The sequence below is a fragment of the Tachypleus tridentatus genome, chromosome 3 (assembly GCF_004210375.1).
Source record: "Tachypleus tridentatus isolate NWPU-2018 chromosome 3, ASM421037v1, whole genome shotgun sequence".
Classification (NCBI taxonomy): domain Eukaryota; kingdom Metazoa; phylum Arthropoda; class Merostomata; order Xiphosura; family Limulidae; genus Tachypleus; species Tachypleus tridentatus.
In genome coordinates, this window is record NC_134827.1 from 82,735,533 (window position 1) to 82,796,480 (window position 60,948).

Genomic DNA, 60,948 nt, shown 5'->3' on the forward strand with positions numbered 1-60,948 from the left:
TTGTATCTTTCCTTCTGTGTTGTCTCATTTCTCTGTCAATGGTTCCATGCTATTTGGTTAATCTCAATCTCCAGTTTTTCTTTTGAACGGTTCCCACCCAGCATTACACACAGTAGTGAGTAATTCTCTCACAAATTGAGTTCCTACTCTACTTTGGAAAATAATGAAATTCCACAAATTTGAAAAAATAATCTGTTTGAAAATTGTGTTTCACTTGAATATTTGTAACAATCAGCAGGTTGTAAATGAGTTATTTCAAGTATAAAAGTAATTGTTAAAGGTAACAGAGAAATGTACTTGTTTGTTTTATTTCTGTAAAGCTATACAATAAGTTATCTGTGCTTTGTCCAAGACATGAAATCGAACTATAAATTTTAATATTGTAAGACTGTAAAGAGTGTAACTGAGACATTAGAACAATTCGGAAATATTCATGTTTTTAATAATCTGCTGTTATCAGTACATGTTATTTTTATAAGTTTAACTTCTCATTTTTCTATACAACATCGCTTCCTAACCTCAATACATGTAATTAATTGTATACATAGGCCCGATTCACCATAAGCTTAGTAAAGCCTTTAAAAGGGTCTGGTTGAAATTCTTGATGTAAAATATCACGTTAAAGTGAAATTCATTACTTTTACAGTAACTGCAACCGTATTAATAGTAAATTACGTTAGCGACCACATATTATGATTCACCATACAGTAACACTAGAAATACCAACTAGAAAACCCCAAATTAGAGCAGACGTAAACTTTGGTAAGTGCAACATGGGGATCATAATGCAGACACTCTCACGTTGTGTGTTTTGTATTACCAGTTACAGGTGCAACAAAATAGTGTTATAGCTACTGAGGTGGGATTTCACGCTTTACTGCAACAAGTAGTCTCCAGTCTCCTGGTGAACCCTAACTTTTAGACTTTGCATAACATAAAGATTGAAGACCATTAAGATATAATGTGCTTTTGTATTAGTATACGAAAATGAATTTTAATGAACACAAACAAATCAAAACATTAGATATTTTTACCAGAAATTTGCGAAGTATATTGCCGAAGGAACAATGTGACCTAACCATGAAACGATATAGCGAATAATCATGGAATCAGTAGAGTTTATAAGAAGGGTTGACCAGAGTACTCAAAGTACATAATAAAAAATGCACATTAAAAATTAAGAATTAGGGTTCACTTAAAGAAATCTTTGCCACTCACTTTCATTTCTTTCTCTACCCAACAAGCCCAAAAATGAGGCAAAGAAAAAGTTACTGAAATACCAAACTATAAAGTAACCAACTCATCAAACTTTTCATCTTTCTTCTTCTTGTTTCAAGTAAATTAACACTAACTTCAGTTCTTTGTCAATTTGTGCTTATCACGAATCTCTACAATGGGAATTCTCTGCTTTGCCCACCAGGGTATCGATACTCAGGTTTTAGTGATATAAACCTTCACATTTGCTCCTGAGCCCTTTTTATTTCATTGTTGCCCTGTTAATCTATTGAGCCAGATATTTAAGCGAATCACCTATTGTGATACATACAAAGAATGTGTTACCTATTAACAATTAGTATAATAATTCAGCAATTTAATATAATGCATTCTACAAACCAGGTATTTAACAAGTTATCTTATTCAGAAATAAACAAGTTGTTCAAGTTGAAGTACAAATTCATACAGCCAATAATGTTTCGTCTGATACTAAATAGATACCAAGAGGACAACGAACGAAAAGACATGTGAGTATTTATACTTATCCCTTAAAATATACGTTCACAGGGGTGGACAAAAATATATTCCCATCTTTAAAATATTGTTAATTTGTAAAATATTTTATTATATAACTGAAAAAATAAGTAAAACTATGTTTCCAGAACACACTCTACGAAATCAGTTAAAATGTGATCTCATATATTAATGTTTAACACTGGCTTTCATAAATACCAGAGCTTTTCATGATTTTAATTACATATTCTTATTAAAAATGTTGTGAACTAGTTTAGTTTTAGATCTTCTTGTCGCAGTTAGCCTAAAATAATCGAACGTAAAAATTGATCTCAAAATAACACAAACCACTTTCACAAATTAATATTTAATCAGCTTTCCCTTGGATTTCAGTACTGATTCACCTAACGTACATGGCATATTATCAATGAGTTTGTATAGATATTCCTGAGATTAATTTTTTAGAAATGGGGAACGACTCAGAGACCCTTATCATTCACGAGTGTCTCAACCAGAATTTTAGTGACGTAAGCCCTCAGAATTACTGCTAACCCAATTGGGATTTCTTTTGCGTGTGATTTAACTTTTGATCTCACAAAAGCTAGTGTTTTAAACCAAAGGTTTGTTTGTTTTTGAATTTCGTGCAAATCTGCTTGAAGGCTATATACAGTAGCCATCTCTACTTTTAAAATGATAAACTAGTGAGAAGCCATCTAGGCAACATTACCTACTGTCAGTCTTTTGAGTTCCTTTTATCAGCAAAAATTAAATGGCGAGCATTTTCGGGAACAAGATTCGCCCCAATGTTCATCAGGTTGTGAGTTCAGAGCAATAACCATCAAGCATTAACCGAAAGAGAAAGTATTTTCACTTTAAATGAATACACTTGAAATTAAATGATTAAAAAAAGAAAAAAATATATATTAAGAAGTTATTACAGTCGAAGAATTGTTTATTTTATGATAAAAGATGCTTATTAATAAACCAATCGTTGATGAGTTATTTTGTTTTCAAATATCTATTTCAAGTTCTGAAAATGAAAACGCTAGTTGTAATAAAGAATGTTCACTAACGTTACTTTATCCTCGTTTCATAATATTGTTTACAATATGATCTTCAAATTGTGTGTTTGTTTTCTGTATTTCGCGCAAAGCTACACGATTGCTGTCAAAGTAAGTTTTTTTTGTTTCTAGAATTTCAGGCAAAGTTATTCAAGGACTATATGCGCTAGCCGTTCCTAAATTAGCAGTGTAAGACTAGAGGGAAGGCAGCTAGTCATCACCACCCACCGCCAATTCTTGGGTTACTTTTTTAGCAACAAATAGTGGGATTGACCGTCACATATAACGTCCCTACGGCTCAAAAGGCGAGAATATTTGGTGCGACGGGGATGCGAACCCGCGACCCTCAGATTGCGAGAAGAGCGCCCTAACCAGTTGGCCATGCCATGCCCTAATAAACTGATTAAGCAGTAAATTCTATTTCCTATGTATTGGAAGAGGTAGCGTTTATTACGTGAGTAACATCAAATCTATATATATAAATGACTGAGTAGGTGTTGGTTCCTGAGACCAATATTAAACATTTGGTTTTTATGGCTGTCTTATAAGATTCCAATAAAGATAAAGACTGAAGTAGTCAGATTTTCTGACCACTTATTGTTATATGATGAGTATTTTTGTAGTGTAGGTCTCACCTCCGAGTGACAGAGAGCGATCTCCTTGGATCCACAGTCTGAGCATGTTAACCTCTCAGTTACCTAATCTGTGAGAAATTGCAAGCTTCTAACGATCGAAAAAGATAATAGTAGAAACTCTGTTGAGTTGGGTTCTTTCAACAGAGACGTTTATCACAATTTTACGAGATGCTTACCTCAAATTATCCTCTCATAAATCACTTAATTCGAGAACAATTTCAAACATAAAACAAATATTTAATACTACAGATATCTGCGACATATTAGTGTAGTGTGACGTTTAAGAAATAGATAAAGTGTGAATCACTTAATGAATCATGTTACTTTAATTAGAATTATGCACGGCCATAGTCAGTACACCTGCATCAATATGTCACGAAATGTAGAAACCAATAGCGATCAAGTCTGGAAAACTGCTAATTTATTATTCACTTATGTCCATACAAGTTTCATATGTTTTTATTAAATACAGTTTTTTAAGATAGCTTAGAGTTGAATACTGAGACCAAAACAACTAAGCATGGATGTTATGTATTTCTAAACCAAGATTTACTGTTCCTCACACAATGTTAATTCAAAGAGGAATATCAAAGTGAGTTCGTCTAATTTTCATCGATGTTCTTTTAAGTGAAACACTCGATCCACCGAAAGTGTTCCAACTAATTCCTTTCCAAGATCCAGAAGATTTTCCACTCTTATGGTAAACCCCATTTAAGTTACTGTGCACACAAGTTTTAAACCACCATCCACTATTACCACCATATTCAGAACAACTTTTCGTGTTTTCATCGTTGTCTTGATCTACTGTTGAGAAACGTGAACCGTTGTGGTACTTTAGTGAATCACCTGTTGAGATACACAAAAAATAATTGTTAACAATATCTATAACAACATATTAGTTAATATGACAGTTTATTATAATGTATTATACAAAACAAAACATAATATAATTCTGAAATAAAACTTTTTAGTTTGAACTTAGATGACGAAAGGTACATTTTTGTATTTTTTTCTTAAATTAATGTTTTCAGCCTACGTAATTTCCTAACATTAAAAACCAACCATAGGATTAACAAATTTCCTTTTATGACAAATATTAGAAAAATAAATGAGATAGAAATAATTTCTATAAGTAACTCAAACCCCTTTCACTACTGATAAATTGTTTTTTCGATCTTAAGCACAGTGTATCTACTGAAGACATCGAAACCCGACTTTTAGAATCATAAGCCTCAGATTTAACGCTCACCCATAGACATCATACTTCTAAATATTGTGTATATGTTTTGAAAGAACTATATCTTGTACCTCACTTGAAACTTGAACAACGAAAATTCAGGTTTTAATTCCTGTTATCAAAAAAATCTACTTTTAATTTGTTTCCGTATAAAAAACCCATAAGATAATTTACTTATGAAATAATATAAATACTTTTAGCTTAGCTTTATTCATTGAAAAGTTCCCATTTGTAAATATTCCTATAACGTACATGGTATTAAAAGTTCTTCCTGAGAAAAAATTTACTGATTGTTTAATTAGTCCAAAATGAAAATATCAAAATTATTATATCCATAACAACTTATTTAACAGTTAAACCTAACCAAGTAATCCTAACTTTTGAAAGAATTTGTACTTTTTTAATATATATAATAAGCACAAAGTTGCACATTGATCTATCTGTAGCATAAAAAATCCGCAGTTACACTGTTAAACCACTCGTGGTCCTCTGTATTGAGATAACTAACGATAAGTATACAATGTTTTACATATATATATAATAAATAAATGTTTACTTATTTATATATAGATAAATGTTTTGTGTCACACAAAAGAAGCATTACGTCGTTTAGGAAAGAAAATAATTACACTATATCATAAAAATATCTTATGCAATGTTCGTTTCGACAAGTTTACAAAAGTGACGACAACATTTGATACCAAGAAAGTATTATGTGGTTTAGAGATCTGTTGAACTTTCGTAACGTGTGGCACTGACGGAAAAGACATCCATGCTTTTCAAGAGAGAAATTCATGTTGTTTATCTATTATTTTCACGTCTTTTGTCACTTACTTTTTCTCAAATGAAAGGATGTAGTTTGTAAAACTGATGGTTTTTGTTAATAAAACATTTCCTTTCAATGGCATTAAACGTATGACATTTTATATTAGGAAATTTCTCACATATGGTAAAAACAGAATTAAATAAAAAATAGAATATTAATTTCATGTACGACGTATACGATGTTATAAAAATGTCGAGCAATTATTCCATTTATATTAATCATTATAACCAAAAATATTCATTTCAGGTTATAAAATTATAGTTGGAAATAAAGCCTAAACAAATTATCTTACCGGCATCGCCACTGTAGGAGCCAAGGAACATCTGATATTTTCTTCTCTCACTCAACACAAGAAAATGTGAAAACTTAGCATATGTTGTTTTACCGTTGAAATCTTCTAAATCCACTCTAAGTTCCACATCCTTGTAGTTTGTTAAGGCAAATATTTTGTCGTTTCCTTAATAACAAATTGATAATGTACGTTATTGTAAAAGACAAATAATTTCATAAATGACAATATTTTAATGATATAAAACAAATAAAGGGACAAAAATATTAGTTTATAAGATAAACAAACTAATTAAAATACAGACATAAATAACTAACATAATAAGGTCGATCATGTTTATAAATCAAATCATCATGAACTATTGAAAAAAAGAGAATATCAACAGTAACTATTCTATATCTGTAGGTGTGACGTTGACAGGTTTCATTAAAATGCATTACACAACGTACAGAGGGGTAATCTAACTATTAACGTTATTCAAAATAAGATAAATATAATAGTGATCTCCACAAAACTTTTCGTGGTCTGACATCGAAAAAAGAGGCTCATACAATGTGTCAATGTGAGGATATATTATATACATTTATATTATATACTTTTATATTATATCCACACATTAACACATTCTTTATTATAAACAGAATACTCACCAAGCCAAAAATCTTCCTTTAATGATCCAAATCCAACACTGTACTGGTACCACGATCTATTGAAAACTTGAGGAATTTCGTTGTAGTATCCACGACGTTGAATTACCTCCAGAAATAAAATTTAAGTTTTTTTTCAAATTTAGCTTTTTACTTGTTATTAAACACAATTTTATTGTGAAATATGTTAAATATAGGAACAAAATAAGTAAAGTTACAATAGCATATTTTCATTCAAATTAAATTAATTATTTTCAAATAACAACTTTTTAAAATGTGGTTATGTTGTACAGTCTCCAAGAAATAATTTAAAAGTCACATAAATTTTAAACTTATGTTAATATTATATTCGCAGAGTAGAAATTATAACTATGGAAATGAAGTATGCAAATTTTACAATAAACTATTACCGTCCATCCACCACCTTCTGTGTCCATGTCACATACAACCTTAATTGGTGTGTTGAAGAACCGTGGCCAAATAGAGTAGACCTGGTTACTGTCCGTATAACCTCTGAGTCTTAGATCTGCACAGTCTGTGAACATTGTGGCATTAAGGCTAGTCTTGGTTTCTGGTGTTGGAGATGTGCCTTTAAATTACATCAACAGCTGACTTTAAACATGTTACATTTGTTCTTAACATAACATTTATCTTTAACAACTATGATTTCATTTTTGTTCGTGATAGAAGCACTATAATTATTTTCCAATGATCGCCCTTTCATAGAAAAACATCCCATGTTTTGTGTTCATATTCATACGTATTCACATATTTACTAATAAGTACCCTTATACACATGTTTACAATTAACAATATCTTACAATTCTAAATGCAGATGATAATAATGGAACCTGTATTATATTAACAACTATTCAATCAGTAATTCTAATATGGCTGGTTTAAATACAGAAATTCTCTAACACTTTAAACACTTTTGTTTAAATTAAGAAGGAAAGTGAATGATAAATATCTTGAACTAAAGAAATCTGACCTTTCATCTTTTTCTTAATCACATTCACCATTCCCCACACAGTCGTAGGTAAAGCGTCCAAGATGTCATTCAAGTCATAGCGGGAAACATCAGACGTTACTCCACCCACAGGTCCTGAAAGTAAAATTCCGGTTAACCCTAAACACATAATATGCAACAAAACTTGAGAATATGTTAAGCTTTTCATAGTTTTCTGATCTGTTGAACCTTAGTGAGCGAATGTTTCTGAAGTGACTTCGGTTGATGATACGAGGAAGTCGATGAATGTCGTGTAAATCACACTTATATAAAAGAGATATTATTCATATACTGCTTATTTCAAGCATGGTTCTGAGAATTGTTTTTGACGACCATCTCAATGAACAGCTTGCAAAAAAAGATCTTTCGAATAAACTAAGTCAATACAATGTCTTCAAAACATGTATTAAAATATTTCCGTTAACTTTTTTTTCAAATAGAATATTCTGTAAGAGTTAAAAATAAAATATGTTGATATTCACATTACCACACAATAACACAAGACCAAAAATAATTCTCAGGACTTAATGTGCATTAAGGTTCCTATATATTACAGTAATGATCAAATGTAATTTTTGTCTTATTTGTTATGAAACAGAAAAATTTGTTTATTATTGGATGAAGTGTTTAGTTTTTCGTAAAATTAGTGGAAAGTTTTGAAATGTATTTTTGATTAATTAAATTACATATATATATATATGATAACAAACGTCTAATACTATTATGTAGTATGATTCAGGAACTGAAAATCTAAGCAAATTATTAATGTTGAAAACGTTTTTAGGAACATCAATGTGGATACAGATTTTGTGCACTCATTTTTTTATAGATAACGAAGGTTATAACATTCTACTTATGATATAAAGTACTTTATAAGATATTAGAAAAGACTAATGAATGTAAAGATACACCCAAGTTTCTCAGTTTTCCGAGTATGTTAAAACGATTTTGTTTTTCACATAAACTATGGTTTAATTATGAAGAAAATAGTTGAAACTCTATAAACATAGTGTTAAAGTAAAACGAAATTAAATTGTACAGTAATTGTACGAGCTTGTTTGTTTTTAAATTTCGCGCAAAACTCCACGCAGAATATATGCGCTCGCCGTCCCTAATTTAGCAGCTAACCCTCACAACATACTCCCAAGTCTTAGGCTATTATTTTACCAACGAATGATGGGATTCACTGTAACTTTTTTCGTATAGCAAGACATGAATGTGGTATTCGGAGGCAATAATATTATATTTACGTTAATATGGCTGAAATGTAGTGTTTCAGGGTCATGGACAAGAGCACTATGCAAAACTAAAAGAATTCAAGATGTTTGTCACCAGGTATTCTTTAACCTCATTCATAAAATGATCTTGCAACTATTCACTGGATAACATCCCAGTTAACTAAGTCTTTTTATTTCTACACCAAATAAAACATACGGAGTATATTAGCCCCCCGCTAGAACAGCGGTATGTCTACGGATCTGCAACGCTAAAATGAGGGGTTCGATTCCCCTCGGTGAGCTCAGCAGATAGCCCGATGTGGCTTTGGTATAATAAAAACACACAAACACACGTAGTATATTATATTGTCTTACAGACAGAGGGATGCCAATTTTCCTTGTAATATGGGGTTTATTCTCGTGGAAAGATTTCTATGTTTGTTTGTAATTAAGCACAACGTTACACAATGAGCTATCTGTGCTTATCCCACTACGGGTCACGAAACTCGTATTCTAGGTTTGTATATCCGCAGACGTGCCACTGGGGGCCGTGGGAACGTTAACAACAAGTTTGAACGAATGTGTAACGCATCTCGTCGCGTACTTAGAAAGTTAGTACTTAGGTAATTAGGAGGTTTCAGTAATTGCCCAGTGAAAATTCGACAATTTTTTATATGAAGAAAAGTATTTTTAATATTAGTATGAAAATTACTTTGTACATGGATTATTCTAAACAAATAATCAATATCTTCATGGACTAAGTTGAATTTTAGTTTATAAAAATACTTAACAAAAATATGATTTTTATATGTGAAAGACTTATAATATTAACTGAAAGACTGCCTATGTCGTAAAGATATACCCATTATTGAAAGTTAGAAATATTAAATCTATAAGAAGATAAACGATTAAAAAAAAACATTTCGTTCAAATTGACTGAGCTCGTGTTAAGAGTTATAATTATTTAAAGCTCTCACGTGTTCCAGTGTTGGGCGAACTATGAATAATCAAATTTTCCGGGGCCGGTACGTTATTGGTTGCTTTATATTTTAGCTTGTATAAGCAAATCCGTGATGAATAAATCCGCGTTGTAGAAGGGCTTTCTGTTACTGCAAGAATCACTTTTTTTTATAAGGCAACAGAATGTTAAATAAAGGTGCTCTCTTCCTGGCAAGAACATAACTTTGACTAGGATGAGTGACTGATTATGTCTTGATTTATTTAATTTTTAAATGTAGTACTGAGAATTTCGAGTTAATTGTAATAACAGTTTCCCGCTGATTTACTTATATAAGTCTTAAAAATAATATTAATTAAAGGATCTGTCTTCCCAACGTCTCGTGCTGGTATTTAGGCAAGCCTACGGATTTACAAAACTAAAATCCGGTGTTCGATTCTCCTTGGTGAACTCAACTGATAACCTGATGTCGCTTTTCTATGAGAAAGTTTGCACAACCACACTCTCCCAGGAAGAACACAACTTTTACTAGGATTGTGCATGAGTTATTGATTATATCTTTGTTTATGTAATTCTTAAATGTAGTCCTGAGAAACTGGAGGTCTTAATAAAAAATTATTATATTTTTCAATTGACAGTACACTTTTAATAAATAAAAATGTTATGGTTTATATCGGTAATATTTATAGAAATAGAGCTTTCAAAATTAAATTGTATTTTTATACACCAAAAAAAAAAACAATACCAATACTCTCAGGGATAAATACTATTCTATTTTTGTTTTAGAAAATGTTCACTTTTTATTTTTTTATGAATGAGAAATGAAAGTTAACATTAAAAAAAACCGCCCTCTCAGCTACGTTTTTGCTAGTAAATGAAATAATTGTTCTATATTTTTTAAATATCGGATACGTTAAACGTTGAATTAAGTTTCTAATTTTTATTTATTGCTATTCTAACCATATGCAAGAAATTTTCCAATATAAATTGTTCCGGTTATAATACCACTAAAAGCAATTGTTTAATAAATCGTCAGTTTTACAACCTTCGTCATCTCTTCTTAGGTAGTACTTTCTTTATTCAGATTGTCTCACTGATCAGATTCTTTAAGATACTGCAAATACTCACATAAATGAAATATTAACCCAATCAGCCCTGACTCAAGGGAGCCAAATTGTCCGTTGGCCTGAGCTCCACAGTAAAAATACATAAAAAGAGATATGTCACACAGAAACAGAGATAACACGAAAATTATTATACAAGAACACATAATTTTTGAGGAAATTATCTGTAATAGGTTTAGTTTTAATCTAGTAACACAACACACTTCGTGATTTACAGGCGCGCCTGCATTCAAACTGTAAATAAATCTCTGGTGCTGAAATAATATAACTCCAATATGCATCCAGAACATCTGCATCACCGCTACCATCAGCCGAACGAGGTCCACGACACCTGGCTTCAGACATATCATTATCACTTTCAGATATTTTTTCTAAATGTCCTCTTCTTTAACTGATTTCAAGTCATCCTCAGGATACGTTTGATCAAATTCCTGTTAATATTTATCTGATTTTTCTAAGCCTTTGTCTTTTGTCACTCGAAGTTCATGGTTTCAGAGAGCTTCGCCACATGCTAAAAAAGTAAGCAAATATCTTTACAAAAACAACGAAATTGGCGCTAAGAGGACGCTAACATTTGCAAAATAATATTACTACTGCACTTACAACTAACCTTTATTCTGATTGGCTCATTTATTTTTAGTTTGCCCTCGTTTAAATGTGGACGTTTCCCACTTCCACCGCGTTGGAAATTTGTATGATAGTTGGGTCTGAAATTCTCGACAATCTGGGACTTCGGTCGGAGTGTGTTTAATATCCAAAACATGAATATAATAGATAAAAAGACGAATTTTTTGTTCATAAAATACATGGATTCATTTTCTATTCACATCATATTTAATAACAGAACCCTCGTCCTCTTGCGGCACGACAGTATGTCTGCAGATTCAAAGTGCTACAAACCGTGTTTCAGTACTCGTGGTGGACAGAACAAGAAAGTCCGTTGTGTAGCTACGTTCTTAATTTTAAACAAACAGAACTTTAAACAACATAATAGTTTCCATCAATATTCATTTAACAAAATACAAATTTGATTTAATTTTAATGTTTGTGTGTGTATTTGTTTTTTCTTATAACAAAGCCACATCGAGCTATCTGCTGAGCCCACCGAGGGGAATCGAACTCCTGATTTTATCATTGTAAATCCGTAGACATACCGCTGTATTACCGGGGGACTTTAATTTTAATTAAAGGCTAAACTGTTCAACTTAGAAAACAAAAAGATATCTTAGGGGAAGAGCATCAAATAATCACTTCACTATTCCAGAAGAAAGCAACTGTCTTGTATTCAAATACAAGTAAACTGATTGTGTTACGTACTATTGCCTGTGGTTTGTAGGCGAGTTTTATCACTGATTTTTATGTTTGTAGATTCTCACTTGTTACAGAAATATTACTGTTTTGGAATTTCTAAATTTATTTATTTTTTAATTTTAATTTTTTTTATGGATGAGTTGAGGTTTATTTTATTCCGTGTTTCAGTTTTTCAAAAGTAATAAGTTGTAAAACATTATCATATACCTGCTACAAACCGAAACATGTCTGGAGAAAAAAAATTGCTACCACGTTTATTTGGAGAAACATTTAATAAACTTATAGTTGAGAAGAAGACTGAACTTTATTATTAATAGCTAGTTATGGAGAGAAGGCACCCAGAGTTTTGTAACTTTGAGAAAACAGTTAACTTTGCTTTTCATGTTGTTGCTTCTTTCTGTGTCAGCAATGAAAGTTATTTATGTCTTTGCCAAGTTACAGCAGAACTAAACATCAGTGTCAGACAGAATAAATCTAAAAAACACCGTATAGTACAAATGTGTGTTACGGAGGATGTCGCAAAAACGCCATTCTCTCCAACTGTGTTCCCAGGCCTACGATGAGAAATATGAAATGCTTGATATGATCTGTTTCTTGTGTATAAAATAGATAACATTGTTTCAGCTACAAATCTGTCTGCGGAAGCATACACTCTTGGTGATGGTCTCTTATGGTCAAACAGCCAACCAACTTCCTGCTACAAATGAAGCAGGTTGACTGAGATTATGGGTAATTCTAGATAAGAATACAGGTAATTTGTCCCAATGCTACGTGAGAACCTGTCAATTTGTTAAATGTAGGACGTGTACTTGGTATGGCAGTATAAGCAGATTACTGTAGGCCAAAAAATCCTATTTAAATTCATCTTCAGAAAAACTAAATGAGTGAGCAGTTTTCAACTGCTCAAAGAATGCTTATACCAATCACGTTAAATTTTGTATCTTTCCTTCTCTGTTGTCTCAGTTCTCTGTCAATGGTTCCATGCTATTTGGTTAATCTCAGTCTCCAGTTTTTCTTTTGAACGGTTCCCACCCAGCATTACACACAGTAGTGAGTAATTCTCTCACAAATTGAGTTCCTACTCTACTTTGGAAAATAATGAAATTCCACAAATTTGAAAAAATAATCTGTTTGAAAATTGTGTTTCACTTGAATATTTGTAACAATCAGCAGGTTGTAAATGAGTTATTTCAAGTATAAAAGTAATTGTTAAAGGTAACAGAGAAATGTACTTGTTTGTTTTATTTCTGTAAAGCTATGCAATAAGTTATCTGTGCTTTGTCCACCACATGAAATCATGTTATTTTTATAAGTTTAACTTCTCATTCTTCTATACCACATAGCTTCCTAACCTCATTACATGTAATTAATTGTACACATAGGCCCGATTCACCATAAGCTTAGTAAAGCCTTTAAAAGGGTCTGGTTGAAATTCTTGATGTAAAATATCACGTTAAAGTGAAATTCATTACTTTTACAGTAACTGCAACCGTATTAATAGTAAATTATGTTAGCGATTATATAATACGATTCACCATACAGTAACACTAGAAATACCAACTAGAAAACCCCAAATTAGAGCAGGCGTAAACTTTGGTAAGTGCAACATGGGGATCATAATGCAGACACTCTCTCGATGTGTGTTTTGTATTACCAGTTACAGGTGGAACAAAATAGTGTTATAGCTACTGAGGTGGGATTTCACGCTTTACTGCAACAAGTAGTCTCCAGTCTCCTGGTGAACCCTAATTTTTAGACTTTGCATAACATAAAGATTGAAGACCATTAAGATATAATGTGCTTTTGTATTAGTATACGAAAATGAATTTTAATGAACACAAACAAATCAAAACATTAGATATTTTTACCAGAAATTTGCGAAGTATATTGCAGAAGGAACAATGTGACCTAACCATGAAACGATATAGCGAATAATCATGGAATCAGTAGACTTTATAAGTAGGGTTGGCCAGAGTACTCAATGTACATAATAAAAAATGCACATTAAAAATTAAGAATTAGGGTTCACTTAAAGAAATCTTTGCCACTCACTTTCATTTCTTTCTCTACCCAACAAGCCCAAAAATGAGGCAAAGAAAAAATTACTGAAATACCAAACTATAAAGTAACCAACTCATCAAACTTTTCATCTTTCTTCTTCTTGTTTCAAGTAAATTAACACTCACTTCAGTTCTTTGTCAATTTGTGCTTATCACGAATCTCTACAATGGGAATTCTCTGCTTTGCCCACCAGGGTATCGATACTCAGGTTTTAGTGATATAAACCTTCACATTTGCTCCTGAGCCCTTTTTAGCTCATTGTTGCCCTGTTAATCTATTGAGCCAGATATTTAAGCGAATCACCTATTGTGATACATACAAAGAATGTGTTACCTATTAACAATTAGTATAATAATTCAGCAATTTAATATAATGCATTCTACAAACCAGGTATTTAACAAGTTATCTTATTCAGAAATAAACAAGTTGTTCAAGTTAAAGTACAAATTCATACAGCCAATAATGTTTCGTCTGATACTAAACAGATACCAAGAGGACAACGAACGAAAAGACATGTGAGTATTTATACTTATCCCTTAAAATATACGTTCACAGGGGTGGACAAAAATATATTCCCATCTTTAAAATATTGTTAATTTGTAAAATATTTTATTATATAACTGAAAAAATAAGTAAAACTATGTTTCCAGAACACACTCTACGAAATCAGTTCAAATGTGATCTCATATATTAATGTTTAACACTGGCTTTCATAAATACCAGAGCTTTTCATGATTTTAATTACATATTCTTATTTAAAATGTTGTGAACTAGTTTAGTTTTAGATCTTCTTGTCGCAGTTAGCCTAAAATAATCGAACGTAAAAATTGATCTCAAAATAACACAAACCACTTTCACAAATTAATATTTAATCAGCATTCCCTTGGATTTCAGTACTGATTCACCTAACGTACATGGCATATTATCAATGAGTTTGTATAGATATTCCTGAGATTATTTTTTTTAGAAATGGGGAACGACTCAGAGACCCTTATCATTCACGAGTGTCTCAACCAGGATTTTAGTGACGTAAACCCTCAGAATTACTGCTAACCCATTTGGGATTTCTTTTGCGTGTGATTTAACTTTTGATCTCACAAAAGCTAGTGTTTTAAACCAAAGGTTTGTTTGTTTTTGAATTTCGTGCAAATCTGCTTGAAGGCTATATACAGTAGCCATCTCTACTTTTAAAATGATAAACTAGAGAGAAGCCATCTGGGCAACATCACCTACTGTCAGTCTTTTGAGTTCCTTTTATCAGCAAAAATTAAATGGCGAGCATTTTCGGGAACAGGATTCGCCCCAATGTTCATCAGGTTGTGAGTTCAGAGCAATAACCATCAAGCATTAACCGAAAGAGAAAGTATTTTCACTTTGAATGAATACACTTGAAATTAAATGGTTAAAAAAAGAAAAAAAATATATTAAGAAGTTATTACAGTCGAAGAATTATTTATTTTATGATAAAAGATGCTTATTAATAAACCAATCGTTGATGAGTTATTTTGTTTTCAAATATCTATTTCAAGTTCTGAAAATGAAAACGCTAGTTGTAATAAAGAATGTTCAATAACGTTACTTTATCCTCGTTTTATAATATTGTTTACAATATGATCTTCAAATTGTGTGTTTGTTTTCTGTATTTCGCGCAAAGCTACACGATTGCTGTGAAAGTAAGTTTTTTTTGTTTCTGGAATTTCAGGCAAAGCTATTCAAGGACTATATGCGCTAGCCGTTCCTAAATTAGCAGTGTAAGACTAGAGGGAAGGCAGCTAGTCATCACCACCCACCGCCAATTCTTGGGCTACTCTTTTAGCAACAAATAGTGGGATTGACCGTCACATTATAACGCCCCTACGGCTCAAAAGGCGAGAATATTTGGTGCGACGAGGATGCTAACCCGCGACCCTCAGATTGCGAGAAGAGCGCCCTAACCAGTTGGCCATGCCAGGCCCTAATAAACTGATTAAGTAGTAAATTCTATCTCCTATGTATTGGAAGAGGTAGCGTTTATTACGTGAGTAACATCAAATCTATATATATAAATGACTGAGTAGGTGTTGGTTCCTGAGACCAATATTAAACATTTGTTTTTTATGGCTGTCTTATAAGATTCCAATAAAGATAAAGACTGAAGTAGTCAGATTTTCTGACCACTTATTGTTATATGATGAGTATTTTTGTAGTGTAGGTCTCACCTCCGAGTGACAGAGAGCGATCTCCTTGGATCCACAGTCTGAGCATGTTAACCTCTCAGTTACCTAATCTGTGAGAAATTGCAAGCTTCTAACGATCGAAAAAGATAATAGTAGAAACTCTGTTGAGTTGGGTTCTTTCAACAGAGACGTTTATCACAATTTTACGAGATGCTTACCTCAAATTATCCTCTCATAAATCACTTAATTCGAGAACAACTTCAAACATAAAACTAATATTTAATACTACAGATATCTGCGACATATTACTGTAGTGTGACGTTTAAGAAATAGATAAAGTGTGAATCACTTAATGAATCATGTTACTTTAATTAGAATTATGCACGGCCATAGTCAGTACACCTGCATCAATATGTCACGAAATGTAGAAACCAATAGCGATCAAGTCTGGAAAACTGCTAATTTATTATTCACTTATGTCTATACAAGTTTCATATGTTTTTATTAAATACAGTTTTTTAAGATAGCTTAGAGTTGAATACTGAGACCAAAACAACTAAGCATGGATGTTATGTATTTCTAAATCAAGATTTACTGTTCCTCACGCAATGTTAATTCAAAGAGGAATATCAAAGTGAGTTCGTCTAATTTTCATCGATGTTCTTTTAAGTGAAACACTCGATCCACCGAAAGTGTTCCAACTAATTCCTTTCCAAGATCCAGAAGATTTTCCACTCTTATGGTAAACCCCATTTAAGTTACTGTGCACACAAGTTTTAAACCACCATCCACCATTACCACCATATTCAGAAGAACAACTTTTCGTGTTTTCATCGTTGTCTTGATCTACTGTTGAGAAACGTGAACCGTTGTGGTACTTTAGTGAATCACCTGTTGAGATACACAAAAAATAATTGTTAACAATATCTATAACAACATATTAGTTAATATGACAGTTTATTATAATGTATTATACAAACCAAAACACAATATAATTCTGAAATAAATCTTCAACAAACTATTTAGTTTGAAGTCAGATGACTGAAGGTCCACTTTTGTATTTTTTCTTAAATTAATGTTTTCAGCCTACGTAATTTCCTAACATTAAAAACCAACCATATGATTAACAAATTTCCTTTTATGAGAAATATTAGAAAAATAAATGAGATAGAAATAATTTCTATAAGTAACTCAAACCCCTTTCACTACTGATAAATTGTTTTTCGATCTTAAGCACAGTGTATCTACTGAAGACATCGAAACCCGACTTTTAGAATCATAAGCCTCAGATTTAACGCTCACCCATAAACATCATACTTCTAAATATTGTGTATATGTTTTGAAAGAACTATATCTTGTACCTCACTTGAAACTTGAACAACGAAAATTCAGGTTTTAATTCCTGTTATCAAAAAATCTACTTTTAAGTTGTTTCCGTATAAAAAACCCATAAGATAATTTACTTATGAAATAATATAAATACTTTTAGCTTAGCTTGATTCATTAAAAAGTTCCCATTTGTAAATATTCCTTTAACGTACATGGTATTAAAAGTTCTTCCTGAGATAAAATATACTGATTGTTTAATTAGTCCAAAATGAAAATATCAAACTTATTATATCCATAACAACTTTTTTAACAGTTAAACCTAACCAAGTAATTCTAACTTTTGAAAGAATTTGTACTTTTTTAAAATATATAATAAGCACAAAGTTGCACATTGATCTATCTGTAGCACAAAAATCCGCAGTTACACTGTTAGACCACTCGTGGTCCACTATATTAAGATAACTAACGATAAGTATACAATGTTTTACATATATATATAATAAATAAATGTTTATTTATTTGTATATTGATAAATGTGTTGTGTCACACCAAACAAGCATTACGTCGTTTAGGAAAGAAACTATTACACTATATCATAAAAATATCTTATGCAATGTTCGTTTCGACAAGTTTACAAAAGTGACGACTACATTTGATACCAAGAAAGTATTATGTGGTTTAGAGATCTGTTGAACTTTTGTAACGTGTGTCACTGCAAGAAAAGACATACATGTTTTTTAAGAGAGAAATTCATGTTTTTTATCTATTACTTTCACGTCTTTTGTCACTTAATATTCCTCAAATGAAAGGATGTAGTTTGTAAAACTGATGGTTTATGTTTATAAAATATTTCCTTTCAATGGCATTGAACGTATGAGATTTTTTATATTGGGAAATTTCTCACATATGGTAAAAAAACAGAATTAAATAAAAAATAGAATATTAATTTCATGTACGACGTATACGATGTTATAAAAATGTCGAGCAATTATTCCATTTATATTAATCATTATAACCAAAAATATTCATTTCACGTTATAAAATTATAGGTGGAAATAAAGCCTAAACAAATTATCTTACCGGCATCGCCACTGTAGGAGCCAAGGAACATCTGATATTTTCTTCTCTCACTCAACACAAGAAAATGTGAAAACTTAGCATATGTTGTTTTACCGTTGAAATCTTCTAAATCCACTCTAAGTTCCACATCCTTGTAGTTTGTTAAGGCAAATATTTTGTCGTTTCCTTAATAACAAATTGATAATGTACGTTGTTGTAAAAGACAAATCATTTCATAAATGACAATATTTTAATGATATAAAACAAATAAAGGGACAAAAATATTAGTTTATAAGATAAACAAACTAATTAAAATACAGACATAAATAACTAACATAATAAGGTCGATCATGTTTATCAATCAAATCATCATGAACTATTGAAAAAGGGAATATCAACAGTAACTATTCTATATCTGCAGGTGTGACGTTGACAGGCTTCATTAAAATGCATTACACAACGTATAGAGGGGTAATCTAACTATTAATAACGTTACTCAAAATAAGATAAATATATTAGTGATTTCCACAAAACTTTTCGTAGTCTAACTTCGAAAAAAAGAGGCTCGTACAAACAATGTGTGAATGTGAGTATATATTATATATGTTTATATTATATACACTTATATTATATCCACACATTAACTCATCCTTTATTATAAACAGAAAACTCACCAAGCCAAAAATCTTCCTTTAATGATCCAAATCCAACACTGTACTGGTACCACGATCTATTGAAAACTTGAGGAAGTTCGTTGTAGTATCCACGACGTTGAATTACCTCCAGAAATAAAATTTAAGTTTTTTTCGCAATCTTATTGCGAAATATGTTAAATATAAGAACAAAATAAGTAAAGTTACAATAGCATATTTTCAATCAAATTAAATTAATTATTTTCAATAACAACTTTTTAAAATGTGGTTATGTTGTACAGTCTCAAAGAAATAATTTAAAAATCACATAAATTTTAAACTTATGTTAATATTTTATTCGCAGAGTAGAAATTATCACTATGGAAATGAAGTATGCAAATATTACATTAAACTATTACCGTCCATCCACCACCTTCTGTGTCCATGTCACATACAACCTTAATTGGTGTGTTGAAGAACCGTGGCCAAATAGAGTAGACCTGGTTACTGTCCGTATAACCTCTGAGTCTTAGATCTGCACAGTCTGTGAACATTGTGGCATTAAGGCTAGTCTTGGTTTCTGGTGTTGGAGATGTGCCTTTAAATTACATCAACAGCTGACTTTAAACATGTTACATTTGTTCTTAACCTAACATTTATCTTTACCAACTATGATTTCATTTTTGTTCGTGATAGAAGCACTATAATTATTTTCCAATGATCGCCCTTTCATAGAAAAACATCCCATGTTTTGTGTTCATATTCATACGTATTCACATATTTACTAATAAGTACCCTTATACACATGTTTACAATTAACAATATCTTACAAATCTAAATGCAGATGATAATAATGGAACCTGTATTATATTAACAATTATTCAACCAGTATTTCTAATATGCTGGGTCTAAATACAGAAATTCTCTATTCAAACTTCAATGTCAATTAAGTTTCTTAATGGCTGTTAATTTTGCTGTTAATAAATTGTAAAACATCTTTCTTGTACGTTTATGACTTTTGTTTTCTTGTAACAAATTAATAACAGAATGTTAAATAAAGGTATTCTTTTCCTGACAAGAACATAACTTTCTCTGGGATGAGTGATTGATTTACGAAATTTTTAATGTACTACTGAAAAACTCGAGTTCTTAGTAGAAAGAGTTCTTCGCTGATCTACTTCTAAGACTTAAAAAACAATATTAATTAAAGGAAGTGTCTTCGCAGCGTGTCCTGTTGGTAGAGCGGTAAGCTTACGGATTTATAAAACTAAAGTCAGGTGTTCGAATTTTTTCGGTGGACTCTGCTGACAGCCTGACGTCGTTTTGCTATGAGAAAGCACACATAAACACATTTTTCCAGGAAAAACATAACAATTATTAGGATTGTGCATGAGTGATTGATTATATCTTGGTTTATGTAATTCTTAAATTCAGTCCTGAGAAACTGGAGGTCTTAATAAAAACTATTATATTTTTTAATTACCAGTACAATATTAATAAATAAAATTATTATCGTTTATATCAATTATTTCAAAATCAATTCGTTTTTATATAGCTAAAAAGCACAATCCGAATACGTTTCTCGCGCTCTGTTTCCCAGAGAACAATACTATTTTTGTTTTTGTTTTAGAAAATGTTCACTTTTTTATTTTTTATGAATGAAAGAATGAAAGTTATGATTAGAAAATAACCACCCTTTTAGCTACGATTTTGCTAGTAAATGAAAGAATTGCTCTATATTTTTTAAATATCGGATACGTTAAATGTTGAATTAAGATTCTAATTTTTAGTTATTGCTATTCGAATCATGTGTGAGAAATTTTCCAATGTACACTGTTATAACACCACTAAAAAAACAATTGTTTAATAAACTATCAGTTTTACAACCTACGACATCTCTTCTTAGGTTGTACTTTTTATATTCAGATCGTCTTACTGATCAGATTCTTTAAGATACTGCAAATACTCATATAAATGAGGTATTAATCCAAACAGCCCTGACTAAATGGAGCATAATTATCCCTTGGCCTGAGATCCACAGCAAAAAAAAATAAAAAGAGATATGTGACACAGAAACACAGATTACACAAAAACACATAAAGTTTGAGGACATTATCTGTAATAAGTTTACTTTTATTCTAGTACGAATACAGGACCTTCCTGTGCCGGTCTTCCCAGCATGTTGACCCGCGTTTGATGCCCATACATTTATTAAAGGGGGGGACACCAAATTGAAAGGAATGTCCATGTACGTTACTCCAGGGTTGTTTCTTTTATATCGGAGGTGTGTTTCACCGCACACAACACACATCGTGATTTCCAGACGAACCTTCTTTGTTACCATCAAACTGTAAATAAATCTCTGGTACCGAAATAATATTACTCCAACGTGCATCTAAAACTTCTGCATCATCGGTACTATCAACCGATCGAAGACCAAGACACCTGGCTTGAGGCATATCATCATCACTTTCACATTCTTTTTCTAAACCTTCTTCACCTGCAACTGATTTGAAGTCATCCTCAGGATACGTTTGATCGAATTCCTGTTCATCTTTATCTGATTCTTCTAATTTTTGCGATAGCTCAACAGTTGTAAACATCCTAAGCCCCTTTGTCTTTTCTCACACGATGTGCTTGGTTCCAGAGACCTACGCTTTATGCTAAAAGCTTAGCAAATATCTTTAGAAAAACTACGAAATTGGCGCTACCAGGAGGTTGCAATTTGCAAAATAATATTAATACCGCACTCACAGCCAATCTTTATTTTGGTTGGCTCATTTATTTTTAGTTTGATCTCGTTTAAATATGGGCGTTTTCCATTCCCACTATACTGGAAATTCGTCTGACAGTCTGGGGTAAAATTCTCGACAATCCGGGAATACCGTTTGAGTGTGTTAAATACCTAAAACATGAATATAATGGATAAAAAAATTTTTTTTTGTTCAGAAAACACATGGATTCCACATCATATTTAATAACAGAACCCTCGCCCTCCAGCGACACAGAAGTATGTCTGCAGAATCACAGTGCTAAAACACGTGTTTCAATACTTGTGGTAGGCAGAACAAAATAGTCCGTTGTGTAGCCCTGTGTTTAATTTGGAACAAGCAAACAGAATTTTAAACAAGATAATAGTTTCCATCAATATGCATGAAACAAAATACAAATTTGATTTAATTTTAATATGTGTGTGTGTGTATTTCTTATTGCAAAGCCACATCGGGCTATCTGCTGAGCCCACCGAGTGGAATCGAACGCCTGATTTTAGCATTGCAAATCCGTAGACGTACCGCTATACTAGCGGGGAGTTTTCATTTTAATAAAATGCTAAATTGTGCAACTTAAAAAGTAATCAGATCTTAGGTAAAGAACATCATATAATCAGTTCACAATTCCAGAAGAAAGCAACTGTCTAATATTTAAATACAAGTATACAGTCTGTTTGTTACATTTTAAATAAGGTATGGTCTTCCACTTTGCAAAACATAGAGTAATTGTAACAACACAATTATGTTATCTTAAAGCTGGTAACGGTAATGGATAAAATAAATCATTCAGTAAATGTTAATACAACTGTTTAAAAAATATTTAAATGGTTTTCTATCATATATTCATATTTCCTAAACCTCCGTTGATGCTCACAAATCTATAAAAACAATCGAAATCTTGAAGTTAAACTTTATTAATTAAGAAATAATATTTATTTTTATTTATCGTTCTAAATATTTCTCTTGTTTGACTTTCTAATACTGGTTCTAAAATAGAGCTTGAACAGTAGGTTTATGCCTTATTTCCATATGTTGTGCAACTTCTTCTAATAAAACTTATAAATGATTTTGGAATCTCGCAGTTCCTTTATATCCAAACACTTTCTAGCTAATAATCACGAATCTTAAGAAACACAGTGTAGTTTCCTTTGCAAATGTCTCAGAAACACTCACAGACCTTTATCGTTCACGAGTGTCTTAACCTGTATTTTAGTGACGTAAGCCCTCAGTTTTACTGCTAAGCCATTTGGAATTTTTTTGTGTGTGATTTAACTTTTGATCTTATGAAAACTAGTGTTTTAAACCAAAGGTTTCTTTGTTTTTAAATTTCGTGCAAATCTGCTTGAAGGCTATGTACGATAGCCGTCTTCACTTTTAAAATGATAAACTAGAGAGAAGCCAGCCAGGCAACAAAAGAGAAATTAGTTTTACTTTGAATGAATACACTTGATATTAAATGGTTAAGAAAAGAAAAAAAATCTTTAATATATTAAAGTTATTACAGTCGAAGATTTATTTATTTTATGATAAAAGATGCTTATTAATAAACCAATCGTTGATAAGTTGTTTTTTTTCAAATATGTATTTCAAGTTCTGAAAATGAAAACGCTAGTTGTAATAAAGAATGTTCAATAACGTTACTTTATCCTCGTTTTATAATATTGTTTACAATATGATCTTCAAATTGTGTGTTTGTTTTCTGTATTTCGCGCAAAGCTACATGATTGCTGTCGAATTAAGTTTTTTTGTTTCTAGAATTTCAGGCAAAGCTATTCAAGGACTATATGCGCTAGCCGTTCCTAAATTAGCTGTGTAAGACTAGAGGGAAGGCAGCTAGTCATCACCACCCACCGCCAATTCTTGGGCTACTCTTTTAGCAAGAAATAGTGGGATTGACCGTCACTTTATAACGTCCCCACGGCTCAAAAGGCGAGCATATTTGGTGCGACGGGGATGCGAACCCGCGACCCTCAGATAACGATTCGCACGCCTTAACCCTCCTGGCCATGCCGGGCCATAAATGTAAGTACTCAGATAGTCATCACCACTCACTGACAACTCTTGGGCTAATCTTTACCAACGAATAATAAGATTGACCGCATATCATTACGCCACACGGCTGAAAGGAGTGAGCATGGTTGTCGTGACGGTGATTCGAACTCGCAACCCTCAGATTGCGAGATGAGCGCCCCAACTAGTTGGCCATGCCAGGCCCTAATAAACTGATTAAGTAGTAAATTCTATCTCCTATGTATTGAAAGAGGTAGCATTTATTACGTGAGTAACAACAAATCTATATATATATATAAATGACTGAGTAGGTGTTGGTTCCTGAGACCAATATTAAACATTTGGTTTTTATGTTTGTGTTATAAGATTTCAATAAAGATGGACACTGAAGTAGTCAGATTTTCTGACCACTTATTGTTATATGATGAGTATTATTCTAGCGTAGGTCTCACCTCCGAGTGACAGGGAGCGAACTCCATGGATCCACAGTCTGAGCATGTTAACCTCTCAGTTACCTGATCTGTGAGAAATTGCAAGCTTCTAACAATCGAAAAAGATAATAGTAGAAACTCTGTTGAGTTGGGTTCTTTCAACAGAGACGTTTATCACAATTTCGTTAAATACAACCTCAAATGATCCTCTCATAAATCACTTAATTCGAGAACAACTTCAAACATAAAGCTAATATTTAATACTACAGATATCAGCGACATATTACTGTAGAGTGACGTATAAGAAATAGTTTAAGTGTGAATCACTTAATGAATCATGTTACTTTAATTAGAATTATACACGGCCATAGTCAGTACACCTACATTAATATGTCACTAAATGTAGAAACCAATACCGATCAAGTCTGGAAAACTGCTAATTTATTATTCACTTATGTCTATACAAGTTTGATATGTTTTTATTAATTACAGTTTTTTAAGATAGCTTAGAGTTGAACACTGAGACCAAAACAACTAAGCATGGATGTTATGTATTTCTAAATCAAGATTTACTGTTCCTCACACAATGTTAATTCAATGAGGAATATCAAAGTGAGTTGGTCTAATTTTCATCGATGTTCTTTTTAAAGAAACATCGCCTCCACCAAACGTGTCCCAACTAATTCCCTTCCAAGTTTCAGAAGATTTTCCACTCTTATGGTAAACCCCATTTAAATTACTGTAAACACAAGTTTTAAACCACCATCCACCATTACCACCATATTCAGAAGAACAACTTTTCGTGTTTTCATCGTTGTCTTGATCTACTGTTGAGAAACGTGAACCGTTGTGGTACTTTAGTGAATCACCTGTTGAGATACACAAAAAGTTATTGTTAACAATATCTATAACAACATATTAGTTAATATGACAGTTTATTATAATGTATTATACAAACCAAAACATAATATAATTCTGAAATAAATCTTCAACAAACTATTTAGTTTGAACTTAGATACGAAAGGTCCACTTTTGTATTTTTTTCTTAAATTAATTTTTTCAGCCTACGTAATTTCCTAACATTATAAACCAACCATACGATTAACAAATTTCCTTTTATGACAGATATTAGGAAAATAAATGAGATAGAAATAATTTCTGTAAGTAACTCAAACCCCTTTCACTACTGATAAATTGTTTTCTCGTTCTTAAGCACAGTGTATCTACTGAAGACATCGAAACCCGACTTTTAGAATCATAAGCCTCAGATTTAACGCTCACCCATAAACATCATACTTCTAAATATTGTGTATATGTTTTGAAAGAACTATATCTTGTACCTCACTTGAAACTTCAACAACGAAAATTCAGGTTTTAATTCATGTTATCAAAAATTTACTTTTAAGTTGTTTCCGTATAAAAAACCCATAAGATAATTTACTTATGAAATAATATAAATACTTTTAGCTTAGCTTTATTCATTGAAAAGTTCCCATTTGTAAATATTCCTATAACGTACATGGTATTAAAAGTTCTTCCTGAGAAAAAATTTACTGATTGATTAATTAGTCCAAAATGAAAATATCAAAATTATAATATCCATAACAACTTATTTAACAGTTAAAGCTAACCAAGTAATTCTAACTTTTGAAAGAATTTGTGCTTTTTTGATATATATAATAAGCACAAAGTTGCACATTGATCTATCTGTAGCATAAAAATCCGCAGTTACACTGTTAAACCACTCGTGGTCTTCTGTATTGAGATAACTAACGATAAGTATACAATGTTTTACATATATATATAATAAATAAATGTTTATTTATTTGTATATAGATAAATGTTTTGTGTCACACAAAACAAGCATTACGTCGTTTAGGAAAGAAACTATTACACTATATCATAAAAATATCTTATGCAATGTTCGTTTCGACAAGTTTACAAAAGTGACGACTACATTTGATACCAAAAAAGTATTATGTGGTTTAGAGATCTGTTGAACTTTCGTAACGTGTGGCACTGAAGGAAAAGACATCCATGCTTTTTAAGAGAGAAATTCATGTTGTTTATCTATTATTTTCACGTCTTTTGTCACTTACTATTCCTCAAATGAAAGGATGTAGTTTGTAAAACTGATGGTTTTTGTTAATAAAACATTTCCTTTCAATGGCATAAAACGTATGACATTTTATATTAGAAAATTTCTCACATATGGTAAAAACAGAATTAAATAAAAAATAGAATATTAATTTCATGTACGACGTATACGATGTTATAAAAATGTCGAGCAATTATTCCATTTATATTATTCATTATAACCAAAAATATTCATTTCACGTTATAAAATTATAGGTGGAAATAAAGCCTAAACAAATTATCTTACCGGCATCGCCACTGTAGGAGCCAAGGAACATCTGATATTTTCTTCTCTCACTCAACACAAGAAAATGTGAAAACTTAGCATATGTTGTTTTACCGTTGAAATCTTCTAAATCCACTCTAAGCTCCACATCATTGTAGTTTGTTAAGGCAAATATTTTGTCGTTTCCTTAATAACAAATTGATACTGTACGTTATTGTAAAAGAGAAATAATTTCATAAACGACAATATTTTAATGATATAAAACAAATAAAGGGACAAAAATATTAGTTTATAAGATAAACAAACTAATTAAAATACAGACATAAAGAATTAACATAATAAGGTCGATCATGTTTATAAATCAAATCATCATGAACTATTGAAAAGGGAATATCAACAGTAACTATTCTATATCTGTAGGTGTGACGTTGACAGGTTTCATTAAAATGCATTACACAACGTACAGAGGGGTAATCTAACTATTAACGTTATTCAAAATAAGATAAATATAATAGTGATCTCCACAAAACTTTTCGTAGTCTAAAATCGAAAAAAGAGGCTCATACAATGTGTCAATGTGAGGATATATTATATACATTTATATTATATACACTTATATTATATCCACACATTAACACATCCTTTATTATAAACAGAATACTCACAAAGCCAAAAATCTTCCTTTAATGATCCAAATCCAACACTGTACTGGTACCACGATCTATTGAAAACTTGAGGAATTTCGTTTTAGTATCCACGACGTTGAATTACCTCCAGAAATAAAATTTAATTTTTTTTCAAATTTAGCTTTTTATTTGTTATTAAACACAATTTTATTGCGAAATATGTTAAAGATAGGAACAAAATAAGTAAAGTTACAACAGTATATTTTCAATCAAATTAAAATAATTATTTTCAAATAACAACTTTTTAAAATGTGGTTATGTTGTACAATCTCAAAGAAATAATTTAAAAATCACATAAATTTTAAACTTATGTTAATATTATATTCGCAGAGTAGAAATTATAACTATGGAAATGAAGTATGCAAATATTACATTAAACTATTACCGTCCATCCACCACCTTCTGTGTCCATGTCACATACAACCTTAATTGGTGTGTTGAAGAACCGTGGCCAAATAGAGTAGACCTGGTTACTGTCCGTATAATCTCTGAGTCTTAGATCTGCACAGTCTAATATGCTGGGTCTAAATACAGAAATTCTCCATTCAAACTTCAATGTCAATTAAGTTTCTTAATGGCTGTTAATAAATTGTAAAACATCTTTCTTGTACGTTTATGACTTTTGTTTTCTTGTAACAAATGAATAACGTCAGAATATGTGAGCACTTTTGTTTAAATTAAGAAGGAAAGTGAATGATAAATATCTTTAACTAAAGAAATCTGACCTTTCATCTTTTCTTTAATCACATTCACCATTCCCCACACAGTCGTAGGTAAAGCGTCCAAGATGTCATTCAAGTCATAGCGGGAAACATCAGACGTTACTCCACCCACAGGTCCTGAAAGTAAAATTCCGGTTAACCCTAAACACATAATATGCAACAAAACTTTAGAATATGCTAAGCTTTTCATAATTTTCTGATCTGCTGAACGTTAGTGAAGAAAGATTTCTGACGTGACCTAGGTTGATGATACGAGGAAGTCGATGAATGTCGTGTAAATCACACTTATATAGAGGATGTGTTATTCAAATACTGCTTATTTCAAGCATGGTTCTGAGAATTGTTTTTGACGATAATTGTTTTTACTTTTAAAATGATAAACTAGAGAGAAGCTAGCTAAGCAACATCACCTACTGTCATTGTTTTGAGTTACCTTTTATCAACAAAATTAAATGGCGAACATTTTCGGGAACAGGATTCGCCCCCGTGTTCATCAGGTTGTGAGTTCAGAGCAATAACCATCAAGCATTAACCGAAAGAGAAAGTATTTTCACTTTTAATGAATACGCTTGATTTTAAATGGTTAAGATAAGAAAAAAAAAACTTTAAGATATGAAGAAGTTATTACAGTCGAAGTATTATATATTTTATGATAAAAAATGCTTATTAATAAACCGATCCTTCATAGGTTATTTTTCTCAAATATCTATTTCAAGTTCTGAAAATGAAAACGCTAGTTACAATGAAGAATGTTCAATGATGTTACTTGATCCTCGTTTTATAAAATTGTTTGTAAAATGTTCTTACAAATTGTTTGTTTGTTTTCTGAATTTCGTGCAAAGCTGCACGATGTCTATCAATGTAAGAACGCAGCTAGTCATCACCACTCAACGACAACTCTTGGGCTAATCTCTAACAACGAATAGTGAGATTGACCGCATATCATTACGCCACACGGCTGAAAGGTGTGAGCATGTTTGTCATGACGGTGATTCGAACCCGCAATCCTCAGATTGCGAGAAGAGCGCCCTAACCAGTTGGCCATGCCAGGCCCAAATAAACTGATTACGTAGTAAATTCTATCTCCTATGTATTGGAAGAGATAGCGTTTATTACGTGAGTAACATCAAATCTAGATATATATATATAAACGACAGAGCAAGTGTTATTTCATTACACCAATATTAAATATTTGATTTTTATGTTTGTTTTATAAGATTTCAATAAAGATGGATACTGAAGTAGTCAGATTTTCTGACCGCTTAGTGTTATATAATCAGTATTCTTATAATATAGGTCTGACCTCCGAGTGACAGAAAGCGATCTCCTTGGATCCACAGTCTGAGCATGTTAACCTCTCAGTTACCTGATCTGTGAGAAATTGCAAACTATTAATAATCGAAAAAGATAATAGAAGAACTAGAAACTGTGTTAAGTTGGGTCCTTCTACAGAAATGTTTATCACAATTTTATAACATGCTTACCTAAAACGATCCTCTCATAAATTACTTAATTCGAGAACAACTTCAGACATAAAGCTAATATTTAATACCACAAATGTCAGCGACATATTACTGTAGTGTGACGTTTAAAAAATAGATAAAGTGTGAATCACTTAATGAATCATGTTACTTTAATTAGAATTATACACGGCCATAGTCAGTACACCTACATGAATATGTCACGAAATGTAGAAACCAATAGCGATCAAATCTGGAAAACTGCTTATTTATTATTCACTTATGTTTATACAAGTTTGATATGTTTTTATTAATTACAGTTTTTAAGATAGCTTACAGTTGAATACTGAGACCAAAACAACTAAGCATGGATGTTATGAATTTCTAAATCAAGATTTACTGTTCCTCACACAATGTTAATTCAAAGAGGAATATCAAAGTAAGTTGGTCTAATTTTCATCGATGTTCTTTTTAGAGAAACTTCGCCTCCACCGAAAGTGTTCCAACTAATTCCTCTCCAAGATCCCGAAGATTTTCCACTCTTATGGTAAACCCCATTTAAGTTACTGTTCGTACAAGTTTTAAACCACCATCCACCATTACCACCATATTCAGAAGAACAACTTTTCGTGTTTTCATCGTTATCTTGATCTACTGTTGAGAAACGTGAACCGTTGTGGTACTTTAGTGAATCACCTGTTGAGATACACAAAAAATAATTGTTAACAATATCTATAACAACATATTAGTTAATATGACAGTTTATCATAATGTATTATACAAACCAAAACATAATATAATTCTGAAATAAATCTTCAACAAACTATTTAGTTTGAACTCAGATGACGAAAGGTCCACTTTTGTATTTTTTTCTTAAATTAATGTTTTCAGCCTACGAAATTTCCTAACATTATAAACCAACCATAGGATTAACAACTTTCCTTTTATGACAAATATTAGAAAAATAAATGAGATAGAAATAATTTCTATAAGTAACACAAACCCCTTTCACTACTGATAAATTGTTTTTTCGTTCTTAAGCACAGTGTATCTATTGAAGACATCGAAACCCGACTTTTAGAATCATAAGCCTCAGATTTAACGCTCACCCATAAACATCATACTTCTAAATATTGTATATATGTTTTGAAAGAACTATATCTTGTACCTCACTTGAAACTTGAACAACGAAAATTCAGGTTTTAATTCCTGTTATCAAAAATTTACTTTTCAGTTTTTTCCGTATAAAAAACCCATAAGATAACTACTTATGAAATAATATAAATACTTTTAGCTCAGCTTTATTCATTAAAAAGTTCCAATTTGTAAATATTCCTTTAGCATACATGGTATTAAAAGTTCTTCCTGAGATAAAAATACTGATTGTTTAATTTGTTTAAAATGAAACTATCAAACTTATTATATCCATGACATCTTATTTAACAGTTAAACCTAACCAAGTAATTCTAACTTTTGAAAGAATTTGTGCTTTTTTAATATATATAATAAGCACAAAGTTGCACATTGATCTATCTGTAGCACAAAAATCCGCAGTTACACTGTTAGACCACTCGTGGTCCTCTATATTGAGATACTAACGATAAGTATACAATGTTTTACATATATATATAATAAATAAATGTTTACTTATTTATATATTGATAAATGTTTTGTGTCACACAAAACAAGCATTACGTCGTTTAGGAAAGAAACTATTACACTATATCATAAAAATATCTTATGCAATGTTCGTTTCGACAAGTTTACAAAAGTGACGACTACATTTGATACCAAGAAAGTATTATGTGGTTTAGAGATCTGTTGAACTTTTGTAACGTGTGGCACTGCAAGAAAAGACATCCATGTTTTTTAAGAGAGAAATTCATGTTTTTCATCTATTATTTTCACGTCTTTTGTCACTTAATATTCCTCAAATGAAAGGATGTAGTTTGTAAAACTGATGGTTTATGTTTATAAAATATATCCTTTCAATGGCATTAAACGTATGACATTTTATATCAGGAAATTTCTCACATATGTTAAAAATAGAATTAAATAAAAAATAGAATATTAATTTCATGTACGACGTATACGATGTTATAAAAATGTCGAGCAATTATTCCATTTATATTAATCATTATAACCAAAAATATTCATTTCACGTTATAAAAGTTTAGGTGGAAATAAAGCCTAAACAAATTTTCTTACCGGCATCGCCACTGTAAAAGCCAAGGAACATCTGATATTTTCTTCTCTCACTCAACACAAGAAAATGTGAAAACTTAGCATATGTTGTTTTACCGTTGAAATCTTCTAAATCCACTCTAAGCTCCACATCCTTGTAGTTTGTTAAGGCAAATATTTTGTCGTTTCCTTAATAACAAATTGACACTGTACGTTATTGTAAAATACAAATAATTTCATAAATGACGATATTTTAATGATATAAAACAAAGAAAGGGAGAAAAATATTTGTTTATAAGATAAATAAACTAATTAAAATACAGACATAAAGAATTACCATAATAAGGTCGATCATGTTTATCAATCAAATCTTCATGATCTATTGAGAAAGAGAATATCAACAGTAACTATTCTATATCTGTAGGTGTGACGTTGACAGGTTTCATTAAAATGCATTACACAACGTACAGAGAGGTAATCTAACTATTTCTAACGTTATTCAAAATAAGATAATTATAATAGTGATCTCCACAAAACTTTTCGTCGTCTGACATCGAAAAAAAGAGGCTCATACAATGTGTCAATGTGAGGATATATTATATATGTTTATATTATATACACTTATATTATATCCACACATTAACACATCCTTTATTATAAACAGAATACTCACCAAGCCAAAAATCTTCCTTTAGTGATCCAAATCCAACACTGTACTGGTACCACGATCTATTGAAAACTTGAGGAATTTCGTTGTAGTATCCACGACGTTGAATTAACTCCAGAAATAAAAATTTAGTTTTTGTCAAATTTAGCTTTTTTACTTGTTATTAAACACAATTTTATTGCGAAATATGTTAAATATAAGAACAAAATAAGTAAAGTTACAATAGCATATTTTCAATCAAATTAAATTAATTATTTTCAATAACAACTTTTTAAAATGTGGTTATGTTGTACAGTCTCAAAGAAATAATTTAAAAATCACATAAATTTTAAACTTATGTTGATATTTTATTCGCAGAGTAGAAATTATAACTATGGAAATGAAGTATGTAAATATTACATTAAACTATTACCGTCCATCCACCACCTTCTGTGTCCATGTCACATACAACCTTAATTGGTGTGTTGAAGAACCGTGGCCAAATAGAGTAGACCTGGTTACTGTCCGTATAACCTCTAAGTCTTAGATCTGCACAGTCTGTGAACAATGTGGCATTAAGGCTAGTCTTGGTTTCTGGTGTTGGAGATGTGCCTTTAAATTACATCAACAGCTGACTTTAAACATGTTACATTTGTTCTTAACATAACATTTATCTTTACCAACTATGATTTCATTTTTGTTCGTGATAGAAGCACTATAATTATTTTCCAATGATTGCCCTTTCATAGAAAAACATCCCATGTTTTGTGTTCATATTCATACGTATTCACATATTTACTAATAAGTACCCTTTTACACATGTTTACAATTAATAATATCTTATAATTCTAAATGCAGATGATAATAATGGAACCTGTATTATATTAACAACTATTCAATCAGTAATTCTAATATGCTGGGTCTAAATACAGAAATTCTCTATTCAAACTTCAATGTCAATTAAGTTTCTTAATGGCAGTTAATTTTGCTGTTAATAAATTGTAAAACATCTTTCTTGTACGTTTATGACTTTTGTTTTCTTGTAACAAATGAATAACGTCAGAATATGTGAACACTTTTGTTTAAATTAAGAAGGAAAGTGAATGACAAATATCTTTAACTAAAGAAATCTGACCTTTCATCTTTTCTTTAATCACATTCACCATTCCCCACACAGTCGTAGGTAAAGCGTCCAAGATGTCATTCAAGTCATAGCGGGAAACATCAGACGTTTCTCCACCCACAGGTTCTGAAAGTAAAATTCCGGTTAACCCTAAACACATAATTTGCAACAAAACTTTAGAATATGTTAAGCTTTTCATAATTTTCTGATCTGCTGAACGTTAGTGAAGAAAGATTTCTGAAGTGACTTCGGTTGATGATACGAGGAAGTCGATGAATGTCGTGTAAATCACACTTATATAGAGGAGATATTATTCAAATACTGCTTATTTTAAGCATGGTTCTGAGAATTGTTTTTGACCACCATCTCAGTAAACAGCTTGCAAAAAAAGATCTTTCGAATAAACTAAGTCAATACAATGTCTTCAAAACATGTATTAAAATACTTCCGTTAGCTGTTTTTTAAATAGAATATTCTGAAAGAGTTAAAAATAAAATATGTTGATATTCACATTACCACACAATAACACAAGACCAGAAATAATTCTCAGGACTTAATGTGCATTAAGGTTCGTATATATTACAGTAATGATCAAATGTAATTTTTGTCTTATTTGTTATGAAACAGAAAAATTTTGGTTATTATTGGATGAAATGTTTAGTTTTTCGTAAAATTAGTGAAAAGTTTTGAAATGTATTTTTGATTAATTAAATTACATATATATATATATGATAACAAACGTCTAATGCTATTATGTAGTATGATTCAGGAACTGAAAATCTAAGCAAATCATTAATGTTGAAAATTTCTTTCGGAACATCAATGTGGATAGAGATTTTGTGCACTGATTTTTTTATAGATAACGTAGGTTATAACATTCTACTTATGATATAAAGTACTTTATAAGATATTAGAAAAGACTAATGAATGTAATGATACACCCAAGTTTCTCAGTTTTCCGAGTATGTTAAAACGATTTTGTTTTTCACGTAAACTATGGTTTAATTAAGAAGAAAATAGTTGATACTCTATAAACATAGTGTTAAAGTAAAACGAAATTAAATTGTACAATAAATTGTACGAGCTTGTTTGTTTTTAAGTTTCGCGCCAAACTACACGCAGAATATATGCGCTCGCCGTCCCTAATTTAGCAGCTAACCCTCACAACATACTCCCAAGTCTTAGGCTATTATTTTACCAACGAATGATGGGATTCACTGTAACTTTTTCGTATAGCAAGACATGAATGTGGTATTCGGAGGCAATAATATTATATTTACGTTAATATGGCTGAAATGTAGTGTTTCAGGGTCATGGACAAGAGCACTATGCAAAACTAAAAGAATTCAAGAAGTTTGTCACATGGTATTATTTAACCTCATTCATAAAATGATCTTGCAACTATTCACTGGATAACATCCCAGTTAACTAAGTCTTTTTATTTCTACACCAAATAAAATATACGGAGTATATTAGCCCCCCGCTAAAACAGCGGTATGTCTACGGATCTGCAACGCTAAAATGAGGGGTTCGATTCCCCTCGGTGAGCTCAGCAGATAGCCCGATGTGGCTTTGTTATAAGAAAAACACACAAACACACGTAGTATATTATATTGTCTTACAGACAGAGGGATGCCAATTTTCCTTGTAATATGGGGTTTATTCTCGTGGAAAGATTTCTATGTTTGTTTGTAATTAAGCACAACTTTACACAATGAGCTATCTGTGCTTATCCCACTGCGGGTCACAATACTCGTATTCTAGGTTTGTATATCCGCAGACATGCTACTGTGCCACTGAGGGCCGTGGGAACGTTAACAACAAGTTTGAACGAATGTGTAACGCATCTCGTCGCGTACTTAGAAAGTTAGTACTTAGTACTTAGGTAATTAGGAGGTTTCAGTAATTGCCCAGTGAAAATTCGACAATTTTTATATGAAGAAAAGTATTTTTAATATTAGTATGAAAATTACTTTGTACATGGATTATTCTAAACAAATAATCAATATCTTCATGGACTAATTTGTACTTTAATTTATAAAAATACTTAACAAAAATATGATTTTTATATGTGAGAGACTTATAATATTAACTGAAAGACTGCCTATGTCGTAAAGATATACCCATTATTGAAAGTTAGAAATATTAAATCTATAAGAAGATAAACGATTAAAAAAAAACAGTTCGTTCAAATTGACTGAGCTCGTGTTAAGAGTTATAATTATTTAAAGCTCTCACGTGTTCCAGTTTTGGACGAACTATGAATAATCAAATTTTCCGGGTTCGGTACATTATTGGTTGCTTTATATTTTAGCTTGTATAAGCAAATCCGTGTTTAATAAATCCGCGTTGTAGGAGGGCTTTCTGTAACTGCAACAATCACTTTTTTTTATAAAGCAACCGAATGTTAAATAAAGGTACTCTCTTCCAGACAAGAACATAACTTTGACTAGGATGAGTGACTGATTATGTCTTGATTTATTTAATTTTTAAATGTAGTACTGAGAAACTCGAGTTAATTGTAAAAAACAGTTCCCCGCTGATTTACTTCTAAGTCTTAAAAAATAATATTAATTAAAGGATCTGTCTTCCCAACGTCTTGTGCTGGTAAAGACACAGCTTGTAAATTTAGTTTACAAAACTAAAATCCGGTGTTCGATTCTCCTTGGTGAACTCGACTGATAGCCTGATGTCGCTTTGCTCTGAGAAAGTTCGCACAACCACACTCTCCCAGGAAGAACACAACTTTTACAATGATTGTGCATGAGTGATTGATTATATCTTTGTTTATGTAATTCTTAAATGTAGTCCTGAGAAACTGGAGGTCTTAATAAAAATTATTATATTTTTCAATTGACAGTACACTTTTAATAAATAAAAATGTTATGGTTTATATCGGTAATATTTATAGAAATAGAGCTTTCAAAATTAAATTGTTTTTTTACACCTAAAAAGCACAATACGAATACTTTTCTCTCAGGGATAAATACTATTTTATTTTTGTTTTACAAAATGTTCACTTTTCATTTTTTTATCAATGAGAAATGAAAGTTAACATTAAAAAACTGCCCTCTCAGCTACGTTTTTTGCTAGTAAATGAAACAATTGCTCTATATTTTTTAAATATCGGATACGTTAAATGTTGAATTAAGATTCCAATTTTTATTTATTGCTATTCTAACCATATGCAAGAAATTTTCCAATATAAACTGTTCTGGTTATAATACCACTAAAAGCAATTGTTTAATAAATCGTCAGTTTTACAACCTACGTCATCTTTTCTTAGGTAGTACTTTCTTTATTCAGATTGTCTTACTAATCAGATTCTTCAAGATACTGCAAATAGTCACATAAATGAAATATTAACCCAATCAGCCCTGAATCAAGGGAGCCAAACTGTCCCTTGGCCTGAGCTCCAAAAACAACGAAATTGGCGCTAAGAGGACGCTGTCATTTGCAAAATAATATTACTACTGCACTTACAACTAACCTTTATTCTGATTGGCTCATTTATTTTTAGTTTGAGCTCGTTTAAATGTGGGCGTTTCCCACTCCCACTGCATTGGAAATTCGTCTGATAGTTGGGTCTGAAATTCTCGACAATCTGAGACTTCGGTCGGAGTGTGTTTAATATCAAAAACATGAATATAATAGATAAAAAAGTCGAATTTTTTGTTCATAAAATACATGGATTCATTTTCTTTTCACATCATATTTAATAACAGAACCCTCGTCCTCTTGCGGCACAACAGTATGTCTGCAGATTCAAAGTGCTACAAACCGTGTTTCAGTACTCGTGGTGGACAGAACAAGAAAGTCCGTTGTGTAGCTACGTTCTTAATTTTAAACAAACGGAACGTTAAACAACATAATAGTTTCCATCAATATTCATTTAACGAAATACAAATTTGATTTAATTTTAATGTTTGTGTGTGTATTTGTTTTTCTTATAACAAAGTCACATCGGGCTATCTGCTGAGCCCACCGAGGGGAATCGAACTCCTGATTTTATCATTGTAAATCCGTAGACATACCGTTGTATTACCGGGGGGCTTTAATTTTAATTAAATGCTAAACTGTTCAACTTAGACAGCAAAAAGATATCTTAGGGGAAGAGCATCATATAATCACTTCACTATTCCAGAAGAAAGCAACTGTCTTGTATTCAAATACAAGTAAACTGATTGTGTTACGTACTATTGCCTGTTGTTTGTGGGCGAGTTTTATCACTGATTTTTATGTTTGTATATTCTCACTTGTTACAGAAATATTACTGTTTTGGAATTTCTAAATTTATTTATTTTTTAATTTAATTTTTTTTTATGGATGAGTTGAGGTATATTTTATTCCGTGTTTCAGTTTTTTCAAAAGTAATAAGTTGAAAAACATTATCATATATTTGCTACAAACCGAAACATGTCTGGAAAAAAAATTGCTACCACGTTTATTTGGAGAAACATTTAATAAACTTATAGTTGAGAAGAAGACTGAACTTTATTATTAATAGCTAGTTATGGAGAGAAGGCACCCACAGTTTTGTAACTTTGAGAAAACAGTTAACTTTGCTTTTCATGTTGTTGCTTCTTTCTGTGTCAGCAATGAAAGTTATTTACGTCTTTGCCAAGTTACAGCAGAACTAAACATCAGTGTCAGACAGAATAAATCTAAAAACACCGTATAGTGGAAATGTGTGTTACGGAGGAAATCGCAATAACGCCATTCTCTCCAACTGTGTTCCCAGGCCTACGATGAGAAATATGAAATGCTTGATATGATCTGTTTCTTGTGTATAAAACAGATAACATTGTTTCAGCTACAAATCTGTCTGCGGAAGTATACACTCTTGGTGATGGTCTCTTATGGTCAAACAGCCAACCAACTTCCTGCTACAAATGAAGCAGGTTGACTAAGATTATGGGTAATTCTTGATAAGAATACAGGTAATTTGTCCCAATGCTACGTGAGAACCTGTCAATTTGTTAAATGTAGGACGTGTACTTGGTATGGCAGTATAAGCAGATTACTGTAGGCCAAAAAATCCTATTTAAATTCATCTTCAGAAAAACTAAATGAGTGAGCAGTTTTCAACTGCTCAAAGAATGCTTATACCAATCACGTTAAATTTTGTATCTTTCCTTCTCTGTTGTCTCAGTTCTGTGTCAATGGTTCCATGCTATTTGGTTAATCTCAGTCTCCAGTTTTTCTTTTGAACGGTTCCCACCCAGCATTACACACAGTAGTGAGTAATTCTCTCACAAATTGAGTTCCTACTCTACTTTGGAAAGTAATGAAATTCCACAAATTTGACAAAATAATCTGTTTGAAAATTGTGTTTCACTTGAATATTTGTATCAATCAGCAGGTTGTAAATGAGTTATTTCAAGTATAAAAGTAATTGTTAAAGGTAACAGAGAAATGTACTTGTTTGTTTTATTTCTGTAAAGCTATACAATAAGTTATCTGTGCTTTGTCCACCACATGAAATCGAACTCTAAATTTTAATATTGTAAGAGTGTAAAGAGTGTAACTGAGACACTAGAACAGTTTGGAAATATCCATGTGTTTAATAATCTGCTGTTATCAGTACATGTTATTTTTATAAGTTTAACTTCTCATTCTTATATACCACATAGCTTCCTAACCTCAATACATGTAATTAATTGTACACCTAGGCCCGATTCACCATAAGCTTAGTAAAGCCTTTAAAAGTGTCTGGTTGAAATTTCTGATGTAAAATATCACGTTAAAGTGAAATTCATTTCTTTTACAGTAACTGCAACCGTATTAATAGTAAATTACGTTAGCGACCACATATTATGATTCACCATAGAGTAACACTAGAAATACCAACTAGAAAACCCCAAATTAGAGCAGGCGTAAACTTTGGCAAGTGCAACATGGGGATCATAATGCAGACACACTCACGTTGTGTGTTTTGTATTACCAGTTACAGGTGCAACAAAATAGTGTTATAGCTACTGAGGTGGGATTTCACGCTTTACTGCAACAAGTAGTCTCCAGTCTTCTGGTGAACCCTAATTTTTAGACTTTGCATAACATAAAGATTGAAGACCATTAAGATATAATGTGCTTTTGTATTAGTATACGAAAATAAATTTTAATGAACACAAACAAATCAAAACATTAGATATTTTTACCAGAAATTTGCCAAGTATATTGCCGAAGGAAAAATGTGACCTAACCATGAAAAGATATAGCGAATAATCATGGAATCAGTAGACTTTATAAGTAGGGTTGGCCAGAGTACTCAATGGACATAATACAAAAATGCACATTAAAAATTAAGAATTAGGGTTCACTTAAAGAAATCTTTGCCACTCACTTTCATTTCTTTCTCTACCCAACAAGCCCAAAAATGAGGCAAAGAAAAAGTTACTGAAATACTAAACTATAAAGTAACCAACTCATCAAACTTTTCATCTTTCTTCTTCTTGTTTCAAGTAAATTAACACTAACTTCAGTTCTTTGTCAATTTGTGCTTATCACGAATCTCTACAATGGGAATTCTCTGCTTTGCCCACAAGGGTATCGATACTCAAGTTTTAGTGATATAAGCCTTCACATTTGCTCCTGAGCCCTTTCTGGCTCATTGTTGCCCTGTTTATCTATTGAGCCAGATATTTATCTATTGTGATACATACAAAGAATGTGTTACCTATTAACAATTAGTATAATAATTCAGCAATTTAATATAATGCATTGTGCAAACCAGGTGTTTAACAAGTTATCTTATTCAGAAATAAACAAGTTGTTCAAGTTAAAGTACAAATTCATACAGCCAATAATGTTTCGTCTGATACTAAATAGATACCAAGAGGACAACGAACGAAAAGACATGTGAGTATTTATACTTATCCCTTAAAATATACGTACACAGGGATGGACAAAAATATATTCCCATCTTTAAAATATTGTTAATTTGTAAAATATTTTATTATATAACTGAAAACATAAGTAAAACTATGTTTCCAGAACACACTCTAAGAAATCAGTTCAAATGTGATCTCATATATTAATGTTTAACACTGGCTTTCATAAATACCAGAGCTTTTCATGATTTTAATTACATATTCTTATTAAAAATGTTGTGAACTAGTTTAGTTTTAGATCTTCTTGTCGCAGTTAGCCTAAAATAATCGAACGTAAAAATTGAACTCAAAATAACACAAACCACTTTCACAAATCAATATTTAATCAGCATTCCCTTGGATTTCAGTACTGATTCACCTACCTTACATGGCATACAATCAATGAGTTTGTGTAGATATTCCTGAGATTAATTTTTAGAAATGGGGAACGACTCAGAGACCCTTATCATTCACGAGTGTCTGAACCAGGATTTTAGTGACGTAAGCCCTCAGAATTACTGCTAACCAACTTGGGATTTCTTTTGCGTGTGATTTAACTTTTCATCTTACGAAAGCTAGTGTTTTAAAACAAAGGTTGGTTGGTTTTTTGAATTTCGTGCAAATCTGCTTGAAGGCTATATACAGTAGCCATCTCTACTTTCAAAATGATAGAGAAGAGAGAAGCCATCTGGGCAACATCACCTACTCTCAGTTTTTTGAGTTCCTTTTATCAGCAAAAATTAAATAGCGAGCATTTTCGGGAACAGGATTCGCCCCAATGTTCATCAGGTTGTGAGTTCAGAGCAATAACCATCAAGCATTAACCGAAAGAGAAAGTATTTTCACTTTCAATGAATACACTTGAAATTAAATGGTTAAAAAAAGAGAAAAAAAATTAATATATTAAGTAGTTATTACAGTCGAAGAATTATTTATTTTATGATAAAAGATGCTTATTAATAAACCAATCGTTGATGAGTTATTTTTTTTTCAAATATCTATTTCAAGTTCTGAAAATGAAAACGCTAGTTGTAATAAAGAATGTTCAATAACGTTACTTTATCCTCGTTTTATAATATTGTTTACAATATGATCTTCAAATTGTGTGTTTGTTTTCTGTATTTCGCGCAAAGCTACACGATTGCTGTCAAAGTAAGTTTTTTTTGTTTTTAGAATTTCAGGGAAAGCTATTCAAGGACTATATGCGCTAGCCGTTCCTAAATTAGCAGTGTAAGACTAGAGGGAAGGCAGCTAGTCATCACCACCCACCGCCAATTCTTGGGCTACTCTTTTAGCAAGAAATAGTGGGATTGACCCTCACATTATAACGCCCCACGGCTCAAAAGGCGAGCGTATTTGGTGCGACGGGGATGCGAACCCGCGACCCTCAGATTGCGAGAAGAGCGCCCCAACCAGTTGGCCATGCCAGGCCCTAATAAACTGATTAAGTAGTAAATTCTATCTCCTATGTATTGGAAGAGATAGCGTTTATTACGTGAGTAACATCAAATATATATATATATCTAAATGACTGAGTAGGTGTTGGTTCCTGAGACCAATATTAAACATTTGGTTTTTATGGCTGTTTTATAAGATTCCAATAAAGATAAAGACTGAAGTAGTCAGATTTTCTGACCACTTATTGTTATATGATGAGTATTTTTGTAGTGTAGGTCTCACCTCCGAGTGACAGAGAGCGATCTCCTTGGATCCACAGTCTGAGCATGTTAACCTCTCAGTTACCTAATCTGTGAGAAATTGCAAGCTTCTAACGATCGAAGAAGATAATAGTAGAAACTCTGTTGAGTTGGGTTCTTTCAACAGAGACGTTTATCACAATTTTACGAGATGCTTACAGTCGTAGGTAAAGCGTCCAAGATGTCATTCAAGTCATAGCGGGAAACATCAGACGTTACTCCACCCACAGGTCCTGAAAGTAAAATTCCGGTTAACCCTAGACACATAATATGCAACAAAACTTTAGAATATGTTAAGCTTTTCATAATTTTCTGATCTGCTGAACGTTAGTGAAGAAAGATTTCTGACGTGACCTAGGTTGATGATACGAGGAAGTCGATGAATGTCGTGTAAATCACACTTATATAGAGGATGTGTTATTCAAATACTGCTTATTTCAAGCATGGTTCTGAGAATTGTTTTTGACGATCATCTTAGTAAACAGCTTGCAAAACAAGATCTTTCGAAGAAACTAAGTCAATACAATGTCTTCAAAACATGTATTAAGATATTTCCGTTTGCTGTTTTTCAAATGGAATATTCTGTAAAAGTTAAAAATAAAATATGTTGATATTCACATTAACACAATAACACCAGCCCTTAAAATAGTTCTCATGATTTAATACCTATTAAGGTTCTTAAATAGTACAGTAATGGTAAAATATAATTTTTATATTTTATCTAACGCTATTATGTAGTATGATTCAGAAACTAAAAAACTTAGCAAATCATTAATTTTGAAAACGTCTTTCGGAACATTAATGTGAATAGAGATTTTGTGCACTGATTTTTTTAAAGATAACGCAGGTTATAACATTGTACTTATAATATAAGGTAATTTATAAGATATTAGAAAAGCAGAATGAATGTAATGATACACCCTAGTTTCTCAGTTTTCCGAGTATGTTCAAACGTTTTTGTGTTTCACGTAAACTACAGTTTAATTAAGAAGAAAATAGTTGTTATTCTCTAAACATAGTGTTAAAGTAACATGAAATTAAATTTTACAGTAAAATGTACGAGTTTGTTTGTTTGTTTCTAAATTTCGCGCAAAACATACACGCAGAATATAAGCGCCAGCCGTCACTAATTTAGCAGCTAGCCCTCCTAACATACTCATAAGTCTTAGACTATTATTCATCGTAACATTATAACGCCCACACGGCTGAAAATGCGAGCTCGATTGGTTTGACGGGGACTCAAATTACGAGTCAAACACTTTAACCACCGACACATGTTACACCATGTACGAATTCAAACCATTAAATAATTTGAAGATCACCTCAAGAGGAGGTCCAGCATAATATAAGAAGAGAGGCAACAACAGACCTGGGGTTAAAATACATGAAATAATTACTCGACTTTTTTCATATTATCATATGCCCGGTGATGACTAGCTGCCTTCACTTGAGTCCTACACTGTTAAATTAGGGACACACCGCATAGGTAGACCTCGTATAGCTTTATGTGAAATTCAAAAACATAAAAAAAACAGACATTTTACTATAATGGACGTGGTTTGTCAATCAGTATCTAAGTATCGTTATCTGTTGAATTGTATCACAAACACAAACCCATAAAAAATTCACACTTTGGGTATACAAGATTCAAACAATGTAGTACAATGGACCATCCTCGAATAAGGAAAATGAAATCCTTTAGCAAGTTGTTTTGAGCAAATCCGTGCTTGAGAACCTCAATACTTTATTGGATTAACAAGAATATTGGGACACAATCGTGATAAGTCTCTCATAAATGATTATATATTGATATTTTTAACATACGAGTGATAACCCGTTCCTATACACTATCGTATATAAACTTAAAATATAAAACAATAACCATGATAACATTCACATGTGATATGCTGCACAAATAAATGAAAATATGTTAAATGAAATAATACAATAGTGTGCTTTATTGTAACACTCACTTATGAATGAAGAAGTTTCATGATGAGAGAAAGACTTGCGAAAATGTTTGTAATATATTCGGAGTACGAGACGTTAGTTTAAGGACTATGGATTATCTGTATCAAAGGAACGTTTTTCTTCAAACTTTAATACAGCAGATGTAAAAATTAATGAGTTGGGTCGGAAGAAATTACATCAGTTGATTCCACAAAATCAGTAATTTTGATCTGTTTGGCTTCCCTCTGGAAATTGTTTTGGATTTCTCTGTATTATGTAATATGTTAATAAACCTATTTAGAAAATGTAATGCTTCTCTCCATTTTGAAATTCATGTCTATAGCCGTTTCTGCAAGATTGTCTTGCTTAGTAAATCGGACACAATCTTAACTGTGATTATCAGGTTCTATCTATTCAGTATCTTCATCACTGTTGTTACAGGCTCTCAAAGCTACTCGTTATTTCATTCGTTGTCACGATTCCAACTCAACCAACTCCTCATCATTCATATTTTGAAACTCTTATCTTGTATTTCTCTAGCAGGTCTCATGATATCACAATTTCCTTCTTCATCATTGAAAAGTCCTTGAAATTGTTCAGGACTTCAGGACAAATATAATGCCTGTGTACTTTTACTTCAGACTCTTTCAGCTCATGTCATGACATATTGGTGATATTAATACAATCCTTAATATTATAAGTTTTCCAGAACTTGGTTAAGATTTTGAAAACACCAGAATGTATAGGTTGGGTTGCATATCAGTAGACATTCCTTGTATAGCAAGACTTGGATGTAGTATGCGGAAGAAAAAATATTATGTTTAGGTTAATATGGCTGAAATGTAGCGTTTCAGAGTCATGAACAAGAGCACCATGCAAAACTTAAAGAACCTTAGAGGTTTTTCTTCAGGTATTCTTTAACCTTATTCATAAAATGATATTGCAATCATTCACTAGATAAAATTCTAGTTATTAAGTCTTTTTATTTGTACACCAAATAAAAAACACGTAGTATATTATGTTGTCTTACAAACAGATAGATGTCAATTTTCCTTGAAATGTAGGGTTTATTCTCGTGGGAACATTTCTTTGTTTGCTTGTAATTAAGCACAACGTTACACAATGAGCTCTCTGTGCTTTTCCACTACGGGTCACGAAACTCGTATTCTAGGTTTGTATGTCTGGGGGCCATTGGAACGTTAACAACTAGTTTGAACGAATTTGTAACGCATCTTGTCGCGTAGTTCGAAAGTTAGAAAAAATTTCAGTGTTAAAGGAAATCCCCTACTTTTGCATGTTATTTGTCTATGTTATATAGTGCATTACTAACTTACAAAATGTAATTAATAACAGATGTATTGTGTTTCGAGCTTGAAGCTATTTAGAATAATTAATGTAGTTTCGTGCTATAGTTTGAAGTAATTTTCGAAATAATTAAATAAGACATTTTGATTTACTTTTATTTTATATTCTTTTTCAGTGGTTATGAGGTAAGTCAAAATGGTTAACCACGTATATAGATAGGGTAGAGAAAATAAGAGATAAAATATACAGCGTTACTGAATAAACTTTAAAACGTATTTAGAAGGTTTCAGGAATTGCCCAATGAATATTTGACAATTTTAGATGAAGAAAAGTATTTTTAATATTAGTATAAAAATTACTTTGTACATGGTTTATTGTAAACAAATAATCAATATGTTCATGGAATAATTTTTGTTTTAATTTATAAAAATACTTTACAAAAATATGATTTTTTATCATTTATAAAATGATAATATAAATGAAACTTTACAAAAATATGATTTTTTATCATTTATAAAATGATAATATAAATGAAACTTTACAAAAATATGATTTTTATCATTTATAAAATGATAATATAAATGAAACTTTACAAAAATATGATTTTTATCATTTATAAAATGATAATGTAAATGAAACTTTACAAAAATATGATTTTTTATATGTGAAAGACATGATATTAACTGAATGAAAGACTGCCTATGTCGCAAAGATATACCCATTATTGAAACTTATAAATATTAAATCTATAAGAAGATAAACGAGTACAAAAAAGAAAACAGTTCATTCAAATTGACCGAGCTAGTGTTGAGTGTTATAATGATTTAGCGCTCTCGAGTGTTCGGCGAACTGTGCATAATCAAATTTTCCGGGTTCGGTAAATATTAGTTGCTTTATTTTAGCCTGTATAAGCAAATCCGTGTTGAATAAATCCGCGTTGTAGGAGGGCATTCTGCATATGCAACAATATTTTTTAAGACAACAGAATGTTAAATAAAGGTATTCTTTTCCTGACAAGAACATAACTTTCTCTGGGATGAGTGATTGATTTACGAAATTTTTAATGTACTACTGAAAAACTCGAGTTCTTAGGAGAAAGAGTTCTTCGCTGATCTACTTATAAGTCTTAAAAAACAATATTAATTAAAGGAAGTATCTTCGCAACGTGTCCTGTTGGTAGAGCGGTAAGCTTACGGATTTACAAAACTAAAGTCAGGTGTTCGAATTTCTTCGGTCGACTCTGCTGACAGCCCGACGTCGTTTTGCTATGAGAAAGCACACATAAACACATTCTCCCAGGAAAAACTTAACAATTATTAGGATTGTGCATGAGTGATTGATTATATCTTTCTTTATGTAATTCTTAAACTCAGTCCTGAGAAACTGGAGGTCTTAATAAAAACTATTATATTTTTTAATTACCAGTACAATATTAATAAATAAAATTATTATGGTTTATATCAATTATTTCAAAATTAATTTGATTTTATATAGCTAAAAAGCACAATCCGAATACGTTTCTCGCGCTCTGTTTCCCAGAGAACAATACTATTTTTGTTTTTGTTTTAGAAAATGTTCACTTTTTTATTTTTTATGAATGAAAAATGAAAGTTATGATTAGAAAATAACCGCCCTTTTAGCTACGTTTCTGCTAGTAAATGGAACAATTGCTCTATATTTTTTAAATATCGGATACGTTAAATGTTGAATTAAGATTTTACTTTTATTTATTGCTTTTCTAATCATGTGTGAGAAATTATCCAATGAACACTGTTATAATACCACTAAAAACAATTGTTTAATAAACTGTCAGTTTTACAACCTACGACATCTCTTCTTAGGTTGTACTTTTTATATTCAGATCGTCTTACTGATCAGATTCTTTAAGATACTGCAAATACTCATATAAATGAGGTATTAATCCAAACAGCCCTGACTAAAGGGAGCAAAATTATTCCTTGGCCTGAGCTCCACAGCAAAAAACATAAAAAGAGATATGTGACACAGAAACACAGATTACACAAAAACACATAAAGTTTGAGGACATTATCTGTAATAACTTTACTTTTATTCTAGTACCAATAAAGGACCTTCCTTTGCCGGTCTTCCCAGCATGTTGACCCGCGTTTGATGCCCATACATTTATTAAGAGGGGAACACCAAATTGAAAGGAATGTCCTTGTACGTTACTCCAAGGTTGTTTCTTTTATATCGGAGGTGTTTTCCACCGCACACAACACACATCGTGATTTCCAGACGAACCTTCTTTGTTACCATCAAACTGTAAATAAATCTCTGGTACCGAAATAATATTACTCCAACGTGCATGTAAAACATCTGCATCATCGCTACTATCAACCGATCGAGGACCACGACACCTGGCTTGAGGCATATCATCATCACTTTCACATTCTTTTTCTAAACCTTCTTCACCTGCAACTGATTTGAAGTCATCCTCAGGATACGTTTGATCGAATTCATGTTCATCTTTATGTGATTCTTCTAATTTTTGCGATAGCTCAACACTTGTAAACATCCTAAGCCTTTGTCTTTTCTCACACGATGTGCTTGGTTCCAGAGACCTACGCTTTATGCTAAATGTTAGCAAATATCTTTAGAAAAACTACGAAATTGGTGCTACCAGGAAGCTGCCATTTGCAAAATAATATTAATACCGCACTCACAGCCAATCTTTATTTTGGTTGGCTCATTTATTTTTAGTTTGATCTCGTTTAAATATGGGCATTTTCAATTCTCACTATATTGGAAATTCGTCTGACAGTCTGGTCTGAAATTCTCGACAATCCGGGAATACCGTTTGAGTGTGTTAAATACCTAAAACATGAATATAATGGATAAAAAAAACAATTTTTTGTTCAGAAAATACATGGATTCCACAGCATATTTAATAACAGAACCGTCGCCCTCCAGCGGCACAGAAGTATATCTGCAGAATCACAGTGCTAAAACACGTGTTTCAATACTTGTGGTAGGCAGAACAAAATAGTCCGTTGTGTAGCCCTGTGTTTAATTTGGAACAAGCAAACAGAATTTGAAACAAGATAATAGTTTCCATCAATATGCATGAAACAAAATACAAATTTGATTTAATTTTAATATGTGTGTGTGTGTATTTCTTATTGCAAAGCCACGCCGGGCTATCTGCTGAGCCCACCGAGTGGAATTGAACGCCTGATTTTAGCATTGCAAATCCGTAGACGTACCGCTATATTAGCGGGGAGTTTTCATTTTAATAAAATGCTAAATTATGCAACTTAGAAAGTAATCAGATCTTAGGTAAAGAACATCATATAATCAGTTCACAATTCCAGAAGAAAGCAACTGTCTAGTATTTAAATTCAAGTATACAGTCTGTTTGTTACATTTTAAATAAGGTATGGTCTTCCACTTTGTAAAACATAGAGTAATTGTAACAACACAATTATGTTATCTTAAAGCTGGTAACGGTAATGGATAAAATAAATCATTCAGTAAATGTTAATACAACTGTTTAAAAAATATTTAAATGGTTTTCTATCATATATTCACATTTCCTAAATCTCCGTTGATGCTCACAAAACTATAAAAACAATCGAAATCTTGAAGTTAAACTTTATTAATTAAGAAATAATATTTATTTTTATTTATCGTTCTAAATATTTCTCTTGTTTTACTTTCTAATATTGGTTCTAAAATAGAGCTTGAACAGTAGGTTTATGCCTTATTTCCATATGTTGTGCAACTTCTTCTAATAAAACTTATAAATGATTTTGGAATCTCGCAGTTCCTTTATATCCAAACACTTTCTAGCTAATAATCACGAATCTTAAGAAACACAGTGTAGTTTCCTTTGCAAATGTCTCAGAAACACTCACAGACCTTTATCGTTCACGAGTGTCTTAACCTGGATTTTAGTGATGTAAGCCCTCAGTTTTACTGCTAAGCCATTTGGAATTTTTTTGTGTGTGATTTAACTTTTGATCTTATGAAAACTAGTGTTTTAAACCAAAGGTTTCTTTGTTTTTAAATTTCGTGCAAATCTGCTTGAAGGCTATGTACGATAGCCGTCTTCACTTTTAAAATGATAAACTGGAGAGAAGCCAGCTAGGCAACAAAAGAGAAATTAGTTTTACTTTGAATGAATACACTTGATATTAAATGGTTAAGAAAAGAAAAAAAATCTTTAATATATTAAAGTTATTACAGCAGAAGATTTATTTATTTTATGATAAAAGATGCTTATTAATAAACCAATCGTTGATAAGTTTTTTTTTTCAAATATCTATTTCAAGTTCTGAAAACGAAAACGTTAGTTGTAATAAAGAATGTTCAATAACGTTACTTTATCCTCGTTTTATAATATTGTTTGTAATATGATCTTCAAATTGTGTCTTTGTTTTCTGAATTTCGCACAAAGCTACACGATTGCTGTCAAAGTAAGTTTGTTTTGTTTTTAGAATTTCAGGTAAAGCTATTCAAGGACTATATGCGCTAGCCGTTCCTAAATTAGCAGTGTAAGACTAGAGGGAAAGCAGCTAGTCATCACCACCCACCGCCAATTCTTGGGCTACTCTTTTAGCAAGAAATAGTGGGATTGACCGTCACATTATAACGTCCCCACGGCTCAAAAGGCGAGCATATTTGGTGCGACGGGGATGCGAACTCGCGACCCTCAGATAACGATTTGCACGCCTTAACCCACCTGGCCATGCCGGGCCATCAATGTAAGTACTCAGATAGTCATCACCACTCACTGACAACTCTTGGGCTAATCTTTACCAACGAATAATGAGATTGACCATATATCATTACGCCACACGGCTGAAAGGTGTGAGCATGTTTGTCGTGACGGTGATTCGAACTTGCAACCCTCAGATTGCGAGAAGAGCGCCCCAACCAGTTGGCCATGCCAGGCCCTAATAAACTGATTAAGTGGTAATTTCTATCTCCTATGTATTGAAAGAGGTAGCATTTATTACGTGAGTAACATCAAATCTATATATATATATAAATGACTGAGTAGGTGTTGGTTCCTGAGACCAATATTAAACCTTTGGTTTTTATTTTGTCTTATAAGATTTCAATAAAGATGGACACTGAAGTAGTCAGATATTCTGACCACTTATTGTTATATGATGAGTATTCTTCTAGTGTAGGTCTCACCTCCGAGTGACAGAGAGCGAACTCCTTGGATCCACAGTCTAAGCAAGTTAACCTCTCATTCGCCTGATCTGTGAGAAATTGCAAACTATTAACAATCGAAAAAGATAATAGTAGAAACTGTGTTGAGTTGGTTTCTTTCAACAGAGACGTTTATCACAATTTTGTAAGATACAACCTCAACTGATCCTCTCATAAATCACTTAATTCGAGAACAACTTCAAACATAAAACTAATATTTAATACTACAGATATCTGCGACATATTACTGCAGTGTGACGTTTAAGAAATAGATAAAGTGTGAATCACTTAATGAATCATGTTACTTTAATTTGAATTATGCACGGCCATAGTCAGTACACCTACATGAATATGTCACGAAATGTAGAAACCAATAGTGATCAAGTCTGGAAAACTGCTAATTTATTATTCACTTATGTCTATACACGTTTGATATGTTTTATTAAATACAGTTTTTTAAGATAGCTTAGAGTTGAATACTGAGACCAAAACAACTAAGCATGGATGTTATCTATTGCTAAATCAAGATTTACTGTTCCTCACACAATGTTAATTCAATGAGGAATATCAAAGTGAGTTGGTCTAATTTTCATCGATGTTCTTTTAAGTGAAACACTCGATCCACCGAAAGTGTTCCAACTAATTCCTCTCCAAGTTCCAGAAGATTTTCTACTCTTATGATAAACCCCATTTAAGTTACTGTGCGTACAAGTTTTAAACCACCATCCACCATTACCACCATATTCAGAAGAACAACTTTTCGTGTTTTCATCGTTGTCTTGATCTACTGTTGAGAAACGTGAACCGTTGTGGTACTTTAGTGAATCACCTGTTGAGATACACAAAAAATAATTGTTAACAATATCTATAACAACATATTAGTTAATATGACAGTTTATTATAATGTATTATACAAACCAAAACATAATATAATTCTGAAATAAATCTTCAACAAACTATATAGTTTGAACTTAGATGACGAAAGGTCCACTTTTGTATTTTTCTCTTAAATTAATGTTTTCAGCCTACGTAATTTCCTAACATTAAAAAACCAACCATATGATTAACAAATTTCCTTTTATGACAAATATTAGAAAATAAATGAGATAGAAATAATTTCTATAAGTAACTCAAACCCCTTTCACTACTGATAAATTGTTTTTTCGTTCTTAAGCACAGTGTATCTACTGAAGACATCGAAACCCGACTTTTAGAATCATAAGCCTCAGATTTAACGCTCACCCATAAACATCATACTTCTAAATATTGTGTATATGTTTTGAAAGTACTATATCTTGTACCTCACTTGAAACTTCAACAACAAAAATTCAGGTTTTAATTCCTGTTATCAAAAATTTACTTTTCAGTTTTTTTCCGTATAAAAAACCGATAAGATAATTTACTAATGAAATAATATCAATACTTTTAGCTTAGCTTGATTCGTTGAAAAGTTCCCATTTGTAAATATTCCTTTAACGTACATGGTATTAAACGTTCTTCCTGAGATAAAATTTACTGATTGTTTAATTAGTCCAAAATGAAAATATCAAAATTATTATATCCATAACATCGTATTTAACAGTTAAATTTAACAAAGTAATTCTAACTTTTGAAAGAATTTGTGCTTTTTTAATATATATAATAAGCACAAAGTTGCACATTGATCTATCTGTAGCACAAAAATCCGCAGTTACACTGTTAGACCACTCGTGGTCCTCTATAGTGAGATACTAACGATAAGTATACAATGTTTTACATATATATATATAATAAATAAATGTTTACTTATTTATATATAGATAAATGTTTTGTGTCACACAAAACAAGCATTACGTCGTTTAGGAAAGAAACTATTACACTATATCATAAAAATATCTTATGCAATGTTCGTTTCGACAAGTTTACAAAAGTGATGACTAAATTTGATACCAAGAAAGTATTATGTGGTTTAGAGATCTGTTGAACTTTTGTAACGTGTGGCACTGCAAGAAAAGACATCCATGTTTTTTAAGAGAGAAGTTCATTTTTTTATCTATTACTTTCACGTTTTTTGTCACTTAATATTCCTCAAATGAAAGGATGTAGTTTGTAAAACTGATGGTTTATGTTTATAAAATATTTCCTTTCAATGGCATTAAACGTATGACATTTTATATTGGGAAATTTCTCAATATGGTAAAAACAGAATTAAATAAAAAATAGAATATTAATTTCATGTACGACGTATACGATGTTATAAAAATGTCGAGCAATTATTCTATTTATATTAACCATTATAACCAAAAATATTCATTTCACGTTATAAAATTTTAGGTGGAAATAAAGCCGAATCAAATTTTCTTACCGGCATCGCCACTGTAGGAGCCAAGGAACATCTGATATTTTCTTCTCTCACTCAACACAAGAAAATGTGAAAACTTAGCATAGGTTGTTTTACCGTTGAAATCTTCTAAATCCACTCTAAGTTCCACATCCTTGTAGTTTGTTAAGGCAAATATTTTGTCGTTTCCTTAATAACAAATTGATACTGTACGTTATTGTAAAAGAGAAATAATTTCATAAACGACGATATTTTAATGATATAAAACAAATAAAGGGACAAAAATATTAGTTTATAAGATAAACAAACTAATTAAAATACAGACATAAAGAATTAACATAATAAGGTCGATCATGTTTATAAATCAAATCATCATGAACTATTGAAAAAGAGAATATCAACAGTAACTATTCTATGTCTGTCGGTGTGACGTTGACAGGTTTCATTAAAATGCATTACACAACGTACCGAGGGGTAATCTAACTATTTCTAACGTTATTCAAAATAATATAAATATATTAGTGATTTCCACAAAACTTTTCGTAGTTTAACTTCGAAAAAAGAGGCTCATACAAACAACGTGTCAATATTAGTATATATTATATATGTTTATATTATATACACTTATATTATATCCACACATTAACACATCCTTTATTATAAACAGAATACTCACCAAGCCAAAAATCTTCCTTTAATGATCCAAATCCAACACTGTACTGGTACCACGATCTATTGAAAACTTGAGGAAGTTCGTTGTAGTATCCACGACGTTGAATTACCTCCAGAAATAAAATTTAAGTTTTTTTCAAATTTAGCTTTTTACTTGTTATTAAACACAATTTTATTGCGATATATGTTAAATATAAGAACAAAATAAGTAAAGTTACAATAGCATATTTTCAATCAAATTAAATTAATTATTTTCAAATAACAACTTTTTAAAATGTGGTTATGTTGTACAGTCTCAAAGAAATAATTTAAAAAATCACATAAATTTTAAACTTATGTTGATATTTTATTCGCAGAGTAGAAATTATAACTATGGAAATGAAGTATGCAAATATTACATTAAACTATTACCGTCCATCCACCACCTTCTGTGTCCATGTCACATACAACCTTAATTGGTGTGTTGAAGAACCGTGGCCAGATAGAGTAGACCTGGTTACTGTCCGTATAACCTCTAAGTCTTAGATCTGCACAGTCTTTGAACATTGTGGCATTAAGGCTAGTCTTGGTTTCTGGTGTTGGAGATGTGCCTTTAAATTACATCAACAGCTGACTTTAAACATGTTACATTTGTTCTTAACATAACATTTATCTTTAACAACTATGATTTCATTTTTGTTCGTGACAGAAGCACTATAATTATTTTCCAATGATCGCCCTTTCATAGAAAAACATCCCATGTTTTGTGTTCATATTCATACCTATTCACATATTTACTAATAAGTACCCTTATACACATGTTTACAATTAACAATACCTTACAATTCTAAATGCAGATGATAATAATGGAACCTGTATTATATTAACAGCTATTCAATCAGTACTTCTAATATGCTGGGTCTAAATACAGAAATTCTCCATTCAAACTTCAATGTCAATTAAGTTTCTTAATGGCTGTTAATAAATTGTAAAACATCTTTCTTGTACGTTTATGACTTTTGTTTTTTTGTAACAAATGAATAACGTCAGAATATGTGAACACCTTTGTTTAAATCAAGAAGGAAAGTGAATGATAAATATCTGTAACTAAAGAAATCTGACCTTTCATCTTTTCTTTAATCACATTCACCATTCCCCACACAGTCGTAGGTAAAGCGTCCAAGATGTCATTCAAGTCATAGCGGGAAACATCAGACGTTACTCCACCCACAGGTCCTAAAAGTAAACTTCCGGTTAACCCTGAACACATAATATGCAACAAAACCTTTGTATATTTTGAGCATTTCATAGTTTTCTGATCAGTTGAACCTTAGTGAAGGAATGTTTCTGAATTAACGCAGGTTAACGACACAAGGAAGTCGATGAATGTCGTGTAAAATAACATTTATATAGAGGAGATATTATTCAAATACTGCTAATTTTAAGCATGGTTCTCAGAATTATTTTTCATGACAATCTTAGTAAACATCTTACAAAACAAGATCTTTCGAAGAAACTAATTCTGTGCAATGCCTTTAAAACATTCATTATGATATTTTGTTTGCTGTTTTTCCAATGGAATATTCTGTAAGAGTTGAAAATAAAATATGCTAAAATTCACATTAATGCTATAACACCAGCCCTTAAAATAATTCTCACGATTTAATACCTATTAATGTTCTTAAATATTACAGTAGTATAAAACATATTATATTCGATTTACTATTGATTATGAAACAGAGTATTTTGCAACTTATTGTATGAAATGTTTTTTATTTTAATTATTCAACAGCTTTGAAATATATTTGTTTTTATCAATATATATGCTAATAAACGTCTAATGCTATTATTTAGTATGATTCAGAAATCGAAAAACTTAGCAACTCATTAATTTTGAAAATTTATTTCGGTACATTCATGTGAATAGAGATTTGTGAAGGCCTGGCATTGCCAAGCGCGTAAGGCGTGCGACTCGTAATCTGAGGGTCGCGGGTTCGCGCCCGCGTCGCGCTAAACATGCTCGCCCTCCCAGCCGTGGGGAAGTATAAGGTGACGGTCAATCCCACTATTCGTTGGTAAAAGAGTAGCCCAAGAGTTGGCGGTGGGTGGTGATGACTAGCTGCCTTCCCTCTAGTCTTACACTGCTAAATTAGGGACGGCTAGCACAGATAGCCCTCGAGTAGCTTTGTGCGAAATTCCAAACAAACAAACAAAGATTTGTGAATTAATTTTTTTTAAGGTAACGTAGGCTATAATATTGTACTTATGATATAAAATACTTTATTAGATATTAGAAAAGAGAATTTAATGATACAATCAAGTTTCTCAGTTCTCTGTGTTTGTTCAAAACTATATGTTTCTCATATGATGGTTTAATTAAGAAGAAAATAGTTGTTACTCAATAAACATAGTGTTGAAGTAACATGAAAGTAACATACAGTGTTGAAGAAGCCTTTAGAATAATTAATGTACGAGTTTGTTTGTTTGTTTCGAAATTTCGCGCAAAACTGCACGCAGGATGTATGCGCTAGCCGTTCCGAATTTTGGAGCTATTCCTCACCACTTACCCCCCCAACGAATGATAGAATTGACCGTAACCTTATAACGTCCATACGGCTGATAGGGCAAGCACGATTGGTGTGACGGGGACTTAAAAAAACGAGTTGAACACCTTAACCACCTGATCATGTTAGGCCATGTACGAGTTCAAACTATTAGATAATTCGAAAACCACCTCAAGAGAAGGTGCAGCACAATATAACAAGGGAGAGCAACATTAAACCTGGGGTTAAAATAAATGAAAATACTACTCGATAATTTTCATAATATCATATACGTTAAATTAAGATTCTGATAGTTGACACTTTACTGGCCCAGCATGGCCAGGTGGTTGAGGCGCTCGACTTTTAATCTGAGATCTTCGGGCTCGAATCCTCGTCATACCAAATAGGCTTGCCGTTTCAGCCGTGAGTTCGTAATAATGTATGGTAAATCTGACTCTCGTTGATAAAAAGAAGTAGCCCAAGAGCTGGTGGTGACCGGTGATGACTATCTGCCTTCACTCAAGTCCTACACTGCTAAATTAGGGACACCCAGCATAGATAGACCTCGCGTAGCTTTGTGTGAAATTAAAAAAAATAAACATCTTACTATAATGGACGTGATGTGTAGATCGGTATCTAGGTATCGCCATCTATTGAATGGCGTCACAAACAAAAATCCATAAAAAAATCACACTTTGGGTATTTAAGGTTTAAACAATGTGATACAGTGAGCCATCCTCAAATAGAGAAGATGAATTTCTCTAGCAAGCTTTTATAAGCAAATCCGTGCTTGAAAAACTCAATACATTTTGGGATTAACAAGGATATTGGAACACAGTAGTGTTAAATCTCCGATAAATGGTTATATATGGATATTTTAAACATATGAGTGAAAAGCCATTCCTATACAGTATGATACATAAATTAAAAATATAAAATCATAAACATGATAACATTCACACGTGATATGCTATACATGTTAATGAAAATATGTTAAATGAACTAATACAATAGTGTGCTTTATTGTAACACTCACTTACGAAAGAAGAAATTTCATGATGAGAGGAAACTTGCGATGATAATTGTAACATATTTGGAGTACGAGACGTTAGTTCAAGGACTATGGATTATCCGCATCATCAGAACATTTTGTTTCAATCCTATTGAAGCAGTTTTAGAAATTGATGTGTTCTGTCGGAAGAAATTACATCAGCTGACCTCACAGATTAGTAATTTTGATCTGTTTGGCTTTCTTCAGGAAATGGCCCGGCATGGCCAAGCGTGTTAAGGCGTGCGATTCGTAATCTGAGGGTCACGGGTTCGCATCCTGGTCGCGCCAAACATGTTCGACCTTTCAGCAGTGGAGGCGTTATAATGTGACGGTCAATCTCACTATTCGTTGATAAAAGAGTAGCCCAAGAGTTGGCGGTGGGTGGTGATGACTAGCCGCCTTCCCTCTAGTCTTACACTGCTAAATTAGGGACGGCTAGTACAGATAGCCCTCGAGTAGCTTTGTGCGAAATTCAAAAACAAACAAACAAACGATCCTCAGGAAATTGTTCAAGATTTATATATATTATGGTAAAATGTTATTCAACCTTTAACTAAAATTTAATGCATCTCTCCATTTTGAAATTTATGTCTACAACCGTTTCTGCGAGATCATTTTCCAATATAAACTGTCGTAGTTATAATAGCCCTGAAAACAATTGTTTTACAAACCGTCAGTTTCACAATATACGTCATCTCGTCTTATACGTCATCTCTTCTTTGGTTGTACTTTCTATATTTAGGTTGTGTTACTGATCAGATACATTAAGAGACTACAAATACTTACATAAATGAAATGAAAACTCTATCAGCCCTTATCCAAGGGAGCGAAACAGTCCCTTGGCCTGAGCTCACCAACAAAAATGCGTAAAAACACACATATGTCACAGAAACACAGATTACACGAAAATTATTACACAAAAACACATAAAGTTTGAGAACATTATCTTTTAAGTCCAGTATTAATACTGGACCTTTGTCTGCCAGTCTTCCCAGTATGTTGACTCGCGTTTGATGCACATATATTTCTTGAAAGGAGAGTACAAAATTCAGCAATTGACCAATTTGAAAGAACTGTCCTTGTATGCTACTCCATGGTGGTTTCTTTTATATCGAAGGTGATTTCCAGACGTACCTGCATTGTTACCGTCAAACTGTAAATAAATCTCTGGTGCAAAAAGAATATTACTCCAACGTGCATCTAAAACATCTGCATCACCATTACCATCAGCCGATCGAAAACCGCGACTCCTGGTATGAGACATATCATTATCACTTTCAGATTCTCTTTCTTAACTTTCTTCATCTCCAACTGATTTGAAGTCATTCTCAAGATACGTTTGATCGAATTCCTGTTCATCTTTATCTGATTCTTCTAATTTTTGCGATAGCTCAACAGTTGTAAACATCCTCAGCCTTTCTCTTTTCTCACTCGAAGTGCTTGGTTCCAGAGAGCTACGCTTCATGATAAAAATTAGCAAATATCTTTACAAAAACAACGAAATTGGTGTCAAAGAGGAGGATGCCATTTGCAAAGTTATACTAATACCGCACTCACAACCATCCTTTAATCTGTTTGGTTGATTTATTTTTAATTTGACCTCGTTTAAATGTGGGCGTTTCTCATTTCCACAATAATGGGAATTCGGCTGATATTCAAGTCTGAAATTCTCGATAACCCAGGAATACGGCCTGAGCGGGTTAAATTCCCAAAACGGGAATGTAATAGTTAAAAAAACATGAATTTTCTTCTTCAGCAAATACATGGATGCATTTTATTTCCACATCACACTAAGTAACAGAACCATAGCCCTCCAACAACACATAAGTCTGCAAACTCACTGCTAAAAACCATGTTTCAATACCCCTTGAGAGTATTGCACTGATAGCCCATTGTGTAGCTCTTGGCTTAATTTTAAACAAAGAAACAGAACTTTAAACCACGTAATATTTTCTTGTTATCAAATATTGACTTCACTTTTGTAAACCACGAAAAATAAACATATTATAGAGTACGTTTTTAGTATCGTACGATATTATGTCTTTTTTATATTTAACATTAACCACCAAAACATGTTGAATTAATAATAAATACTACTTTTTCACTGATTTCTAAATAAAGACATTTCTTCCTCTTGGGTTGTGGTTTGTTTATTTCGTCTAAACGCGTGTCTTTAGTCAACTTAACTTTTTTATCTTATAAAAACTATAACTGTTATATAATAATTCTAATTTCAATATTAATTAATCTGTGCATATATGCAATTGTAAAGAACCTAATTAAACTGCAATGCAAATTGTTGATGATTATAAAGTCATTCCCAGCTATAGAATTAAATAATCTATTTGATGTTGAAAATGTTATATTTTAGTATAAGTTTTGTTTACTTATTGATAGAGTTTTTAACCAAGTGTTTGTTAATATTTATTTATTTAATTTATATTTTATGATGCGGTTAACTGCAAAATCAATATTAACAAATTTTAACACAAATGTATCTCAGAACGGCTTGTGTGGGTGTTAACACTTTTCCTAATAAAGGAGAGAACAATGTTTCAACCATCTTATGTAATATTCACATTAACATAGAGAAAGTTTGCAAGTGACCATTTTGAGGCACGTGTCTTAGGGATGAACAGGTACAGGGTTGTAGGGGCCTTTGCAGTTTGATGTTAGGTTGTTGATTAGTATGGGTATAAAGGTGTTCCTTTATATAGGTTTAGTTTTGGTTTTAGTTGCTGTATAAGAAAGGCTTCTTTGATTTTGCATTTGTTTATATTTGTTTTCCTACATAGTATCTGGGTATTCTCCATGGTTATGTTGTGTTTATTTGATTTGCAGTGTTCAAAAACGTGTGAAGACGTTTTTTGTGTTCTTTGAATCTTGTTTACATTTTTCTGATTTTTTCTCCAGTATAGAAGTAGTGTCAGTTGTTGCATTGTATTTTATAAATAATGTTGGCGTTGTGTTTGTCAGTGTAGTTTTTACATAGTATGGACTTTAATTTTGCATCTGGTTTTTGAATAAATTTGGTGTTTACTGGAATGTTGTGTTTTGTTACAAGTTTTTTTCCCAATGATGGTTATTTTCTCGCTGTTGTCGGGAACGTATGGTATGCAGCAGTGTTAAGTTTTGTAGTTTGTTGTATCTTAGAATTTATTGTTCTTTGTTTGTTGTTGTTCCAGGTGTTTGCGTATAATTTTTTTCACGATTTTTTGAGGAAACTCCTACTTCGGCTAAGCTGTTCCCAGATAATTACCAGCAAATCTTTCTATACGAGAAACAGCTGATACACTGGTCTTCGAGTTACATTTGTGACTGTAAAATATGCTTTATAGTGTTTAATACACTTAGTGTCTTTGGAAATAGTAGAAAACTTTTTTGAATTTAGTTATTTAATGTCTAGAAGTTTCTTCCACAGAGACAAATGTAAGTATTCAAAACTTTGACACTCAGCTTCACGGTTTGGAACTCTTGTTACTCTCACAAGGAAAATTTGTAGGAGCGCGCATTTATTTGTCTACATTGATAAATTTGAACCTATCTAGTGTGACGTTATCTTGCTCTAAAAAAAGCCTTTGCTAAAGTAAAGTAAAGGAAAAACATTGAAAAGAGAAATATATATATCAATAACATAAATACTCGGAGGTTAATTATTATTGATGGGTAAAGTCACTCTGTTAATTTCGGTTCAAGTCAAATGAAAG

The 60,948-nt window shown here is 31.9% G+C and overlaps 5 protein-coding genes across 7 annotated transcripts; all 5 read right to left on the minus strand.

Annotated features, from left to right (window-relative positions):
• Positions 1–3,832: 3,832 nt before the first annotated feature.
• Positions 3,833–7,678, minus strand: LOC143246118 (techylectin-5A-like). The gene is made up of 5 exons (XM_076492336.1): positions 7,415–7,678; positions 6,834–7,012; positions 6,427–6,532; positions 5,780–5,944; positions 3,833–4,270 (listed from the first exon to the last, which is right to left on the minus strand). The coding sequence occupies exons 1-5, from the start codon at positions 7,599–7,601 to the stop codon at positions 3,999–4,001; spliced, it is 909 nt and encodes a 302-aa protein (XP_076348451.1). The 5' UTR covers positions 7,602–7,678; the 3' UTR covers positions 3,833–3,998.
• A 9,022-nt stretch (positions 7,679–16,700) lies between these two features.
• Positions 16,701–28,547, minus strand: LOC143247357 (techylectin-5A-like). The gene is made up of 5 exons (XM_076495285.1): positions 28,265–28,547; positions 19,699–19,877; positions 19,322–19,427; positions 18,669–18,833; positions 16,701–17,150 (listed from the first exon to the last, which is right to left on the minus strand). Exons 1-5 carry the CDS (start codon positions 28,449–28,451, stop codon positions 16,876–16,878), a joined length of 912 nt encoding a protein of 303 aa, XP_076351400.1. The 5' UTR covers positions 28,452–28,547; the 3' UTR covers positions 16,701–16,875.
• Positions 24,916–28,063, minus strand: LOC143247359 (angiopoietin-related protein 7-like). Its single transcript, XM_076495286.1, has 4 exons — positions 27,925–28,063; positions 27,519–27,624; positions 26,875–27,039; positions 24,916–25,360 (listed from the first exon to the last, which is right to left on the minus strand). Exons 3-4 carry the CDS (start codon positions 26,903–26,905, stop codon positions 25,086–25,088), a joined length of 306 nt encoding a protein of 101 aa, XP_076351401.1. The 5' UTR covers positions 26,906–27,039; positions 27,519–27,624; positions 27,925–28,063; the 3' UTR covers positions 24,916–25,085.
• Positions 28,548–29,973: 1,426 nt separating the features above from the next.
• LOC143247355 (techylectin-5A-like) lies at positions 29,974–33,963 on the minus strand. The gene is made up of 5 exons (XM_076495281.1): positions 33,687–33,963; positions 32,985–33,163; positions 32,579–32,684; positions 31,930–32,094; positions 29,974–30,417 (listed from the first exon to the last, which is right to left on the minus strand). The coding sequence occupies exons 1-5, from the start codon at positions 33,871–33,873 to the stop codon at positions 30,143–30,145; spliced, it is 912 nt and encodes a 303-aa protein (XP_076351396.1). The 5' UTR covers positions 33,874–33,963; the 3' UTR covers positions 29,974–30,142.
• A 14,237-nt stretch (positions 33,964–48,200) lies between these two features.
• On the minus strand, positions 48,201–55,032 carry LOC143247356 (techylectin-5A-like). 3 transcript variants are annotated; one of them, XM_076495283.1, is made up of 7 exons: positions 54,770–55,032; positions 54,080–54,258; positions 53,673–53,778; positions 53,021–53,185; positions 51,413–51,505; positions 50,659–50,726; positions 48,201–48,330 (listed from the first exon to the last, which is right to left on the minus strand). In XM_076495283.1, the coding sequence occupies exons 1-7, from the start codon at positions 54,954–54,956 to the stop codon at positions 48,244–48,246; spliced, it is 885 nt and encodes a 294-aa protein (XP_076351398.1). In that variant the 5' UTR covers positions 54,957–55,032; the 3' UTR covers positions 48,201–48,243. The 3 variants fall into 3 exon arrangements, with proteins under 3 accessions (XP_076351398.1, XP_076351399.1, XP_076351397.1); XM_076495284.1 differs by lacking the exon at positions 50,659–50,726 and having other exon boundaries at positions 48,299–48,330; positions 54,770–55,031; XM_076495282.1 differs by lacking the exons at positions 48,201–48,330; positions 50,659–50,726 and having other exon boundaries at positions 51,057–51,505; positions 54,770–55,031.
• Between the last annotated feature and the right edge of the window lie 5,916 nt (positions 55,033–60,948).

What these genes read in the sequence shown, in the direction of transcription:
- LOC143247355 (XM_076495281.1), bottom strand. Translation starts at nt 33,873, where the DNA reads ATGAAAAGCTTAACATATTCTAAAGTTTTGTTGCAAATTATGTGTTTA. An exon ending in AAAGGAAGATTTTTGGCTTG is followed by an intron (nt 32,095 to 32,578) that starts GTGAGTATTCTG and finishes TTTGTTATTAAG; the next exon opens with GAAACGACAAAATATTTGCC. An exon ending in CTTTTACAGTGGCGATGCCG is followed by an intron (nt 30,418 to 31,929) that starts GTAAGAAAATTT and finishes GTATCTCAACAG; the next exon opens with GTGATTCACTAAAGTACCAC.
- LOC143247359 (XM_076495286.1), bottom strand. Translation starts at nt 26,905, where the DNA reads ATGTTCCTTGGCTCCTACAGTGGCGATGCCG. An exon ending in CTCCTACAGTGGCGATGCCG is followed by an intron (nt 25,361 to 26,874) that starts GTAAGATAATTT and finishes GTATCTCAACAG; the next exon opens with GTGATTCACTAAAGTACCAC.
- LOC143247356 (XM_076495282.1), bottom strand. Translation starts at nt 54,956, where the DNA reads ATGAAATGCTCAAAATATACAAAGGTTTTGTTGCATATTATGTGTTCA. An exon ending in GATTAAAGAAAAGATGAAAG is followed by an intron (nt 54,259 to 54,769) that starts GTCAGATTTCTT and finishes TGTAATTTAAAG; the next exon opens with GCACATCTCCAACACCAGAA. An exon ending in CAGAAGGTGGTGGATGGACG is followed by an intron (nt 53,779 to 54,079) that starts GTAATAGTTTAA and finishes TTATTTCTGGAG; the next exon opens with GTAATTCAACGTCGTGGATA.
- LOC143247357 (XM_076495285.1), bottom strand. Translation starts at nt 28,451, where the DNA reads ATGAAAAGCTTAGCATATTCTAAAGTTTTGTTGCATATTATGTGTTTA. An exon ending in GATTAAAGAAAAGATGAAAG is followed by an intron (nt 19,878 to 28,264) that starts GTCAGATTTCTT and finishes TGTAATTTAAAG; the next exon opens with GCACATCTCCAACACCAGAA. An exon ending in CTCCTACAGTGGCGATGCCG is followed by an intron (nt 17,151 to 18,668) that starts GTAAGATAATTT and finishes GTATCTCAACAG; the next exon opens with GTGATTCACTAAAGTACCAC.
- LOC143246118 (XM_076492336.1), bottom strand. Translation starts at nt 7,601, where the DNA reads ATGAAAAGCTTAACATATTCTCAAGTTTTGTTGCATATTATGTGTTTA. An exon ending in CAGAAGGTGGTGGATGGACG is followed by an intron (nt 6,533 to 6,833) that starts GTAATAGTTTAT and finishes TTATTTCTGGAG; the next exon opens with GTAATTCAACGTCGTGGATA. An exon ending in AAAGGAAGATTTTTGGCTTG is followed by an intron (nt 5,945 to 6,426) that starts GTGAGTATTCTG and finishes TTTGTTATTAAG; the next exon opens with GAAACGACAAAATATTTGCC.